Source organism: Malania oleifera, chromosome 3, assembly GCF_029873635.1.
Source record: "Malania oleifera isolate guangnan ecotype guangnan chromosome 3, ASM2987363v1, whole genome shotgun sequence".
Taxonomy (NCBI): domain Eukaryota; kingdom Viridiplantae; phylum Streptophyta; class Magnoliopsida; order Santalales; family Ximeniaceae; genus Malania; species Malania oleifera.
In genome coordinates this window covers 103295771-103367859 of record NC_080419.1, presented here as the reverse complement: position 1 = coordinate 103367859, position 72089 = coordinate 103295771, and the positions used below count along the sequence as shown (strand labels likewise).

Here is a 72089-nt window from a genome sequence, read left to right as displayed (position 1 = left end):
AAGCGCCTGGTAACCACCCTGAAATGGTCTATGAACTAGTGCCTGGGCCGGTGGTCCTTGACATAACCAAGCCCTATGACTGGGTCTCCCACATTGATATCAGACGTTGTCTCCCATCATACATTCACCAGGATGCCTCCGGCCACATCTAGGATAAATAGGGTAAGCCTACTAACCCTGAAACCCTCGGTGTCCTATCATCTGTCTTTGGCCTCCTCTAAACCAATCTACTCTCTAGGGGCCCCAGCTGGAACCTGCCTAAAATCCCGGAGGTGTCGGCCTCTTCCTTTGACTCAGTACTCCCACATATATCTGTTCGCTCTCCTCTACTATGGTGGCTCTATCCCTCACCTGACAACTTGTACATGGCATAGAGGACCCTCTGCTCATCGGTGCAGTAAAGCACCGTCAATACTTTCTCCATATCTTGCATCCATTTCTCAGCAACTGCAAGATCGGATGCTCCTAAAAACGCGGGAGGGTTCATCTTAGTAAACTTCTCTATCATACAACCCTGGGCTAAGGATGAACCTCCCTTCTCCTTGGAGCTCCGTGCAATCTCAGCCATGACCTGCTGAGCTACGCTGCATAAAATAGCATCTAAATCTCCACCACCCATGCTAGAGGGTCCTGCTCCATCATCGCCGCTAGTGTAAACACTACTACCTCCGGGGTCCATCCTGCAATAATAACAAATTATTCTAAGAATCTGAACCTAATATTACTATCCTTACTTTCACCTAACTAAAATGCCCTTATACTACCTATTACTAATTTAAGATCTAGTCCTATTAGATGGAAAAGAAACCGACGATAGTTTACTATGATTTTTTTGAAATCATCACCCTAGAAAAAACACAGAAACCACCCCGAAGTTCCTACTTCTAGACTACAAAATAGAACCCTAAATTCTCATCCTAGTTTCCCAACATTAACTCATTGATATTCTATTCTGTCATTCTCCAAAATTTCATTCCTAAATTTTGGTATTATTTTCCGCTATACTCTAGAGTCTATAGAACCTAGCAACCTAGGTTCTGATACCAAAATGTAATGACCCAAATTTTCATATCATTTCTTTCCAAATAAAAACATAAATAGATTGATAATCATTTACTTTGCTACCCCTGTAACAACTACTGGAAAACACCTATGAAGCAGAAAACATAATATTGTACAACCATATACACAATACCAGAATTCAGTATTTCCCCAAAATATACGTACAAAAATACATATCCTTCCAATTTCATCTATCAAAAATCCTGGATTCTACCCAAAAATACATTTCCATGAAAACACTTACCCTTCAAACAGGGCAGTGCAACCGACTTTCCTATCTCCGAGCCTGATTTGCTCGTCTAGCTGGATCACTTGAAAAAAAAATGGTAATTTACTACTCTCAGTAAGAAAAAATATACTATAACCAGTGTGTGGCAACTGAGTTTACATAAATAATTCATTGATAAATAACTAAAACTGAGATATCATGTAAAATATGATATTGTGTAACTCACGCCTATGTGGCTTAAAATACATCTATTTACAGGTTAACAGCAAATATATTATAATACTAGAAGTATGATTAAATATAATATATCTGCTATTAACCGGTAAATCTGTATATATATGTATCTGTGGAAACTACCCTGGAAAACTGTATGTCATAATCTAACCCCTCATGACAGGGTTGTGCAGCCCGTAGGCAGGACTTAACTCTGGTTGGCCTACCAGGATAAGTCAATTGAAACTCTATCAATCATCAGGTCAGCCATGCTGCAATCCATCCAAAGGCTTGATAACTGACCTCTCCCTCGTCAAACCGGCCACCTCAACCCAGATTTTTAGGGAGCTTGCAATCCCTCGAAGGCACAGTTAACGAAAAATCCACACACTATCTGAGATATGTGGTTACACTCTGATCTAAAATAACAATGGTACCGTGCTCTTCTGACTGAAATAATTCATTAGGATTTGATACTATATAATACTAGTATATATAATTATCTTACTGTTTCATCATGATTCCAAAATAACCATAACACTGTAAACTGGTCTGAAATGCTGTAATATCTGACTGAAATAACTGTAATATCTGATCGGTAATATCTGAACTGAATAAAATTTAATATCTAAGTGTTATGATTTCAAATTTCTGAAAATCATGGTATTCTGTAAATACTGTAAAATATCTGTCTATAAAATATTTGTCTGTAAAATATATGTCTGTATATACACTGTAATTCATAATTCTGTAAAATCTGGTAAAACATATTTCTATGCAAAAAATACTTTATATCGGGATATTCGGAAAAACTATATAAACTTTGTATTGAACAAATACCTACTCATGCCACACAATTAATAAAACTCATGCTCTAAAATCTGTAAAACTGTATAATTTATACCCTGTACTGAAATCTATATTTTCAGATAAAGAAGATAATTTATATTCTGTAGAATTTACCCTAAAACACATATATATTACTGATAAAATTTCTAAAATTCCTAGCATAACATATTTCCCTCACCTGACAAATTAACCTTGGTTACTAATTTTTAACTTACGCCCACGGCGTTCATAATTTGACAATCCTGAAATTATACACATACATATTTTAATGTTAATCAATTGAATTTTTAGAATAATTTCCATACTCACATTTCCTAAATTTTAAATTATTTATCATCTTACCTGGGTTCCTAGAAACACCCTCTAGGTTCCTTAGCCTGCCTACAGTATAAGCCCCAAAACCCTGAATTCACAACACCTAAATTTTATCATCCCAAACACCAGTATAACAACATCTAAAACCAAATCTAGGTTGAGAAAAACCTACAAGCCAAATAACCCTTAAATAACCTACTTACCCTGATTTTAGGATGGTTCCCAAACTTCTCAAATCGAAATTCTGCTCCAGCTAAATTGTAGAGAATCTCCCCAAGATCATCATGGTAGCTTCTGATCGTCGAATCGGGGAGAAACAAAGCCATAATCTTAGAGAGAAGTGAGAGAAATCGAAAATCTAGTGTGTGTGTGTGTGTGTGTGTGTGTGTGTGTGTGAGAGAGAGAGAGAGAGAGAGAGAAAGAGTCAGCTGAATTTTCACCCAAAATCCGATTTTGCATATATATATATATAGACTGCTACCACGTGGACTCGTCGAAGAAGTGAAGAAGTCATTTCGTCGACGAAGGTAACGAACTTGTCGAAAAACCAATGGGTCTGAAATACACCCTCTCGGTATCTCTTCGTCAACGAGACACTGAAACTTGTCCACGAATCCTACAAGGAGGTCGTCGACGAAGTCAGGACATTTGTCGACAAACCCTGCTTTACCTTCTTTAAATTTTCCTTTTCCTCTTTGTTTAATTACTATTATTTTCTAGGTCTTTACACTATTTGTTAGACTTTTAGATAATGATCTTCCAATTAAATGTTACCAATAACATGCATTACCATTTGTCTCGTAAATTTCCAAAATAGAAAATATATTCACAATTATCAGGTCATTTTTTTTTTTTTCAAAGGCACATGAAACTGGATATTAGGCATTGTTCATTAATCATCAACCTAATCAACAACATCTTTACTTATCATTAGAAAATAATACTCCCCCATGTTGCCTTTAGCTTGACAAAAAATCCACTCCACACCAAAAGGATCTTAAATACCACCAATAATAGCCTTACTTACAAAATAAATTTAGATTCTTTAAAATGTATAATATCTGCCTTCAATTCGCAAACATTAGTCCTTACAATATGCCTTCTCCCCATCCCATTTAATCCCTATCGTTTCACAATATTAATAGTATTCTCTTTGTGGTAACAATTTTTCAAATAAGAAATTTCACCTAATCTCCATCCGCCCCATCTCTATTCAATTCACAAACAACCCCTAAATTTCCTTTCATAATTACTTAAACAAAATAATTTACTCAACTCACACATGTCTTTTCAACATAGCTGTTGACTTTGGTGCAATCCCAAGAGGGGGGTGAATTGGAGATTTAAAAATTTCTTCCTAGTTCAACCAGTCTAGCAATAGTATTATGCAACCTAGGGACAGTCTAAGTATGTATGATGCTGTAGATATGATATATTAATCAATTTCAGTATATGTAACAATTCCAGCATCTCTTAATTACATTCAATAACGTGTCAATCAAATATGCATAATATTCAGTAAGGAAACTAAATAAAGCACAACATAGAATATAATGCAGGAAAAGTAAAAGTGACACTGAATATGTCATCGAGGTTCGGAAAAAGTGCATGCATCCCCACCTTGGCTCACAAGTACAAGGATTCCACTAAGGCTCACTTTATGGGTGGAGCGACATCGATTACAACACCTTACCAGGATGGTGCACCTACCTTTCCTAACTGAGTCAAAGCCAATCCGGGACTTTTCACAGGAAAAGTCTCTCTCTTCAGGCCCACACCTAAAATACAATCAATTAGCTCAAATTTGGCGTACAAATAAAGTGCTTCTACACAAGCAGATATGTACCACAATATAGCCTAGATAAATATGTACACACAGATGATAGAATTTATGCTCAGTGCCAATGAAGTGTGCTAACACTCAATTTGATGCAAATATACAATCAAGTCCTAGACTGTATTTTCAATCAATTTTTGAAACAAAGTATCAATATTAATCAATCACAACATGTTTCAAAGAATTCCAACCAGAGTATTCAAAATATTCCAAAGATGATTTTCTCAAAATACTAGCTCAAGAGATATTTGAAAAAATAAGCTTGTGAAAAAAATTTTACACAATAAAAAAGACAAGCTTAATGAGTCTTGCAATAGTGATGCAAAGACTTACTAGCTACAAAGGTTTTCCCATACAAAGATTATTAGTTAAACCGGGGAAAAACCTTGGCTAAAACTCTCAAGCAAAAAATAAATAAATCAATAAGAACAAAGAGAGCTTAAGCAAATGAAAACAATGTAGGATAACTCAAGAACACTCTTTAGAAACTTGATTTATCAAAGGAATAGCAAAGGAAGAGTGTATTTGGCTTAGAATATGAAAAATATGCTCTCAAAAATTTAGAAAAAATTTCTCTTAATGAAAATGCTAATCACCTTAATCTGATCAAATAAACTCATATTTATAGACAAGGCCAAAATTATAACCGTTGGGGACACTAAATGTATTAAAGAAATTAACCCTGTTTAACCCCAATTAACCGTGGTAAAAATTTAGCCAACCCAAGAGTTTCGGTCGACCAAGCCATAGGTTCGAGCACCTGAATAGACACATAGGAAAAAGTGAATTTTCCATGTTCGGGTGCCTGAAAATGAGTTCGGTTTGCTGGCCAAGGTGATTTTTCAAAATGTCTGAGGTTTGGTCGCCTGAAACAAACTTCAGCCTACCAAACTGCCTAGTTCGGTCACCCAAGGTGAAAATGAACATGAAGTTCGGGCGCCCGAGGACATTGGAAAAAGTAAGGGTTTGAGTTCGGTCGACCGAGGCAATTTAACTTGCCTGATTCAGTCACCTAAAGCCTATATAATTTTGAGCCTAAGTTCCATTCTTTAATTTAAATTTACCCCTGATGACATGTGAACTTAAAGGGATTCTGTGTACTATATGAGTAGAAACCTAAAGGTCAATCTAAGGTCACCTGAGCATACAGTCCTATCATGCATGATGCAGTTATTACAGACCATATTACATTACAATCCAAAATGAAGAATATAAAGATTACAATTACAAATAAACACAATATTCTTCATTCTTCCTTGGGGTCACCGGATGCCACCATGAGATAGGATTCTTTTCAATTTCATGCGTAGAGTGAACCTGCAAACAAGCTCATGGCAAACATCAATACCAAGGTATTTGTCATTATCAAAATGGGATATGACCAATTAGGTCAACAATAGCTTTCAATTAAAAGTGATCTTATGATTTAGAGTTAATTTTTGAATAGTCATCAACCACTTGGTTACTTAGAAATCACATTGTTGGAGGTAGAAATAAATTTTGAATCTATCTCGCTTTAGGAAGTGATCCAAAGTCCCATGGCTGACTTATGGAAATATGGAATGATTGAATATTTCCTTTAAACACAAGAAACACGAGAGAGAATAACATACGCCAAAGAACGATTACTTTTCATAAAACCTTAGAATAATCAATATCTCCAAGGACTTCACCATTAAAGAATCCCCTAGGATTTCTAAGCATCTAAATTTGAGGATAACCACTAACATTCTTTCAGTTGTTCTTAGATCCACGCACACTATATCATAAAGAACTAGGGGTACACTCTAATATGCAAAGGTGCGCACATTCCAAAAATGCACAAAATTATATTTCAACTATTCCAGTATTACATATGGTAGCACATTCCTTGTAGTGATCATTCACACAAGACAAGATCATAGTGCAGCATTTCGGAAGAAAAACATCAATGGTATGCCGTGACTTTTCTGGAACTACCGGTTGTTCTAGAAAAAGTCATAGAAAACCCTCGATGAATTTCTGCTTTCGGCTGCAAGACCAACTCCAAAATTCCAATTTACTGGTTGTATTTTACTCCACTATGTATCATATATTCGCTCGCTCTTACAACACCCAGCCTACCCATTCCTATCCTCTCTCTACTTCATACCTATAATCTAGTAATAATCATCTCTAGAGTCTGCAAATCCTATTTCCTAAGCTCTGATACCAACTATGACGAATCGAAAATTTTGTCCTATCTCTCTAATACCACCTTGTAATAACCTCAATATCTCATATTATAATAATCACTAATAAAGATAGTGGAAGTCCACAAATATTAATTACCAAAGTACTAATTATCCCAATATTACAATATTATTTTCAGTATCACAATTAACATCCCTAAAAATTCTAAATATATCAAAACATAATTTAATAAACATCTATCCTAAATAAAACCTTATATTCCACCCACGCTTTCGCTACGCTACTTTGACTTCGGCTAATCTTCTCATGACAATGAGTCTATATATATAAACGTATGATTCATCTCTTAATTTCTGAAATGACATAGCAATTTAAACTATACTCATACCTGTACAATTTCATAACACATATTCTTTTCAATTCATAACTCGGCTTAAAAGCCCTATATATATATAAATTACAAGTCACATGATGTGTACACATGTAAATCAATTGCTGATTGCCGAGATTGGGGCCTTTCGTACCACCATCCCTCAATCAGCCAATCATATTCAATTCAAAATTCATCACATACATTTGCTATGATACTTATCAACATTTTCTGCATGATTGAGGCATTTCATACCGCCGTCCCTCAATAAGCTATTCATATTCATCACATACATATACCATCATTCATATTAAACATTTTCTGCACAATTGAGGCATTTTGTAACACCGTCCCTTAATCAGCTATTCATACTATGCTCTCGCTGAGTTTGAGCCATTTCGTACCGCCGTCCCTCAAACCAGCCAATCATCACATACATTTGCTGAGTCTGAGGCGTTTTGTATAGCCGTCCCTCAGACTTGCTATTCATACTACTATCATGACGAACAATATTATGTTTCGGTGAGCATTTTCGTCGTGTAGTTATATTTGTAATTTAGGTTGTCCTAAACGTACTTTGTGCGTTATCATTATTGTTATTACGTGTTTCATAGTTTAAGATTATATGTTCCATATTTTTATAATTTGTCTGATTTAGGTTATATAATTTGTGTAAGGTAAGTGATTCTAAATGTATTTGTAAGTGGTCGAGCTACAATTTTCCAATCATCCGCATGAATATAACAAACTATCATACCACAGCTCTTATATATAAAAACACTGTCATGCTAACTGTTGACCTCATTGGTCACGCCCAGTTTTGATTATGATAAATACCCATTGTATCTAATGAATGTTTGAGGTTTTGTGCAAGAGCTAAGACTGTTAAGATCAAGATGTGCACAAAGCAAGCAAATCCTGAAGACCAATTTATAATTCAACATTGTAATATATTTAATTGGTCTGTAATAGTAAGTAGGTATTTGGTTTGTAATAAGCTCACACACATCACATGTATGATTTATTATGTAAGCTCAAACAAACCATGAATGAGAAAGAACCTTAGAAAGACCTTAGGGTTTTCCCTTCGGTCAACCTTCGATCGACCGACACCGGACTTATTCGGTGTCTTCAAATTGGACCTCAAGTAACCCTAGAATACACACATTTACACATATGTTTGTTAGGCACTTCATTAGGGTTTGTATGCTTCAAGATTGGACCGAAATGCACACATGATGCACTTTCGGTCGACCAGTACAATCAGTTCATTTTGGCCTGGTCGACCGAAACCTCCCTGGGTCAAAAGTTTGACCATCTGGTCGACCGAACCAGGTAGTTCAAAAAGTCCTGGTCGATCGAAATCTCCGTGAGTCAAAAGTTTGACCATCTAGTCAACCGAACCAGGTAGTTCAAAAAGCCCTGGTCGACTGAAACCTCCCTGGGTCAAAAGTTTGACCATCTAGTCAACCAAGCCAGTTTTGTACTCCAACTAACTGGTCGACCGAGGGTCCTCGAGAAGAATCCCAGCGGTCTAGTCGACCGAACCAGCCAGTTCAAAATGATCTGGTCGACCGAACCTCGAAAAATTGAGAAATCGCCCTCTCCTGGTCGACTGACCCTTCAGTTCAAAAGTCCCCTGGTCGACTGAAGCATAAGAGACTTGGTCGACCGAACTTGTTCTGGTCGACCGGACCTCTCGGGTTGCCCTAATTTTTACCGCAATTAAATATTTTTTAAACAGGGTTAAAATGCTTTAAACATCATTAAACTTCCCTAAGAATACCCAATAGGTCCCCAACTGTCATATTTTCTCCTATGCCTATATAAATGAGATCATTTGAGAAAATTAGTATGGATTAGCTACTTTGATATAGGGAAAATTCTCTGAAAATCCAAAAGTCTATACTACTCATTTTTTAGCCTCATTCACTCATGCTTACATTCTATTAGTGCCTACATCATTTGTAAATGGATTGAGTGTGTGTTTGGAAAGGTTTGCTCTCCTTGCTCTATTTGCTTGACATGATTTTATTTGAGAGCAAAACCTAAGGATTCTTAGGGGACTTTGTTAATAAGTTTATCCTAAGAAGACTTTGATAGATCTTCTAAGCTTGCACCTTCATTGCAAGATCTTGAAAAGATTGTATTTGTTTTTGGTTGCAAAATATTTTCAAAATACCTTCAAATATCTAGTGTGCTTTATCTTGATAAATATTTTAAAGAGATATTTGTTTGTGTGATAAAAATCTTTGTTGCAATATTCATGGATTCATATCTCTAGTTGAATACAAAGATTACACATCTTTTGCAAACCAAGCATATACTTCATTTGATACTTGCATGCTTGAGACAACCTTCCTTGAGACTTGACATCTTTGTGTGAAATTATTGGCTTAATATCTTGTGATACAAAGATTGCTTGTTTGACACTCTCACGTACGCATTACACTGATAGAAAATACTTTTGAGAGTTGAAACATCTAGATCACATTGAGCTTACATATTGAATCATATTGTGGTGTATGTTATTGCGCGCATTTGGGTACATATCTGCTTTATACGAAAGCACAATCACTATACCATTTGATTATAATACACATCTATTGTATTTCCAAGCACGGGCCTGAAGAGGGAGACTAGCCCTAGAATAGTTTTGGATTGGCTTAGACCCGGTTAGGAAAGCTAGGTGCATCGTCCTGTTAAGGCGTGTAGGTTGAGGTCAGCCCCGCTAATTATTAAGGTTGAGGTCAGCCCTGTGTTAATTTGACCTGATTGTAAACGGTGCCGCTCCACCCTTAAGTGAGCTATTAGTGGAATCCTCTGGCTTGCTAGCTAGAGACGAGGACGTAGGCACAGTTGGCCGAACCCCAATAACATATCGTGTGTTTGTTTATATTTTTGCAGTTTATACTTACCGCACATGTATGTTATGGGTGAATGATGTGTATGACTTAATTTCTACATTATACTTATCTACAAATTTGGAAATTGTATAGACTGACCCTAGGTTGTGTATATACTGTTATTGGATTAATTAACCTAGGCGAAAAAGTTTTAAATTTCAATTCACCCCCTCTCTTGGGAATACACCAATTCTAACACTAATGCTTTGTATTAAACACTTTCTATAACTCTATTTAAATTTTATCATATCGTATCTCTGTATAAAATATTGTGTTATCACAACTGATCACGACACTAGGCCGGCTATATTGATCACAACACTAGGCTGGCTATACTAATCACGGCACTAGACCGACTATACTGTCATGACACTAGGCCGAGTGTACTAATCACGGCACTGGGCCGGCTATACTGTCGTAATATACTGAACAATATCTTAATTTTTGTAATATTCATAAACTTCTAAAATTGTCATCAAACCATGCTTGTTCTGTGCAATAATAACATAATCCGACATACTTATATACACAGTGAAAGTATTTATTCTCGTGCCACACAATTTGAATAATAATTCATAATATAAAATCTACCTGGGATAACTATATTGTTGAAAATAATGGTATAATAAACTCTAGAGTTTTACTCAATCCCAAAATACATGTTTCCCACAAATATACTTATAACCATAATAATCCAAAATTCTCATTTGTCTAACCATTCAGAAAATCACGTATAACATTTCGATACTTAAAATCTCAATTTTAAACAATTAAGCTTCAGAAAATAAGCTGACCTAATTTATTCCCCTTACCTGATTCTTGGAGAAATGGCCGCAGGGATCCTAAAGCAGTGCCTGCGGCATTCACACAAATCCCTGTATTCAAAAACCCTAGTTTAATCAGCTCAAGTTCGGAATAATTACTATCCTAACATCTGTGGGCTCACACGCTCCCGTTAACTAATTAAATTCTAAAGAAAACGCGGGTATGATCCACTTTCCATATTTAAATTTAATTTCTAACATATTTAAAAACACCAATATGATCAAATCCCTGCAACTTAACCTAATTCCAAAATATTCCCCAAAATTTCTATTTAATCAAATCCATGCAGTTTAATTTAATCCCGGGAATATTTCCAAAAATCTAATATAATCCAATCCAGCAGTTTAATTTAATCCCAAGAATATCTCCAAAAATCTAATATAATCAAATACTACAATTTAATAAATAAACCGAAATTTTCACACCTGTAAAATTACTCAAAAATCCATATACAATATTCCAGTAATTATATACCATGTTTTAACTAGGTGAATTTCTAAAATAACTGACATAACTTGTACTCCTCACCTTAGCCTTGGAGTGGTGCTTAGGATCTCCAAATCAAAAATCTACTCTAATTAAATTGACGAGAATCGAAGCTAGGATCCTGTGGTGCTCCAATCGTCAATTTGGCTTAATATTGGGAAGAAATTGAAGAAATAGTGGGTTTACCTTATCCCAAGAGTGGTACCTACGACGCCTTGATCACAAATTTACTCCAGTTAAAATGTTGGTGGCCGAGAATGGAATCCAAGGATATTTTCCATTTTTCAATCGGTCAAGATTCGGGGAAGGAATTGAGGAGAGAGAGAGAGAGAGAATTGAGAGCGTGAGAGGGGGTGTATGAAATTGATTTGAATCCTGAAGGATCCTTCAGGCTACATTTATATATATATATATATATATATATATATATAATAATAATAAAATATTATATTATATTATGTTAATATATTATATTATATTATTTAATTAATAATAATATATTTATTTTTATTATTTATTTATTTATTTAAAGGATCATTCCATTAATCATGTATAACTATTTTTGGGGTCGTTACAAAGAATCAGCGTACTCAGTCCCATTATCCAATCTTAAGTATTTGATTCTCCTTCTTGTTAGGTTTTCCACTTCAATCTTCCAAATCTTAAATTTGGCAAACGTATTTGATTTGTGAAGCATGAAGTAAACCCAAACCTACTGTAAGTAATCATAAAAAAAACTCACATAATACACTTGTCCAGCTTTTAATGCAACTCGTACTAGGTCCCAAACATCTGAATGCACATAATCAAGAATACCCTTTGTCTTGTGTATAACTGATTTGAACTTTACCCTATTCTATTTTTCAAGAACACAAATCTTGCAAAATTCTAGCTGACAAGATTTCAAGCCCTTCAAAAGTTTCCTCTTGTGTAATTCCTTCATGTCGTGTTCCCCTATATGCTCAAGGCACATATGCCACAAGACGATCTCATCTGATTCAGCATCTATGGCAATAGCTCCACCTACAACTATAGTTCCCTACAATGTGTAGATATTCCCATCCAGTTTCTGCCCTTTCATTATAGTCAGATTTCCTTTCCATACCGTCAAAACTCCACCTTTGGACTTGTAATAAAAGTCATTGCAATCCAAAGTACCGAATGATATCAAACTATTCCTTAACTCTGGTATATGTCTTACATTACACAACGTTCTTACAGCACCATCAAACATTTTTATCCTTACATTTCCTATGCCAATGATCTTGTAAGAAGCATCATTACCTATAAGAACTGATCCAAAATTCACTAACCTATAAGTGTTGAACCACTCCTTGTTAGGAGTCATGTGATAAGAACATGTCGAGTCAAGTATCCAAGAGTTCATTAGATTTTTTTACCCCGTTGATAGAACATCACCATCACCACACGCTGAATCTCCTTCTTGAACAATATTCGCACAGATTTTGAAGTACCCTCATGTTTTTTAGAATTTCCCTTCTTCCAATCTGGTCACTCCAGTTTCATATGCCCTTTTTTACTACATTTACAACACTGGATTTATTTCTTCTTCTTGGATGGATTTCGGGATTTCTGATTTGATCCATGTTTGGAATTTCCTTTGCCTCGCTCGTTACTACCCTTTACCACACAAGTCATTCTCCTTCATCACATTTTTTCAATCTTTGATGAAAATTTAGCAAATCACTTGTTACCTCTTCCAGATCAAGAGTTTATTTTCCCCACGTAAGAGTGGTCACAAGATTTTCATAGGTATGAGTCGAGGAAAAAGAGTTTAACAACATCAAAGTTTTGTCATCCTCATAAAACTTAACATCAACTCTCATCAAATAACTAATAATTTGATTAAAAGCATTAATGTGTTGATCTAAGTTTGATCCTTCAACCATCTTAAGCCAATACAAATTTTGCTTAAGAAAAAGCTTATTATTGAGAGATTTGGACATGTACCGGCTCTCTAACTTTCACCAAATAGCCGCTGAAGAATCCTCCTCCATCACTCGATAGAGTACTTCATCGGCCAAACACAAGCGTATTGTAGAAGCAGCCTTTGCTTGCAAATCTCCCCATGTTGCCTCATCCATTCCATCCGGTTGAACACCAAGTAATGTCTTTCTCATTCCTTGTTGTACATTAATGTCTTTCACTCTCCTCTGTCATAAACCAAAGTTCCCGGTTCCATCAAATTTGACAATGTCAAATCTTGCAGAAGACAATCCTGATGTCATAACAACAATCGCTTCGATACCAATTTGTTGTGATATGGATGGGATAAATACAAAGCAAGGCGGAATAAATGCAACAAGTAAAATAAACAAAACCAGAAAATAATAAACAACAAGAACAACAACAAGATTTACATGGTTCAGCAAAGTCTATATCCACAGAAGCAATGGCACAAGAATTTCACTAAGGAAATCACAAAGTACACAATACACTTCTCAAAATGATCACACACCCTCAATACATGCCCAGAATGACATATATAACAATGTTCCAGAGGTTTCCCTCTAATTACCCAACGACCCCAACATTCAAATTCAAAATTTAAAAAATTGCTCGCAACCCAGGCGCACTTGTCGACGGATACAGGGGATTCATAGACGATTCAGAGAAGGACACTCGTCGACGAGAACAGGGCATTTGTCGAAGAGCCCATTTTTCTGCTCTCGATATCTCTAGAACTCTAAAATTTTTTGCTCTCGGGATCTACTCGTCGATGAGTCCCTACTATGCTACCACTTTATGTTTTTTTTCCTTTCTTTGTTTATGAAATCCAAAGTATAAGAGCCACACCATAAACAACACAGACAAAATTAATAGATTATGGCATCTGCAGTTGCTAACCAAGTAGTGTTGTATAATAAAAATAACTGAACTTTTGACTAAAGGAAAGCGGAAAGACAATGGGATTGACCATTTTGCTTTATCCAATGTTCTTCCAAGTGAGATTAAATTCTCTGATGAAGAGGATTAGTTCTTAGCTGAAATCCAAGCATTGTTCTACATTTTCAATTCTTCATTTGCACAATCATACACTTTTTTCATTTGTCTAATATATTCTCATAAACTACTTAAAATGAGCAAGGAATAGGTAAACATTTTTGCATGTGATTTTGTTACATAAAATATATTGTGACACCTCAAATTGTTCCCGTAGAATTTATACATAAAGGTATTTTTTTGTGTCTTCTATTTTCTAAGATTAAAAACTTTGTTGCGGAAACATCATTGCCAAATATTTGATAGTTTTTGGCTCTTTGGGTGCTATCATTGTTGTCATTTCTTTGATTTTAACTTGGTATTTTCCTCTTAGTCAAGAACGTTGTTCTTTCTTGTTTGCAAATCTATTTGTTTTAGGTAGCATGCCTTGGCCCATTTCATTTATTGGTATTACTATGAATACCCCCTATTCACTTGTGTTAGAATATTTTGATTTTATGCTTATTTTATTCTAATTTGATTCTTTGTATTTATTATCTTTCTATTATTGTTTGACTTCATTCGCATATAAATAGACCCTCTTTTGTACATTTTATTATACAAAAATATATAGAATTTCTCTCCATAGTTTATTTCTTTCTTCATGGTATCAGAGCTACAGACTTGTGGCCTGTAGGATTTTTCCGGTGTTCTTCGGGCAAATTTCCGGTGCTCTTTCTTATGATAGTAACCGTTGTTTGGAGTTCTTTTGTTTGGGATATAAATCCCACCCAAGATCAAATAACACACAAGATTTACGTGATTTGGTCAATTTAGCATACGTCCATGGGAGAGGAGTAACTTCACTATACAGTGAAGGAGGAGGAGAATTACAATACACTCAACTCACTCACTCACTTTAGTACACACTCACAATGCACTCACACTTATTGTGTCTTCACTCACTCTCATTTACACTTCATTTGTGTGTATATCAACACTTTTCTGTGTATATCAATTCACCACCGGAGAGCATAAAACAATGAAGGAGGAGTACTCCTTTTACAGGCGGATAGGAGAAAATTATTTCAGTAAGTCTTCTCCTTTACACCAGCCGGCTGCAGCAATCTTGCTGCCATATTTGACCCTATGTGAAGCCTGCCATATATGACCCCATGTGAAGCTTGCCTTCTTTTGCTTTATTAATTATTTGCACCAGTTGGCATCATCAATTTGCAGCAACTTTGTCTTACTTTATTAAATGAGGTAGGTCCCAACAAATCTCCCCCACCTGACTCATGCGGAGAGTTCCACCAAACCTATTGCTGCTCTACAAGTTTCGAGCTTTGATTTGGACGTTGTCTTAGTAATCATATCTTATGCATTGTCATTAGTATGAATCTTCTCTATACTCAATTGCTTTGACTCCAATGCTTCACAAATCCAGTGGTATCGAACATCAATATGCTTCGACTTTGAATGAAAACTTGGATTCTTACTAAGTTGAATAGCACTTTGACTATCACAATAGAGAGCATACTTCTCTTGCTTGAGGACAAGTTCCTCCAGGAACTTCTTCATCCATAGAAGCTCTTTGCTTGCTTCAGTGATGGTAATGTACTCTACCTCATTAGAAAACAATGCAACACATTTTTGTAGCTTCGATTGCCACGACACTGCTCCCCCTGAAAATGTCATCTGGTATCCCGAAGTAGACTTTTTGGAATCAACGTCACTGGCCATATCTACATTTGTGTAACCTTCCAACCCAAGTTTGTCATGACCAAAACATAAACATAAATGAGAAGTACCTCTTGGATACCTGAGAATACACTTGACAGCTTCCCAATGTTCTTTTCCAGTATTAGAAAGGAATCGACTGACTACTCCAACCGCATGAGCAATATCGGGTCTTGTGCATACCATGGTGTACAACAAGCTACCCATGGATGAAAAGTAAGGCACTTTCTTCATTTCTTATTTGTCATTTTTACTTGAAGGATATTGCTTGGAAGTAAGCTTGAAGTGTCTTACAAGGGAGCAACTGATTGGTTTTGCTTTGCTCATATTAAACCTTTCTAGCGTCTTCTCAATATACTTTTCTTAAGATAACCACAACTTTCTATTTTTCCTATCTCGAAAGATCTTCATTCCAAGAATATGTTTTGTTGGACCCAAATCCTTCATTGCAAAGGATTTTCTTAATTCTTTCTTCAATTTTTCTATCTTTTTAGTATCACGATCAACAATCAGCATATCATCCATATAAAGCATAAGGATAATGAAATCATTACTAGAAAATTTCTTAATAAAAACACAGTGGTCAGTTGTGAACCTGTTGTACCCGTGCTCCATCATAAATGAATTGAACTTCTTATACCACTGTCTTGATGCCTTCTTGAGACCATATAAACTCTTTCTCAGTTTACACACCAACTACTATTTTCCTTTGGCCTCGAATCCTTCAGGTTGTTTCACGTAGATTTCTTCTTTCAAATCACTATGGAGAAATTCAGTTTTTACATCAAGTTGCTCAATCTCCAAGTTCAGGCTGGCAGCCAATCCGAGAACAACTCGAATAGATGACATCTTTAACATGGGAGAGAAAATCTCTTCAAAGTCAATGTCTTTTCTTTAACCAAAGTCTTACTAGTCATGCCTTATACCTTGGTTGTGAGTTTCCTTCTTCATTTTTCAATTTAAACACTCATTTTTTGTTGAGTTCATTCCCTTTGGAAGTTCTGCCAAATCATAAGTGTGGTTCTTATGCAAGGATTTCATCTCTTCTTGCATGGCCTTCAACCACTCATTCTTGTGCTCATGTGACATGACATCCTCATTGCATTCTGGTTCTGCCCCATCAGTTAGCAACACAAACTCATCTGGTGAGTATCTGCTAGAAGGTTGATGCTCCCTGGTGGATCTTCTTATTTAGGGTTCTGCTACTGGAGCTTCTTGATCACCTTCGTCTATTGGTTCATCACTCTCATCAAATTCCATGTTATTTTCATGCTCTTCTTGCGGCTATGGTGGTGAATCTGGAATCAGCTTGATTGGATTCTTGAGGACATGCTATGGATTATCGGCCTTCTCACAATCATCAATAGTTTGATCTTCAAAGAACACCACATCTCTACTTCCGATAACTTTCTTGTTCTTTGGATCCCATAGTTTGTAGCCGAACTCATCAATACCATAACCGATGAAGACACACTTTTTTGTCTTTGCATCAAGTTTGGTCCTTTCATCCCGAGGAATATAGACAAAAGCTTTACAACCAAACACCTTTAAGTTTTTATAGGATACATCTTTCCCAGTCCATGTCCTTTTAGGAATGTCACCTCTTAAAGGAACTAAAGGAGAAAGGTTGATGAGATTAACTGCTGTCATTAGTGCCTCGCCCCGAAAGGATTTTGGTAGCTTTGAATGAGACAGCATGCAGATAATCTTGTTGCAAATGGGTCTGTTTATTCTTTATACAATGTTGTTGTGTTGAGGAGTCTTCTGAACCGACTCTACAATATTCTTCAAATAGCCCAATGTATTCACCACCATTGTCTGAACAAACACATTTGAGCTCTTTTCCACTTTGTCTTTCAACATTGGCCTAGAACTTCTTGAACATATCCAACACCTGGTCTTTACTTTTTAAAGGATAAGCCCACACTTTTCTAAAGTGGTCATCAATGAATGCAACAAAATACAATGATCAACCAATACTTTTATCATTCATAAAACACACATCAATATGAACCAGATCTAGAATATGTTTTCTCCTAAATGGGGGGTTCTTTCGAAATGCAACTCTATGTTGTTTATTAGCTAAACAATGAGTAGAATTCTTTAAAGAATTACCTAAGAAATTTGGAAGGATATTTTTCCCTACAAGAATCTGGAGTCCCTTCTCGCTTATGTGCCCAAGTCTGTTGTGCCATAATTCAGTAGTGACCTCATGTTCTGTAGCATTCACGTCTCATGCATAGAGTTGCTTAGCTTGAGTGTAGTATAAGCTAGCATCCTTTTTTCCTTTGGCCACCACCAAATTCCCTTTTTTGAGCTTCCAAACCCCATTACCAAAATAGCTTTCATAACCCATGTTATCAAGTTGACCTGTGGAGATCAAGTTAAGGCGAATGTCTTGTATATGCCAAACATCCTTCAGTAGTAGCTTGTAGCCGACATTTGTTTCTATCAACACGTCTCCTTTACCAATAATTTTGCATTTGACTTTATTTCCCATATTAACAAAACCATAATCACCACATTTGTAAGATGAGAAGAAGTCTCTTCGTGTTGTTACATGGAATGATGCTGCAGAGTCAATCGTCCATGCTATGTCTTGGCAAATGAGGTTAACGCGTCCTTCCTCACACACCACGTAAGTTTCACCTTCATCAGAAGTCACAGCTGCACTACTTTTGTCCTCCTCTTTCTTGTCTTCGCTAGTTTGTTTTTCCTTTCATTTCCAATAGTCCTTCTTTATAGGTCCAAGCTTATTACAATAATAATAGGTGAAGTTACCCCTTGATTTTGATCTGCCTCTGGACTTGCTTGCGGACCTACTTGTGTTCTTCTTGTCTCCTTGGGAATATTTGCTTCTGCCCCTCTCAGTAGCCATCTCTTGTCATTGAGAGTGAGTGAGCAAGTCTTGCTCAACTCTTCTCTTGCTTTCTCTTGTGATGCTATCTTTCACCATGCTCAAGGTTACCTTTTGGTTTGTCAAGAACAGTCGTGCTTCAACAAAGAGGACCACCATTTACAATTAGGTTAAAAATAGATATTTTGTTAACCTTTTGATTACACAATCTATGTCAAAATTAAGATACTAACCTGACTTCAAAATTTTTCATGCTTGGTCTTTACCTTGTCTACAACACCACCCTTAACCCCATCTCTCTCTCAATTGTGATATCGTTGTCTTCTACCTGGTGTATGTTGTTTTTATTTTATTTTTTTATCCTCTTTGTTTGTTAATGCACAAAGGCTTGGCACTTGTACAATTTTGGAATAATCATTGGTGTTGACATCAATATGAATTTGAAATTTGAAGTTTCACTAAGATGTAAAATGCCCACCTCCCCTCCCCAAATAGAGAAAATGTTACTAAAATTTACATTGTTACATTTAAGGCATAAAAGATAAAAGATCACCTCCTTACATATCCTCCTATTGCAAACTAAATGGTATTTTATAGAATCCAACGATGAACATTTTTTGCAACACTATCTCCTTGTGCACAGAATTTTTCAAGCTTACATTGTTATCAAAGTTTGCCATAATCGATAATAAGACATTGGACACCATCTCTATTTCCAATTTCTTCAAACTTCCACCAAGGGAATTCAAGGTCTCACTATTTACGTGTTCAGATTAGAAGGAACTTTTGTTCAATTTAAATGCATGTTGTGTTCTTACTTTATCTTTATTTTTTATTTACTAATATTGTAATAGATGGATACTTTTAATTTGTTGTTAGAGGAGACCTATGATTTGAAAAAAAAAAAAAACCTTATGCATTTTTGCAGAGTTACGATTCATTCAAGATTTAAATTCTTAACAGTGAACTTTGACCATTATTTTAAACATGAGATAAATATAAGGTATCATAAAGTGCAAAATTGATGCATACATGGTTGAATTTGATGTGTTCACTAATACTCGATGCTTATTATGATTTATAATTATACCTCTGTTTTACCTAAATTAGACTTCAATATATCCAAACATATAGGGTATTAGTGTTTTCTTATCAAATCCTATAATAAGAGGGTGTACACACCTGCATCATACATGCCCTATCCTAGTCTAAAACTCTGTTTTGCATCCATAACCCCAAAACTAATTTCATAATTTTGAAGAAAATTAAATTCTAAGCTCGGATTAACTTGTACAATTAAATAAAAAAAATTAAATTTAATATAACACTACTTAATTTTATTAATAGTAAGATTAAGTCATGGAACTATAATTTCTCAAAGCTTATCATGGGACAATAACTCCACTACAATTATTTTTTGCTATAAATATTTATTAGTGTTAAAATTATTATTTTTATCATTTTTTTTTCTTGGCATTTTTTATCACTTATTATATTACCAAATATTGTATAGATAGCTCATAAAAATTTTTTTAAAATAAAAAAAAAAAAAAAAAAAAAAAGCCTTCAACTAAGCATATTGAGATTTAGCCATTTAGTATTATATTTAAATAAAATATAGTAGGAAAATAAATGAAATGGTCTTATTAATTTCTTAATAATTAATTTATGGGTTGACACAGTAAATGAGAAAAAAAAAAGTAAACTATTTTTCATTAGTTGATATAGCCAAGAATATAGTCAAATGCAGTGATCTAAATTTAACAGTTTAGCTATAAAAAATCTTTTACTATTAAAAGATAAATAAATATATTTATTTTTCATTTTAAAATTATGATTATGCTTTTCACAGATCTTTACTAATATAAAAAAAAAAGGGGGGGCTCTTTGGCTTCCAAAATTTCAATGTTCATTTTTACTAATTTTAAATTTACCAATAGAAACGTCAAAATCAATTATTTAGTGATATTAAGTTTATTAATTTTTTTTGACTCAGATGTTATATTACTAAAAATTATAACTCATGATAAAAATTTCAGAACCAAGCAATTGGAAATTAAGAATTATACTACAGAATGCGTAGACAAATAAATGTAATGACCTTATTACTTCTCAATTAATTGTTCAAGAACTCTATTAATTAAGAAAATTGAATTACTTTTTTTCTTTTTTATCTAATTGACATAATAGTCAGAAGCATGACTATTCAATTGATTTGTTTGTCTAAATTTAAAAATTTAGCAAATATTTAATAGTAAACAAACTATTAATTTAAAATCAATTAATTATTTAAAAATAATATATCATGCATTGCAAGGTTTTTGCTAGCATGATTAAAAACAAATAAAAAAGCAAAGATTAATGACATGCAACATAGAAAAGCTTTCTTCTTCTTTTTTCTTTTTTTTGTGGCTTTTTCTCTTCCAACGTGTGTTAGAAACCAAGAAATTGACATTAACACCATGTTTGGGAGCTCAAAGGATAAAATTTGGATTTAAATTTTTGTAAATTCAAACAGAATGTAATATAGAATTATATTAAATGTCTACCAAATTCACAAAATTCCAAATAAAAAATTTGGAACCGATGCCCTCGAAACACAATCTAATCTAAAGGCTAAAAGGTGCAATTATGAAAATGCCTTGCGCTGACAAAACCAACATGCAATATCAATACTCAATGGGATTCAACTAAGCTTATCAACACATTGAGTTAAGAAAATAGAGTTGTACCAAACATAAAAGGAAAAACCTGAGAGAAAGACCCTTCAATTCAACACAATTGAGTTTCAAACTTCAGGCTAATGCCCATGCTGAAAAGCTCCTGGCACAACAACTTGGCCCCATATGGAACATTTACCTTAACAATGTCCTCTACAGACTCGCAGAACCTGCAGTAGGGTCCCCTAATCTTACGACCACCAGGCACTGTCCGCTGAATCACATTAGCAATATTCTTGCACTTCCGACAAATATGCATTTGGGATGAGTCGCTGAGGGTGAAGAGGCGTTCGTGCAGATTGGCTGATGCACCATGGGCTATAAGGCAGTCACGCTCCATCTCACCAAACTTAATCCCACCAAAACGCTTCCGATCTGCCACTGGCTGTCGGGTGAGTGGGTGCACTGGTCCAGTATTACGGAATTTCACTTTATCTTCAGCCATGTGGATCAGTCGTTGGTAGAACGTTGGCCCCATAAATATGAGCGAACGTACCATTTCACCAGTTCGGCCATTATAAACTCTCTCATTACCCCACCTTGAAAATCCAGCTCTGCCATGCAGATCCATTGAGTACACAAATCAACTTCACATGCATAAAATGAAAGAAAAAGGTGGGAGAAGGGGCTAAAACTATATATAGCCGCACATATGCATGAAAGTTAGTCTGAAATAAGCAATAAAGACATGCAAATGACCATAATCATTGCCATGAAAAAAAAAAAACAAACTACTGTTGGCGAATGATTTGATAAATAAATAAGTAGAAGAGAATCCTACTAAGAAAAAAGTGGGTACAAAAAGGGCAGAGGCATCATGTTGAAATCAAAACAACATCCTTTATAGTCCTGCAGGATCAGTTGAGCAACATTTCTATGATTCCATATTAATGGACCAACGTAAGTTCAAAGAACAAGGGGATAGAAGCCCAACCTTAGTTATTGCTCAGAAACAATGAGAAAACACCAGCTTTTCTCCCTAAACATCAGAACACCAAAACTAGAAAAAGAAAAATCTAGAATAATCACCAGCAGTACAGGAAATATAAACCAAGGTCGACATCATTGAACAATAATGTGATAGACTGAAGACTGCAGTTCGGGCTGTGGCCAGCAGTCAGATGCAGAACCACATGGTTCACGTATATTTAACAGCAAGTAGGAAACCAATGTTTTCTTATAAAGATGAAGATTCACCAATGATTAAATGCAAGGAGAAACAGGCACTATTGTGCATGGTACAAACATGGCTGTAAAGATGCAATAGAACTTCTTTACCTGTGAAGCTGATCTGATATAGCATCAACTGAGAGAGTGGAGAAAGGGGTGGCATATCTGTTTGAACCACCACAGGCAATCCCCTTTCCCAAAGCAGCCTCTAGCAGTTGACCAGGAGTTTGCCGTGAAGGAAATGCATGAGGGTTTATTACAATATCCGGAACTATCCCTTGTATTGTGAAGGGGAAGTTCTCTTGAGATTCCAGAAAACCCAGAACACCTTTTTGACCATGCATGCTAGAGAATTTGTCTCCAAGACATGGAGTACGAACCTGTGTCAATGAGTAACAAATGCAGCTAATGGCACAAGCTTAATATAATTGCAAATTAACTGCACGAGTAAAAAAGCAAGCCCTCAAAATATCATCCAGGCAATTCATTGCAATATCTAACAAAATATTGCTAGGTTAAGCTCCTATACTACATTCTGGATAAAGTTCTTGGGATTTCTCCATATGATATTACATGTTCTCAACAAGCAGACATGTGTATGTATATAGAAACTTGCTAAAATGTAATGGAAAAATTACCTGTCTCAGAGATACTGCTGCAAAGTTCTTTCCCTCATCATTTGCAGACAGGACAACTTTTTGAACCATGCCCCTCTCTGTGTGCTTCAGTTTTATACTGTGATCAGCCCCAGATTCCGTACACCTCCCAATAACAATATCACCATTCTGAAGGTTTGCACCAATGAACGGAAAACCATCATCGTCAAGGCTGTCAACACGCCCAATTTTACTTTGAATTTTTCCAAAATTCACGCAGTCTTCAGACTTCCGTTTCTTGTCCACTTCATTATTATCAACCTCAGCTTTGTAACTTCTGATGTGCTCTGATCGAAACATACCACGCTCTAATGAAGCCCGGTTCATTACCAAGGAATCCTCTTGATTGAACCCCAGATGAACATTGACTGCAACAATAGCATTCTGGCCATTGAAGTATTCAGGCCTCGGCAGAGGCTCACTGTAGCTGAGTGAATGCCCCGGTTTTCCAAGACAATCAGAAACCATTGTACGAAAAAGTGGCCTTTGGGGATAATAGAGCTGGTGAGCAAGGGTATCTATTCTAATGTTAGGGTTTGTTGTGGAATAACCAATTGCCTGTTGAGAATGCTTCTCAGATTCGTAAAGAACCCTCCTTGCATGGTCATGATTTGCAAAAGGAATAATCCCACAACTTAAACCTAACAGATAAGACATATCAAGTTCACAGTGTGAATATTTAACAGAAGGATTCTCCATTTCACCCCGTAAAAGATGTTTGATGTGCCAGGCAGTGGAGCAATCTTCTTCTTCCTCAACTCCAATTAGTTCGACAATTCCCTTATCCAAAAGATAATGAAAGGAGTAACTGTCCCCTTTAAGTGCCTTAATCTTCTTTAAATTCTCAACAACTAAAAGAGGACGTAGAATCCTACCTGCATCAGAGAATATGCGTACTTCTTGTTGCTGTTCATCTCTTTTGATCTCCACCTATAAAACAGAAGGACCACCCAGCAAAGAAAATTTTATCAAAACAAATGGCCCAAATAACACATCATGTTACCATCTTGTGACTACACAGAAAAGTAGACTGCCGTATTGAAATGATTAGAAAACAATTCACATATGCACCTGTCCAGCGTCCAAATACGAAATCTTCACCAATAACCATATAGAGATAAGCAAGCTCACAAATAAAATATTATGTGTTTTAAATCAAAAGAAGCATTTTGACTTCCTCAAAATAACCATGTAACTGTTAAGGGCCTAATCAAGATATAAGACATGCATCTGTATTTATTTAGGAATTTCCATTTGAAAAAGGAAATTAAAAAAGACAGAAGAAAAATGTCAAGTAAGCAGCATGAGATAGTATAATGAGATCATGAGGCTTCACACCAAAACTGACACAAGGGAACTTAATACAACAAACATGCAAAAATTGAGATTCACAAAGTGTCTTAAGGACCATCATGACACATCAGCCAAATGAAACTCTTAAACATAATTTTTTCTGGGTAACAGGAACCTAAACATGTTGAAATGAAGCTTTTACAATTATTTTTAGATAACTAGAGATTTATATTAAGAGAAAAATATATATATAAAAATAGTCAGAGAACCAGGAATCCTCATAAAAAGGAAACAGTAAAGAAAAACTTAAAAAAAAAAAAATTTAACTCAGGCTAACCCATAAAACCCCTCTTTAAACCTTTTCCATCATAAATAATTGAGCACTTCAAATTAGCTACCTCCTGCTTATCTTTATTCCTTACACTTGCTTCCATCCAAATGGAAAACTTGACCTGCTGGATCAGACAACCACAATTCCATTTGATCCACTAATTTTCATGCTTCAATATCCTTCCCATTTATCTATACCGCAAGAGAAAAAGCTGTAGGTAAAATACCATCCCTAACTTGATCAATATCTCATTGGTCATCCTGTTTTTACTCATATCATCTTCCATAAAAATAAACACCTTCCAGACCGCCAAGAAATGTTGGTGGCATGCAGGAAATATTGCCACCCAAATTGGGTAAATATGAACTGAAGCATATCCATAATGTTTGAGGACCTCATCCAATTATAAACCAGCATCACATGAAAACTCATTTACAACATCAGTCTTTCTCTCTGACACCATTTCTTCTCCTTAGAAACCAACTGATTCCATTAGCCAAGCAACCAGGGTCCCACTATCAATTGTATTGAATGCCTTCTTTGTGAGGGTTCTTCCCATTATATAGCAACGTTTGAGCTAATTACATGGCAGCTAATTACATGGCAGTTACATGGCTGAATCTCAGCAATTACATCAATCCTGTCTAACTAAATAGGAAGCTAAAATATACAGCTAATCACAAAATATTTACAGCTATAATACAAGAATCATGTCATAAATAGATAGGCTAATTATGGCTTGATATAATCTGATTGACATCCCCCCTCAAATTGACGCGGGTCTATCAAGAAGCATCAATTTACCCATGAGAAACTGATGGCGCTGACGAGTCATGGCTTTCGTAAAGATGTCAGCAATCTAGAGGTCAGTGGAAATGTGAAGAAGAGAAATGACACGAGTGTCCAGTGCTTCCTGAATAGAGTGACAATCCACCTCAATATGCTTTGTCGCTCATGATAAACAGGATTAGCAGCAATCTGAATAACACTAGTGTTATCAGCATGGAGAGAAGTGGGATCAGGTTGAGAGAAACCTAGCTCAGCAAGAAGCCCATGAAGCCAACTAATCTCAGAACAAGCAGCAGACATCGCACGATATTCAGATTCAGTTGAAGATTTTGAAAGACGAGCCTGCTTTTTACTCTTTCAAGAAATCAAAGAATCTCCAAGGGAGAGGCACCAGCCTGTGACAGAACGGCGAGTATCAGTACAACCAGCCCAATCAGCATCACTATAAGCAACGAGACGAAGAGAAGAGCCAGTAGGAAAGAACAATCCACGGCTAGGGGAGCCCCGAAGATATCGAATGATACAACGAACGGCAGCTAAGTGTAAATGGCGTAGAGTCTACATAAACCGGCTAACCTGCTGGACAGCAAAGGAAATATCAGACCGAGTAATAGTCAAATAGTTCAAGCTACCCACCAGCTGGCGATACACAGTAGGATCAGAAAGGAGATCACCCTCCTCACGACGATACTTGTGTTAACTTCTAGAGGAGATCCACAGAAGAAGTATCCGGAAGACCAGCCAAAGTAATTAAATTTTTGTGTATACTTATGTTGATTTAGGAAGATGCACGAAGGAGCTGTGTGAACTTCCAATCCCAAGAAGTACGTAAGAGGACCAAGATCCTTCATATGAAAAGAGGCATGAAAAGCAGAATCGGTCCCGGTAATAACAATATCAACATAAACCAGAAGAAGAACAATACCAGCAGATGTCTTGCAAAGGAACAAAGAAGAGTCATATTGGCTTTGCTGAAAGGAAAACTGAAGCAAGGTAGTTCGAAAGTTGTCAAACCATGCTCAGGGAGCCTATTTCAGCCCATAGAGAGATCGCTTCAACTTACATACATCCGAAGAAGAGGAGGAAAAACCCGGTGGGAGGGCCATATAAATTTCCTCTTTGAGATCACCATGAAGAAATGCGTTTTTGACGTCCATTTGATGAAGTGACCAGCCTTGTGAAGCAACAATAGAAAAAACCGTACGCACTGTAGTCATCTTGGCTACCGGAGCAAAAGTCTCCTCATATTCCACCCCATACTCTTGCTTGTTCCCAAGGGCAACCAACCGTGCCGCCCTAAGTGTAATTGGCAATCTCATATTCCAATTGAAAACGTCGGGCTGTGTTGTCCTGATTATAAATTTTCTTTGAAAATTCCCACATACTTTTAGCGTGTACGGCCTCAGATATAGGACAATCTGATGATCAACAAATCCTAAGATCCATGACATTACTCTAGCATCTTTGACCTTCCACTGAGCCAATTTAGGAAGCTCAGTTGGAGCTGGGTTGTTACCATCAATATGGCCCCATAACTCCTTCCCCATAACAAATACGCAAAATTGAAATTCCCAAGTGTCATAATTTTTACCCATGAGGCGCACACCACAAGAATCTGAGTTGGTAGTCATGATGCCCATAACACAACAAAATACAAGACAGAAAATGCGAAAAACACCAACCAGCAAAGCACAAAGCAGCCCAACCCACAAAGCCCAATACAGCCCAAAAACAATTGACTTAAAATAACCCCTCTTGATTAATGCACTAGAAGCATGTCAAAACCAGTCCAACTAGCAAAGCCCAAACAGCCCAACACAAAGAAAACAAGCCCAAAACAATTACCTGCCCTAGAAAGAGAAGCAACTGTGTGCAATACAATCTGTCCAGCACAACTAGCCACCCCAGATCAAACCGACAGCCTCCAGGTATCACCGACAGCCACAAACTCCTCAGCCGTGTGCAACACAGTCTATCAAGTACAACCAGCTACCCCGATTCAAGCCGACAGCTTCCAGGAATCTCAGACAACCACAAACTCACACCAGAAATGTCTCTACAGCACCACAATTATGCCCTGAAACTACCGACCACAAAATTCTCCCAAGAATGCCTTGGCAGCACCACAATGATGCCCAGACACTACCGATAGCCACAAAACTCACACCACAATGAACCTCTAATGCCCAGAGATTCCCAAAACCAAAGAAAACTGCCTTAAGTGACTCAACAACCCTCACAATCACAAAAGAAATTGACCCAGAAAAACTAATTCAAGTTTTAGGCTCTGATACCATATCAATTGTATTGAATGCCTCCATTGTGAGGGTTCTTCTAATTACATGGCAGCTAATTACATGGCTGAATCTCAGCAATTACATCAATCCTGTCTAACTAAACAATCCTGTCTAACTAAATAGGAAGCTAAAATATACAGCTAATCACAAAATATTTACAGCTATAATACAAGAATCATGCCATAAATAGATAGGCTAATTATGGCTGGATATAATCTGACTGATGCCCACAATAAATAATAACTTAACAAGCACTCAGAATTTCTGCTCAAAAATTAGGATGTCACCATATCAGATCCAAACTTGTTTCTTTTCAAAATATTTTATCATCTCAACACCAGCCTGTGCCATTTGGTGAGAATATACATACCCTTCCCAGCCTTAACAGACCTTTTCCCACCACAGGTAAGAGTAATCCCTCACAATATTAGTATTCCACTGGCATCTTACACAAAAATCTCCTGCTTTTGACATTGGCTACCTTCGACCTCCTTTAAAATCTCACGTTTGCTATTCAACAAAGAAAGCTTTCTGGGCTGCTCCACATCACAATTGCCGTCCTCTCCTACTAAGGATTCAGAACCATTAACTAAGATGATAGGAAACCCATTCTGATATTATATTTGCAGATAAATCAGGACACTCATCAGACAAAAAACAGCTTCATTCAGAACATTACCAGACTCAAAGCAAAGGAGGTACAGTTGATATCATTTCCCTTGTTGGTGAACAAGTCGTACTAGGGGAACCCAAAACCCTTGCTCCCTAAGAAAGGTTTACGGGTGAGATTGGCCCTTGTTTTCTGAATAGACTTCTCCTTTTGAAAAGTAAAAGTCAACACATTCAGCAAACAGCTTTTTCATCTAAAAAGCTAGCTTTTAGTTTTTTTGGAGGAACCTTTAAAACATAAGGTTTCAGAGCTTCTAAAAGATAAAAGCAAGCATTTTTTCTAATCGATTGATCTATTCCATGAGCATCCTTTTTTTTTTTCTTTTTTTTTCAAACATTACAAATTTTTCCACGCATTAATTACATTTCTTAAAATGACATCCATTTTTGTCATTTTTTAAACATTTGCAGCCACCTTACAGATTTTTTTTACCAAGCACTCAGGATCAGCTTTTTCTTTCTTAACAGCTTTTCCACAGGGTCCCAAACAATTTTCCCAGCTACCTAAATCAGCTCCTTTTCCTTAGTTCCTTTTTAACAGCTCCTTTTCATCAGCCACGGGAAGCCAAACTAAGCCTGTATTGGCTTGATTACTGTATAGACCACCGTTGATCTTTGGATCCTGAAATTGGGCTATAAAACATGATTCGTCATAAAGTCCTTTTTGCCTTTTGACAGTTTAAATGGACATGATTAGTATCAGGACGATCCTGATCTTTGGGGCCCTGAAATTGGGCTCTAAAGCATGATTCACATACTGAGCCTTGCTACAAATAGGGAACATGACCTGACCCACAGAACCAAACCCTGCACTGTTCATTGAATGGCCCAAATGCAATTTAATATTGAGGACTCCCCACCACTCCAAGACCACACCATTCTTGGGCCTCGGTGCATCCATCCCCTTGATCCCTCAAACCCTGGCAGCCTCAAGACCCTGAATCTTCAGCCGCCATCACTCCACCATGCATCAGCACTGAACTGCCACAATTGCCACACCACAGCTCACCCTTGTGGATTGCTTGATCTGACCTTCCCTATGGCACATTTTTCCTACTTTGGCGAGCAAGACAATATGAGGACTGACACAATCCTATCCTGATATTCGATCGTCTTGGTAGGCTGCAACATCTCAGCAAAGCGTTCCCATGACTCCCCTTATGAAACCCCAGAGACAAATCCTTTCTAAACGGGGCACAAACCCAACTCCAAGAAGACAACTAGATGATTTGCCTTTATCACAACCTAAACTGTGTCCTGCCAAACTTCCTGTAAGGAACAAATCCACTCAATCCTGAGAATACCAAGAATAAACACTAGCATACCCATCTCGCTGCCAAATAATAAATCTGATCCACCAATTTCTAAATCAAGATCTCTCTCTTCCATTCCCCCCCCCCCCCCCCGAACAAAACCCTCAAAAATAACATAACCATGCCAATAGCCACAAACTAAAGACTTTCCTTCCGATTTGCGACTGGCAGAGCTTCTCCACCATGACCAACCTTGCCCATGTCTCAAATCCATCGAGAAGAAAAGGCAGCACTTTAAGGAAAACCAAGAACAACATTGAGAGTCATAATCTTCTGATTGATTTTAGTAGGAATTCAAATTTTTTATAATTATTTAAATATACTATCATAACAGGAATAAAAACAAATCTGATCATGCACAATAGATATTTGCGTATACAAAAAGATAAAACAAAAGCCATGTTCTGAGTACAAAATGGAAACCATGTATGGAGGTATTAAAATTTTAACCACTCAAACAAGTACTCAACATACAACTCTGCACAGTGAGTTGCATCAACATAAAGCACCAAGGTACTCAAAATCTGCCTACACTCATTTTCCTCAAGTGGGCTAGCTTAGATTTATCTTGCAAACCATATAACAGGATACTTACAAGTTACAAGGTACATATATGATAGACTGCAAAATTGTGATAGCAACAAAAACAGAATTTATTTGAAAACTTATGAAACAGTTCAGCTAATCTAGATTCATTAAGCTACCTAGTTTCATATAAAATTATTAAGTAATAACAATTATCCACGGAAATAAGTGTCTCGAGTTATGGTTGCCATAAGCCATAATTCAGATATTAACCTCGCCACCCCATCCCCACCCCCCCCACCCCTTTTCTTTCCTTCCTCTTTTCCCATCCTTAGAAAAATAGGGGAAAAAAAGGAAAGAAATGAAAGCATATTTAAGAAAATTCTAAAATAAAAAATTCTTTAACAGTGCACTAGCTGTATATGAGAAAACCTGGTGTGGCAGTTCCTTTCTGCGTCTCATTTTTCTCAGCTCCGTGACAAATGAAGAAGAATCCTCACAAAGTCCAACCCAATCCCCGTTAAGAAAAACTTTAACCTTTCCATGCAATGAACTTGAAGTATCATCTACTAGTTCCTCCATCCCACAATCAAACAATTTGTCAACCAGAGGTTCCATTAAATTTGTGGAAACCAGTCCCGTGATAGCCAAATTTTTTACAAGCCCACAGTTTTCACCATCTGGCGTTGAGAGAAAGCAAATCTTCCCCCAGTGCGAAGGGTGCCTGCATCAAGTAAAAAATACACATAATGGAACATCATTTACAAGCTTTCCAATTCCAAAGTCATTTTAAAAAAAAAAAATTTTCCCAAAGAATTAAATTGACACGGAATGGAACATGAAATTCATCTGGGGAGTATGCTGATTCAGCCCCTAATCTACATTAGCCCAACTCCTAAATCATTTATACTACAAAGCCTATCACCATGATCTCAGCTTGGAAGTAACCCCCACACAAGTTTTTTATTCTACAAAGAAATTAATTAAAAGAAAATAGGATGAAGAAGCAGTGGAGAAGACAGATCAGGAGCTCCTCTTGGACCCTCTCCTTTTCTCTTTTACTTCGAGTGAGCTGAGCAAGAATAGTTATTACAAGGTTAGCTTGTCATGCAAGAAGCTGAGCAGACCCAACATGGATGTTGGCAGAGTGAAATTCTCTCAGAAGGCAATTTGGAAAAAAGGTGCCCTGACCAAAGTTGCTTTTATTGCTTGGGAAGAAACTCTGTGCAGAAATCTAACCATTGATAATTTGAAACAGGGAGAAAATCCCAGTAATAGATGTTTCTTGGTTAAAGAAGCTGCAGAATCTAAAGATCACACTCTGCTGTAATGCCCTCAGACTAAAAACCAATGAGAATCGGGCACTGCTCTGTTTGGCCAAGCTTGGGCCACTGCTGGGACTGTAGAGAAGGAAATATGGGCATGGAGAGGCATCCAATCAGATACAAACAAAAGATTTTGTGCTTGGCCCCTCCAACCATTTCTTAGGTCAGGCAGAGGGAGAGAAAACGAAGAGCATTCGAAGGAAAAGATACACCTCTTGCACTTCTTAAAGATATATATAGCTTAGTTCTATAACTAGTCTATGGATATTACATTTTGGATGTACATACAGACAGATTTTTTGATATCTTATCACCAAGGTGATACTTTTCTCTTTCTTTCTATTTGGGCTTGGGTGGCACCCTCTTGGTGCCTTCTAATGAATTCTCTATAGATTTTTTTGATATCCTGTCACATATAAAAAAGTGCACTAGTTAGATATACATGCACACAGAGCACACAACATTTGCTGAGATCTCCACACAAGTTGCATGGAGAAAAACATAAACACAAATGCCCAAACCAGGTTCCCAAAAAAGATTCATCAAATCAATATGCATGCATAAGTTCATAGTTATATATGCAAATAGTGATGGACCAAGAAAATTTTTTTGACCTAGAAAAATATATAAATATTGTTGACATAATTTTAATTAAAAGATATGCTTTTTATGATTTAGAACTTGTTTCATTCAATTAACGAAAAAGGAGGGAGAACGGAAAGATCATCTTGGGTTCACTGAGATGGCAACCAAGTACTGAAGGGGGCAACCAAATAAGAATATGAAAGAGAAAAGAGAAGAAAAGAGAGTTTTGGTCCCTTTGGAAGAATCAAATGTCCAAACACAAGGAATATGGTTTTCTTTTCATCTTTTAGCATTTTTGTGTGTGCTGACATAATAGTCTCCATTTTCTAGTGTACTATTACACTACTACAGGGGCAAAAAAATACTTTCATTGGGAAATTTATGCAGCGACTCCAAGCTCTTTTAAAATTTCAATGAAGGCAACCACCCCTTACCATATATCAAAGCTATTCAATATACATGCCTGAGCAGAAATGTTTACACCACATTGATTTATATATGAGATAGCATAAAATAATTTTGAAAGGATTTTCAACAAATAATATTTTACAGAAGGTTACAAGGATTTTATATTTCATTTCATGAAGACAAATATTCCTAAGATTCTGTGAGCATATAAACATTTTTTTTTATAACAGGAATAATAAACATTTTATCTGAACTTTTTTCTTTCAGAAAGAGTGTAAGTTCAGACAGGATGCAATGAAAAAGCATCCAACAATGAACTGGAAACCACATCAGCTACAAGCTATGCCATCATAACTACCATGGCGAAGGTAATAAGAACCAGCCATTTGAACAACTAATTACAGACTTAGAGTGCAGAAACTAGAAAGGAAAGAGATGCTTTCACATTTTCAATATAAAATTATTCCATAGCTGGAAACTTTTAAAAAATGAAATATACTTAAAATCATCAATCATTACAGTAGCCAAGCCAAAAAAGCAAGTCTTCATAACTTTCACGTGGAATAAAAATGTCACTCCAATGGCACATGGCTTATGAGAATGGGGCTGGAAAGAAAGAAAGGAATCAGACTGAAAAGAAAGGGAGCTTTCCCCTGAAGCTATGTCTCGAGGTTGGCCGAGGGTATGCGAAGTACCCTCTACTATTTTCCCCATAAATTAGCTCAATTCAACCCTCTACCCACAAGACTGCTCAAGGAAGAAAAGAATCTCTCCTCACTATCTCACTAGTGCTTTAAAGCGCCCAGGCAATTGATCACTACTGGAATTGTGTCATTTATGATATTCTTCACCAATAATTATTAAGTACTAGAGAAAAATGTTAAGAAAATTATACTGAGTTGTTGAATAATTGGGTAAAATGGAAGACCTAACCACTATGATACGTCTCTCCCTCTATTTAATAATATATGTGAAAATACGTACCAAAGACCATAATACCCTTACTAACTCTCACTTATTAACATAACACTAACATGCTAATAATGTTAAATGACTAAGATTACCATCAACACTCCCCCTCAAGCTAGAACAAATATATCATATGCTCCTAGCTTGTTACAAATGAATTTAACATGGGCAACCCTCAAGGCTTTGGTAAACAAATCAACAAGCTGCAAATCAGACTTCACACGAGTGGTGGTAATGAGCTGCTGCATGGTTCTCTCAAACAAAGTAGCAATCAACTTCAATGTGTTTTACCAGCTCATGGAAGATCGAATTGGAGGCAATATGAATGATAGCTTGATTATCACACATCAACTCCATAGACGAAGGGGAGCTTAGGCGCAACAGTAAGGTTGTCGCCGTGTGACCTGGAGGTCAGAGGTTCAAGGTGTGGAAACAGCCTCTTGCAAAAATGCAAGGTAAGGCTGCATACTATAGACCCATTGTGGTCCGCCCCTTCCTCAGACCCCGCATACGCAGGAGCTTTGTGCACCAAGCTGTCCTTTTAACTCCATAGACTGAAAATGTGAAAATCCCAGTTCTTCCAACATGTTCCTTAGCCAAACAAGTCCGCATGTGGTGTGAGTCGTGGCCTTATACTCTGGCTTAGCACTTGACCTAGCCATCACAGCTTGTTTCTTACTGCTCCAAGAAACCAAATTTCACCAATTATGATACAGTGTTCGATTATGGATTTTTGTCGAAAGGTGACCCGATCCAATTTGCATCAGTATATCCCTCAATCTTAATATAAGAGACCTCTCCTAGGTGCACCTTTGAGATATCCCAAAATGCGAATTACTACATTCCAATGTCAAAAACCTAGCCTACAAGAAATACTTTAGGATCTATATAACTAGATCATCACCACCAATAATCACAATATCATCCACAAACACAATAAAAAATCCTTTCGGATTGAGTATGATGATAAAATACAAAATAATCTACCACACGACATCGAAGACCATACTACAACATTGAATCGACCAAACCATGCCCAAGGAGACTATTTTAGACCATATAATTATATTTCTTAAGCTGACATACTAAGCCGGACTCCCCCTGAGCAACAAACTCAAGTGGTTGCTCCATACAGACCTCTTGAAGATCACCATTTAGGAAAGAATTCTTCACATCTAACTGGTGCATAGTCCAATGATAGGTGGTAGCTACAGAGATGAATAAACGTACTAAGACAAGTTTGGCTAGAGGGCCGAATGCGTCTAAGTAGTCCAAGCCATACACCTGGGTATATCCCTTAGCAACAAGGCGGGTCTTCAATTGAGCCACGAAACCAACACAAATTTATTAAGAGGAAGAGGTACCAATTCCTAAGCATCATTATTTGTAGCGCATGCATCTCTTTTATCATTGCATTCCTCCACCCAAAATGGGACAAGGCTTCAAAAATAGGCTTTGGAAGAGCAATAGGAGACAAAGGACTAAAAATCAATAGTATGAGGGTGACAGGAATCCCTTTTTTTTTTTCTTTTTTTGATAGCAAAAGGAATTTATTAAGAAAGAGAGGCGAGAATTACATCCTAGAAGATGACAAGAGATCCTCAAGAAGGAAGAAACAAAAAACCAAAACTAAAAAAATAAAAATAAATAAATAAATAAAAGAACTACCAAACCCTGATTTAAAAAACCCCCCTTTAAGCGCTTCTCTTCATAATTGATTTAACACTGTAATCTTGTAAGTTGTAGCTGCGTTCTAAACTTTTTTTTTATTGGAACCATCCAATTGAATTTCATTCCCACCCAGGTCAGCCAGCCACAGTCCCATATCATTCAAAAATTTGTTAGCACCAACATCATGTGCGCTAATCTCCTCCACTGGACTTGGTAATGACCCATCCCCACAATGATTAGCCACATCTAAGTCTGCACCCCTCCCCCCCCTCCCTCAAAAACAGAAACATCCTCTAAACCTTCAAGCTAAGAAGGGGGCACATAAGAATATCTCCAAGAGCGTCAAAAGAATTGGAACTATAATCCATATTTTACAAATCTCATCCAACAAATGAACACTATCACAAGCAAAGTCATTTTCATACTCATTGTCTTCCTCCAATATATCCACCCAATTCTTTTTCCCCTCTGAGAATAATTACCTCCTTTGTCTAAGCCAGAGTTGCAACAATTTTGAGATTCCTAAACATAAAGCTTTCTAGCATCATCAATTTTCAAAAATTGTCCTCTCTGCAAACTTGAGTTTTTACAACAGTTATGAAACAACTGTTTCATACCTTCCATTCCTTACGCACTGATCAACGCTTATACACCTTCATTTCCACTACCTTTGTACATTCTTTTTCATCCTCTCTATCCCCAGAAGTACTTGCCACCTCTAGGCACAACCCATTGCCCAAGACTTTCCTCATTTTGTCCTCCACTTGATTGCATCTTCTACTTCTCATGAGGATTCTTGACAATTTGTCCATCCCTAGTTCCTGACAATCCAACATTCAAATGTTGCAATGAAATTTTTGGAAAAAAGACTAGCTACAATTGAATAAGAAGTTGCCAATTCATAATTTCTCCTCTTATCCACTTGCATAGAATCCATATGTCATAGGGTTAAACCCCTTTCTATACGAGAGTCACCTACAAGTCGAATCTACTCTTCGCTTGTTTTGTTAAAATAGAATGTTACCTCTTTAATCCCCTCAGTTTGATTTAGGGGTGTAGTAAGTTTTATTTGGTTCAGTTTTAACCAAAACCGAAAACCAAACTGATATAATCATTTTTTAAATCTTCAAACCGACACTGAATCGAAAATCATTGATTCAACAAAAGTATAAACTGCAATTAAACCGGTTCGGTTCAGTTTCTATCGGTTTTTTAGAATAAAAATAATGTTTAACAAAAAAAATATATTTGAACTCTTGAGCTAAGCAGTTAAGCCCAGCCCAAGGCCCAAAGCAATAAAGCCAAGACCTAGCCCACACTCTACACAATACATTTGGGCTACAACTCATGGAGAATGGGAACTTAGGAGGGCTTTTTATAGGATGGCGGTGGACTCTCTTTTCCTCATCTAGTCGATGTGCAACAAGGACCCTTTATTGCCAGCCCAACCTTACAAGTTGCTTGTCTCTTATTAAGTTGAAGAGTTGATTGTCCCACATTGGCAAAAATATGAATGGGGGAGAATCTTCTCACTCTAGTAATACCTAATCTATTATTCTTTGTTTTCTTTAATAAATAAAATATAATTATTTTAATCAATAAATATAATTATAAATGCATGTATTTAACACGAATATTATAAGAAAACATATGCATATATATATATATAATTCAGCTTTCCGGTTCGGTTCCAAAATAAAATCGAAACTGAAATCAAAAAATGATTTTTTTTATAAAATTCTAAACTAAAACCAAAGCCGAAACCGAAAAACCAAATAACTAGACCAAAATGTAAAACAATTCAGTCTTGGTCTAGTTTCTAATTTTTCGATAATTTTTGTACACCCCCAGTCAAATTAACTTGAGCCCCTTTAGTAAAAAGGCCACAATAACTCACCACATGGGCTAAGTCTATTGAGATCTTTAAAATTTGCCCTGGCCTCTCCCAGAAAACCCACAAAACATTACATGTACTAAAAAATCCACTACTATAAAGCCCATCATTCTTAGGCCCAATAACATGAGATTCATTGCCCAATAAATCTACAATACAAGGAAGAGAAGGCCCACTACTCTCTGGCCCAATCTTCACCTCTTAGGTCAATAGTTCACTTGCAAGAAACCCTAGTTTTCTATCTCACCAAACCAATACCATCATCCTTTCTTCTCAATCATATTGTGTCGCTGCTACAGGACTACCTTCACAATGGAAGCCTTCTTTGTTCCCACAATTCATGCAACTCCATCCATGTGCTAAGGATTCCAAAGGAGATCTTCCCTTAACAACCTCACTCCATAGAGTCTTCCTTTTTTGTCTCTTCTATATCAACCTTCTCAAGCTTAGAATCAAATCGGTACAATTTCCTTACCAAATTCTATAGCCCGTCCACAAAGTTTCTCCAACTACCTCCTTTCAATCCTTCAGGAACAAAAATCGAAGATTTATACTCCTAACTCGAGAAATCTGCTAGGCCAAGTCGGCCTAATCACCACCACACAATCAAAGTGTCCAAATCTCTTTCCTTCAACAAATCTACTCAACTGATAAACATCAAAGTCATATTCTACAAAATCCATTGTATAGCCAACATAGGAGCCCTCGCACATCGATTTCTTTCCTCATTCCTCTCAATCGAAACCGCAAAATCCCCTACCTCTCTCTAATCTCAAATGGAAGGATTTACCTTCGATGTTGTGTACTAATTGGAGATTCTTCTCCTTCATGGCTGTCAAACAATTTCATGGTCGATGAAAATAGAGGATATCGTGGAGACCGGAAGAGAGAGAGAGAGAGAGAGAGAGAGAGAGAGAGAGAGAGAGAGAGAGAGAGATCTTAAATTCATGGACAAGAAATAATAACAAACAAAATTAGAGATTGGAAGTTGGGTCCAAGTGTGTTTGCCTTTTCAAACAACAATAGGAGGATCAATCACTTAGGATCATTTGATAAGGAAACTAGAGGCTTAGAAATAGAAGCTAGAGGAGGCTCTCCTCCCTTGAGTCATTACGTGTACACTTGCAAATTGGGACGATCCAAGCAACGAGGACTCAAACTAGATGAAGATGTAGGACGATTGAATGGAGAAAATAGGTAATATCAAGAAATCTAGGCAAAGGACGGGACACATCAAGGTCAACAGAACTCAAGGAATCAGAATAGTACGGCGTAGACGCAAAAAAAGGTGACATCAAAAGAGACAAAGAATCGATGTATAGTGGGGCTATAATATTGATATCCTTTTTGAGTATAGGAATAAACCAAAAAATACATTTGACAGCAAAAGGATCCAACTTATCTCTTCCTAGATTTAATCGATGAATAAAGGACACGGCCAAATAAACGAGGAAGGGAGAACAAAGGATTCTTAGGAAAGAACAAAATATGGCATTTTATTGATGAGAGAGCAAACAATGAGCACACCATCACTCCAAAAAAAACTTTAGGGGCATTCATTTTATACAATAGGGTTTGAGTGACTTCAAGTTGTGCATGTTTTATTGCTTTGCAACTCCATTTTGTTGTGGAGTGTGGGCACAAGATGACAGATCATGCCAGAGTTAGTCATAGATGTAGTGAATTGAGTACTGAGTAATCATTTGCATTATCACTACGAAGTATCCGAATTGGCATATCAAACTGTCCTTATTTGAAAACATAAGGCACAAAAGATATTAAACAACTCAAAACAATCTTCATTAAATACAAACTAGTCCTTATGGAGTAGTCATTGAAAAATGTAACAAAGTAGCAAAACCCAACTTTAATGTGACACAACTAGGACCCTAAAAATCAAAATGGACTAACATAAAATGGTTAATGACTTTTTATTGACTCGGGAAGCAAAGGGAAAATGATGGGTGTTTTCTAATTGACAAGACTCACAATCAAGGTTAGACATGGAACTCAAAGTAGGAACTAGCTGTTTTAACTTGTCCAATAATAGAAACCAAGGTGGCAATGGATTTGATGTGGTGTGGCAACAACACTACAAGCAATAGTAAAAGGGAGTGACTCAAAGTAGTAAAGTCCACCAGTCTCACATCCTATGCCAATCATCTTCCTCGTCTTCAAATCCTGAATAAGAACAAATCAGGAAAGAAGGTTAAAGCAATTTAGTGACTTTGTAATTTTACTAACAGACATGAGATTAAAGGGGGATTCATGAACGTACAAAATTGAAGAAAGAGAAATTGAGGGAGTAGGATTGACTATGTCCTATTCTGTTAAAAACAGTAGTGAACCCATCAATAGGGCTGCAAATGAGACGAGCTTTGCCATGCTCAAGCTTGTTCATTAAATTTTTAATCGAGTGCAAGCTCAAGTCGATTGAACATTAATATACTTGCTTAAGCTTGTTTATTATGCAAACGAAAAAGCTGATAAGCCCTTGCCGAGCCAAGCTATAGAGACACCCACTAATAGTTTCTTTTGAAACCTCTCATTTTGAGACAAGAAGTTTTGTTAGGCAAAAAAGTGAAAAGTGGCTCTTACTAATACTCCCCCAAAGTTTTTTTGCCCCATCAAGCTAGCCTATTGACCTTGAGCATTAGCCTTATGATGTAGGACAGGTAAGGGTGGCCTAGTCCTACTGATTCAACCCTCACAAGCACATACACTCAAGACACTTTGATTTAAGAACTCAATTAACTAGGAGGCCGTCCATGTGTCACAACATCTGAAAATGACATAGCTAGGCATGCTGATCCCCATCGCCTTATCACTAAATTCATGTTACGGAGTTTGAGCTATATAATCCTATGCACAAACGATCCCTACTTTTAAGCCCACTAAAATCTATGGAACCTAATTCAATCTTATTAAACTAGTCCATAAATGATTATAATTCAAGCCTATTAAACAAGCCCAAACCGAGCCTCTAATCGAGAAGTCCATGAGCTGAGATGAGCCAAGTCCATTCGTGTTCAAGCTCAGCTCATTTACTAAACAAGCAACAAAATTGGGCTTGGGAATCGCTCATTTATATAATGAACAAGTCTAAAGGAGCTCTTATCAAGCCGAATTTCCGAGCCACTCATGAGTGGCTTGGTTCATTTGCAGCTCTACCCATTAGAAAGGATAGCTTGAGGTAGATTTTCAAAAATCTGAAGAGCAGAAAAGAAGTTGGTGACATCTTTCATATGGTCAGTAGTAGCAGTCAATAACCGAGGGACTAGTGGAAGAGATACCGGATGACATACAAACGGTATGATTACTTTCCCAAGTAAAAGATGCAATGTGATGAGATGCTCTTTCAGATGTCTGATGCTATAGGAACCTTGAACACTCATCCTCTGAGACAGTTTTAGTACGTTGTTCAGTCGAACAAGAAACTAACGAAGGAGCACACATACCACCTCAATAGAACAGCAGATAAAAAATACATGGCGTACATGTTTTTCAAATCCACAAGCACACAATTTATGAATCAAAAAACACAGCTAATACCACTGTTTCAGGCCCCAACAAACTCAATAAACATTGAAAAACAACTTCAGGAAGCATCAAACAACCATTCCTTGGGTGCCACACATGAGCAACTAAAAAAGGTGAGATCTTTGGACAAAAAACATCACGAAAAACTTCAATAATATGTTTATAGAGGGATTCAAGCAGTGCAGGATGAATTCAGGCCAGAAACATACCTGAAATTGGCTTCACACACCCGTGCATGGGGTCAGCTGACTGCCTTCGACCGGCATGTGAGGGCGCATGGCGTACTGTCTAGAGATGGGATTTCAGTAGGGGACAGATTGGCACTGTCTGGGTGACTGATGTTTTTGCAAGATCTATAGTGGCTTTTGCATTCCTGAACTGGCAGTTTCGCCCAGGAAATTTCTGAAGACTGCTCTGGCTTCCAGCAGCGGCCGGCTGTTTTTTTAGGGCTATAGTGTTGTTGGAAATTGTTCTATGATGGTAGACATGCAGCAGATTTAGGGTTTTAGGCTTCAGTTATGATGGTGGCTGTGACAATTAGGGTTTAGGTCTCAGAATCATGCTTCGATACCATGTTGAATAATTGTGTAAAATGCAAGGGCTAATTACTATGATAGGTTTCTCCCTCTATTTATAACATATGTCAAAGTACATTCCAATGACCATAATACCCTTACTAACTTTCACTTAATAACATAACACTAACACACTAATAATGCTAAATGACTAAGATAACCACCAACATGAATTAACAAAACTTCATGACAAAAAAAATGATTAATTGCTTGACAAAAAGTTATTAACTAACAGATAGACAGGCACTACCAATTGCAAGACAGGAAAGTTATCATTTATATTAAGAAATAAAAGAAAGTAAAATAACAGCACCAACAATCAAAACATTTACTACCATGCCTGATAAGTGAAAAGGAAAGGATTTTTATAAATTCAAAATTACTTACGGGTATCTGGCATCGCCCACCTTCCCCGAGTATTGGACCTGCTGGCGTGTCTTCCTCATATCAGCTGTTGTCTGCAATGGATTTGTTCGCCTAAGTGTTGCCACTACACCAGACATCCTTTCATTTATCTTATAGGGATGAGACCATGCTCCAGTCGAGAATGCCCTAGAAAGACCATTAGTGATAATTGAAGCATCCAGATACTGTTCAATAAATTGCAGACTACGATCTCCATATAGATCTCTCTGCATAGCTCTCGACATGCGCCTCAAAGCATTTCTAACATGCACTCTCAGCTCTCGTTCAAGCAGCTCACCGGCCAAGTCTAACCTCTTGTTTCTAAAATCATCCCTGTTATCACATTTCCGACGTCCAGAGTAGGCCAGCAAAAGACACTTTATCATATAACCAAGAAAACGGGCCTTTTGTTTTGAGCCTGTAAGGGTGGAAAATAAATACTTGCTAACACACTCTTCGGCAGATTCTGCAGGTGGAAATTTGCAACTCTTAAGAAGCTTATCTAAAAAATTAGAAGCTCTCCCTCCCTTGCGAAAGTCTTCACATTTCTTGTCAGCTTCATGAATGGATGCAATGAGTATATTAGAAACTCTTGCATCATCAAAGCCCAAGTCAATCAAATCAACAGCTTCTTTATCAGATTTCACACCAAGGAAAAAAAATAATATCCAAACAGGAATCTCTACTGATGAGAAGTAGACATTGAGAATTTTTTCACCACCTCTAATATTTTCAACTTTAGGAGCCTCCACCAGTTTAATGTACACTCTTTTCCTCTTTGCAGTTGGACGGTATGCAACCATCCAATTTGGCTTACTAGAAACCCAGAGTCTCTTCAAGCAAACCTGCTCTTGTGCAATGAAAGTCTGCAGCAAATATTTATAAAATGGTAACATCAAGCATACATATTACAAGAAAAAACTAGGATGTCCTGATTAATAATACCAAGATTTGAAAGACACAAAGACATCAATATTCATGGTAAAGTCCATGGGGGAAGAAATTGAAATAAATGTATCAAACAAGATTAAAAATATGGACATTTTCAAGGAAACTGAAAATATTGAAAAAGATAGTAATGAACTATTACAAGTCACCAAGTCTAAGATTTTCAAAGAGAATACAAAAAAAAACAAGAATGTGGAGTCTAGGGGCAGAACAGTACAGAAGCATACAAATAAAATATACAGTTCATATACAGTGCCTACAGATAAAATATCATTCATTGATTAGTTTTAACATCCAAAGGGCAAGACAGTACCATAATAAATATTACAAGTATATACAGGTGAAGTCCTGCTAGACTAACAGACCCCATAATAACTTCCCAGATGGCTAGAAAGTAGAAATCATTTAAGCCTCTGTGTTTGGGAACACAGTGCATTGCAATCATTGATTCATCAACATGCTGATATCATCATTAAAACATTGAAGTATAAGCATAAACTTAACACTCAATGTGCAAGACTCCCACACCATATTGGCGGTCTAGGGAGGACATGACGTGCCAGTCTCAACTCCACATTTGGAAAGGCTATCCCATGACCTGAACCTGCGATCTTCAGGGTTGGAATAATACCCTTACCATTGGGTCAAGGCTGGCCTACAGTAATGTAGCACCAAGTGCACAAGGCTCACATGCGATACTGGGGGCCTAGGAAGGGCATGATGTACGCAGTCTTACATCTAAAATCGTAAAGGTTGTTTCAATTACTTGAACCTGTGACACCCGAGTTTGGCGTAACAGCCTTAGCATTAGGTCAAGGCTCACCCTCCTTAACATCATCATGAAGAAGTGATGCTATATATTCTCTCTAAATTGCAATAAGATAAATACAAAATCCTCTATATTATGCTACGGATGACACATTGAGATACCATGTCACTTAGTACTAATTAAAAAAATATTTCATTTTTACCCTTTATAGTTTAAGTAGGTTACTAAATGGGTACACGACCTTATCCCATCCACACCTAGTGGTCAAAGGTGGCATGCTTGTGTCTTGTGCCTACTTCACCACCACCCAGTCATGCCTGATCTGTGGTCCGTTGATTTGGTCCCTTTATCTTTTTCCCTCAGCATAGCACCCTTAGCCAAAAAAATTAATTGATTTACGCCACTACCATGGATCTTGGAGCTTAAAAGCAGATAAGCACTCACATTACTGTAAGCAATATATATACACAGACAATTGGAGATCTCTAAGATAATATACAGCTAGAATCCCCTCCCCCCAAAAAAAAAAATCAATTTCATCCTTTATTTCATTCATATAGAGATGTGGTTTTTGTTTTTGTTTTTTTTTTTTGGGGGGGGGGGGGTGTGGAGGGCCTTGGGGTAAAGAGATACAAAGTATATCCCCAAAAAAATCAAAAGGAAAAGAACATTAATTAAAATAAATAATAATGAAAAAAATTATTGATTATAATATATAAATTATATGTTGAAATTAAATAATAGTATTATTACAATAAAAGTGACTATCCAAACACTATCTATTTTATAAGTACTTATAATCAGTATTTTTTCTTTTACACAACCAAATAATACTTACAACAATCAGTACTTTTCCAATTCAGTACTTATTATCAGTACTATTCCAAATAAGTACTTTTTTCAGAAAAATATTTTTCATCGTAGTTCCAAACAATCCCTAAATCCACAATAAACAATATATACACATGTAGACAAACACATACACACACACACACAGAACTACATGAAGAGCCAAGGTGCTCTACTATTAAAGGAATAACAATCTTCAGCTATGCATAAAAAAACATGTCGAAAAAAGCTACATATTAACTAATGGAATGTTTGATATCACTGTCAAAAATTACAGAATTGAATATCAAAAACAAAAACTACAACAACAACAACAAAACCAAGCCTTAGTCCCACTAAGTGGAGTCGGCTATATGAATCCTTTTACGTCAATTTATGCAACCATGGACCATTTCTTTTGATCGATTCAAGGTTATTAAATCTTTACTCACTATCACCTCCTAAGTTATTTTAGGTCTACCCCTACCCCTTCTACTGCCCCCCACAATAACTAGGTCACTCTTCCTCACAGGTGCATTATGTGGCCTATGTTGCAAGTGTCCATACCATCTGAGTCGTCCCTCCCTTATCTTATCTTCTATAGGAACTACACCTAACTTACCACGAATATGTTCATTCCTTAATTTATCTTTCAATGTTATACCACTTATCCATCTAAGCATTCTCATCTCGGCAACTTTTACTTTTTAGATATTATGTTTCTTCGTCGCCCAACATTCTGATCCATATAGCATAGCTGGTCTTACAGCTGTCCTATACAACTTCCTTTACAATTTTAAGGGTATTCTACAATCATATAGCACACTTGAAGCACTTCTCCATTTTACCCAACCTACTTTAACTCTATGCATTACATCATCTTCAATTTCACCTTCAACTTGCATAATAGATCCAAGGTATCGAAATCTACAAGTGCTATTTATTTCTTCATCATCAAGTTTAACTTTATCTCCAATATTCCTCCTATCATTACTAAAATTACATTTCATATATTCTGTTTTATTTCTACTTATCCTAAAGCCTCTAGATTCCAAAGTTTCTCTCCATAATTCTAACTCAACCTCTGCTTCATCCGTAATTTCGTCAATTAATACAATATCATTTACAAACAACATACACCATGGAACCTCCTTTGGAATACTCATAGTCAATTGGTCCATCACTAAAGCAAAAGGATAAGGACTCAAAGCAGATCCTTGATGTACACCTATGGTAATTGGAAATTCTCTAGTTTCTCCATCTATAGTCCTTACACTAGTCATTACTCCATCGTACATATCCTTAATGACATCGGTATACCTATAACATACACCCTTTTTTTCTAAAACCCACCATAGAACTTCCCTAGGTATCTTATCATATGTTTTCTCAAGGTCAATAATATCATATGCAAGTCCCTCTTCTTTTCCCTAAACTTTTCCATTAATCTTCTTAAAAGATAAATAGCTTCTATGGTAGATCTCCCAGGCATAAAACCAAATTGATTTTCTGAGATCTTCGTTTCTAACCTTACTTTGTTCAACTACCCTTTCCCATAGTTTCATCATATGACTCATAAGTTTAATTCCACAATAGTTATTACAATTTTGAATATCTCCTTTATTTTTGTATATAGGTATTGAAGTGTTTTTCCTCCATTCATCTGGCATTTTCTTAGTTTTTACAATTGTATTAAATAAATTAGTTAACCATATAATTCCGTTATCACCCAAGCATTTCCAAACTTCAATTGGGATGTTATCTGGTCCCATAGCTTTCTCATTTTTCATCTTTTTTAGTGCAAACTTAACTTCGTTACCTCTAATTTTGTGAATAAATCTTATATTTTTAGTATTTTCCTCATTTGACAATTCTAAGTTTAAGTCTTCTATTTGGTTTTCATTAAACAACTTACTAAAGTAACTTTGCTATTTTCTTTAATATCTTCGTCCTTAACCAAGACAATATCATCCTCACTTTTTATACATTTTATATTTCCTAAGTCCTTGTTCTTCCTTTCTCTAACTTTAGCAAGTTTAAATATTTCTCTTTCCCCTTCTTTTGTACCTAATCTATCATACAAACTATTAAAAGTTCTATATTTAGCTTCACTAACGGCCCTTTTTGCATCTTTTCTTGCCTTCTTATATTTTTCAAAGTTATCTCTATTTCTACATTTTTGCCATGTTTTATACCAAATTCTTTTTGTCTTTATGATTTTTTGTACATCTTTATCCCACCACCAACTCTCTTTGCTATTCGAGAATCTTCCCCTTGATTCACCTAAAATCTATTTTGCTATCTTTTTAATAGAGCTAACTAATCTATTCCAAAAAGTATTTGTATTTATCCCATCCTCTATGGTCCAATCCCCATCTTTGATCATTTTATCTTTAAATTTTACTATATTTTTTTAATATCAAAAACAAAAACTAAAAGCCAGAAATAGAAACTAAAACCAAAAACAACAACTTGTTTGGTTAATATTCATAAAACTAAAAAAAATTAAAAACTTACTTAAAAAATGCTCATTTCATTTTTAAATCAGATAATATTATAATATATAATTAAAATAATAAAAATGCAAATTAAACAAATGTGTTTTTATAATTTGTTTCTTCATTGTGCAGAAACAGAAACAGAAATGAAGACATTAATGTTCTTTTTTTCTTTTTTTTCCTTCTGGTAAGAAAAGAAATCTGTTAAGAAAGAAGAAGCAAGTATAAAGGCTGGAGAACAAGCTACTCTCCAACAACTAAGAAAGGAATTACAAAAGAAACACCCAAAAAAAATCCAAAACTAAAGCCCAGAGACAAACAAGAAAAGACATTCTAAACTTAATCTTTAAAAATTATAGAATTCCTTCCTTTCACAAAACTCAATGAAAGGAACCAAACACTGTTTTTTTTTTGGGATAAAAAAAAAAAGAAACACTAGTCAGTCCCTTAACAAATCACTACGCAATGTTAACCAAGGAAGCCCCTTTTCAATCATAATTTGCTGAGCTCTTCAATTTCGCTAATTCCCTTTGTCCCTTCAACTTCCAACTTTTGCCACCAATTATGGGCACTTCATTTCCTCCAAAACCAGTCAACTTCAAACCCATTTTGTCCAAAAGATCTTGTGCTTCTAAGTCTTTCTTAGGAACCTCCTCCACAGGTGTAGGCAACATTTAAATTGTTAACTAAATCATCATTATCAAAGATAGAAACTCCCTCAAGTCCTTCCAAAAGGATTGGATGGAAATAAGATAAATCCCCAATCTCTTCACAAGAATCCAAAACATACCCATATTGTTCTCGAATCTTATCCAACAACAGCCACCCACCCCCCCCCCCCCCCCCCCCACCACCACAACCACAATCAAACTCACTAATATCGTCATTTTCTGAATTTGACAAGTCCCCCATTTCTTTCCCCCTATTTCTTTGCTTACCCCATAACCACACCCAGCCTCCTTAGCATGCAAATCTTTCACTATACTAAGCTCTCCTTTAGAATCACTCTTTAATAACTTTGTCATTGACTCATCAAATTTTTCTCTCATCTTCAAACACCTTCCTCATTTCAGCAACCCATACAAGCTGCCCTCCGATGAGCATAACCCTTGTTTCCCTCAAATTTGTTATAATTAAGACAAAAACCATCAGACTTCCTCCCCCCACAGAGCAACTTCGAATTTTTTACTCTTTTCCAATTCATTTTCTAATCCCCCTTCTACACTTGTTGCATTTTAATCACAACAATGTTGTTTCAAATCTTCTCTGCGGCTAATCTGAGTTTGTTTCAAAACTCAATCACTTGGACTCATATCTTGGGAATCTGTAGACTAGGAATGTAGAGTACTACCAAAAGGTATAATGTCCTCCTTCCCAATTCTCGGATTTTGGGATCTAAGAACAGAATTTTGGACCTGCCCATTTTCGGTTTCCAGCAAAGAAGTAACTGGATCACTATTATCCAAACCATAAGCTTGACTACCACCTTGGTCCATCAGCATGAAGCCCAAAGAAGCAGATCCTCCCTTTGAGCCCACTTTAGACTTTCCTAAAAATTCAGCCTAATCAAATAATTAGCCCAAGTTATTAAGAAAAGATATACCTTCTTTTCCTATTATTTGGGCAAGGTCCAGAACCAGAAAAATGCTGCCCGATCAGTTCCTCTTTGTAATCTCCTCTCCGAACGCAACCCTAACTGCATCTGAGAAGATTACTGCTCCTATCAAAACACTAGCTTCCTCACCATTCTAGACTTCTAGTCAAACAATTCCAATCGTTCTGCTATTGGTCCTGACTTTGAAAACCCAGATTCTTTCACTGCATCACACCTCCACATCTACAACACCAATCTTCCCTCCCACCCATCATACCCTGATTTCTAGAGCAAGATTGACTACCACAACCATGGTTTTAAATCACGGTAGCGGGTAGCGTAACGTAACGGTAACGGGTGTAACGGGAAGCAGGAGTAGCGGATGTTACATAACGGGAAGCGGGTGTAACGGCCGTGAATTTTTTTGGAGCACGCACAACCTTGTGCATATTAGCGTACTTGCATGTTTTAAGCTTTTAGCCAACCTTAGAAAGGGTTTTAGTGTATTTTGGACCCTTTAGTTCGAGTAACTAAGTTATTTGGTAAGGGCAACAAGTTTACACATCATTGATAGAAAATTACATGTGTGCGAGTATTTGTACTTCTCATTGTTCTTATCTGTGATAAATTCTTATGTGTGCTAAATGAATTGATAAAATAAAATACATTATACACTCCATTAATCTATTAGACACATAAGACATACGAATAATATAAATATAAAATAGCTAGAAAAGAAAGAAGGTTGAAGTTGAAAAATAAAGAACATAAATATCACATTACTAATATTACTAAAAAAAAAATTTCCCTAACAAGTTAATATTTTGAAATTGTTAATTAATGCATCTATTGTGAGTATTTAAAGAAATTGTAAATTTTGTATCATTGTCATCCTCATTATAATCTTTTCCCCCTCTTGCCACTTGGTATATTGAGAATGATATATGAAAGAGAGAGAGAAAAAGTGATAAGAAAAAGTAAAAAATAAAATATTTTTTTGGTGTAACAGCCCTGTAGCGGTTACGTAACGGCCGTAGCGGCCTTTACGTAACAGTTGCGGTCCGTAACGGTCGCTACGGCCGTGATTTTTCTTCCCACCGATTTCGCGGTGTGTAACGGTATCGGTAACCTAAAAAACCTTTACGTAACGGCGTTACGTAACGGTCGCGGCCTTTATTTAAAACCATGACCACAACTCACGCCTTAGCCCTTTTTACCTTCCAGCACCACCTAACTCCACAATCAGGGATGTGAAGGGTCACCTGCAACTACAGCTTCAGATTCCTTCCCAAATCCGTTTGCAAAGTTTTGCCAACCCTCACCCTTTGTGCCGTTGGGAATGAACTCTGAAAATTTCCTTCCTTTCCATCCCAACCCTAATTCCATAAACTTTCCCACCTTCATCTGCCTAATCAACATCTAGTACCGCATGATGCCCTTACGGAAACTCCAATACCCCTTTCCATCTGACCAAACATTGACAACCCATTAGGAAACCAAGAAACTGTGTCTTTAGAAAATCTAACCCATTTTTGTTGCACACCACATTGTTCTCGATCACAAGCAGAGAAGAGAACTCCCTGACCTTATCCAAACACAAATCGAAGGATTTTCCTTCTATCTGAATCGACTGATTCAACATGACCTACTGCATAGGACTCCATAAAGTCGTACACTCAAGAGGAAGGGAGAATCGTTTCACAAGAGGGGAGAGAGAATATTTTCGAAACTCTGGCTTCCATATTGTTGTACACTCGAGAGGGAAAGAGAATCGTCATATGCTCATAGAATCGCCATATGTTGAGGAAAGAAGAACCTGCAAGTATTTGACAGAGAAGAGTCTTTGACCCTTCGGTAGAGGCTCCAATTCTTCGAATGATGATGAAGGCTTCGAATCATCACTCATGTTGAGTCGTTAAGAAAAGAAGAGAGGAGACTTCCCCAAATACACTGTCACAGAAGCTTCCCTTTCATGCTCTTTCCGAAATCCCAAAACTGCATCCTCAAAAATAAAAAATGCATCCATCTCCAATGGTAAAAAACTTAGAGCTTTGTACCATAGCTATAGAGGCAACTAACAATGAAGAAACAAATGCTCATTCATCATGTCATGTTTGAAGTTAAAGCACATCACACATATCAAAGTTTACTTTACCAGGCAAGCTATTAGGCATTAGTATTAATTCTATTAAGAATCAAAGACTAGGCAAATGCCTTAATCTTAGATAAAACTTTACCCTTCCAAATTTGTTGCTCCAAATGAACAGGATTTGGGGGTTTAGGCAACCATAGCAAAAAAAAATTTAACAAAAGGTACCAAATTAGCTCCTTGCCAAGCTCAAACATCACTCCTAGGATGAGGAACAAAAGAATCAAGAAAAGACATCTAACTAACACACTCATCTACTTCTGCATCATTGAGATCTTGAAAAAGAATTTAAAATTCCCTCAGAAGAATAAAAGGAACCAATCTGGCATTATAGATGTAAGGAAGTCCAAAAAGTCATATCCAATCCAAGCATCTTCCCAGAAACAAAAAGAATCACCATAACCAACTATGTAGTGAGTAAGTGGAAAGAAAAGGTGATACATCAAAGAGAGAAATCTCCAAGGACTAGCATGAATAACTTAACCTCCTTCTCACCCTCCCCCCCCCCCCCCCCCCCCAAAAAAAAAAATCCCCCATCAATCACACCTTCTTTTCTAACATCCCACCCAATGTGGTAGGACCATAAATACTCTTTATAAAGGGAGTCAATATGCGAAGAAAAGCTTCACATCCATTTCTCCATTATAGAAACGTTTCCCAAGGGCCAAGACCCAATCCTCTTCAAGAGGCCTTCTACCCACATCCCAAGCAAGCAGCCACTCTTCCCATTTTTTTCTTCTTTTGATAAACAAAGAATTATATTAGAAAAGGAAAGAAGATACAACCACGAGGAAAATAATAAAAAGCAAGGAGAACAAGGCATCCTCCTTATGCAAAAAAAGAAAACAACTAGGGGAACAAGGTGAAAAAAACTCAATAAAGCAAAGCCAACCAATTCTGCTATAAGTGTTCTAAATAAACATTACAAAAGAAGCCACTTGCCAAAACCAACAACAATGCAAGAAACACCACTCTACTCCAAAGCAAATTATTAGAAGTAGCCACACCTTTGAAAATTCTAGTGTTTCTCTCCAACCAAATACACCAAATAATCACCATAACAGTGCACCACAATGTCTTCCCATCCTATCCTTACCAAACCGCCTAAAAAATATAGTACAAAAAGCCTTCAATATGGAGGGATACCTAGTTTTTACCAAAATTACCAAAAGACTTATTTCAATCAGCCAAAGTAAAGGGATAATGCAGAAACAAGTGTGAACTTGTCTCCCCACTCCTCTAGCAAAGGACGAAACGTCAGGGCCTTATTAGGTCTTCTCTTATGAAGCAAGTCATTGGTATTGATTTTCTCAAGGATTGCAGTCTGGGCAAAAGCTTTTGGGGAACTTTAGCTTTTCAAAGAAAAGTGTACAGGGGAAAAGTAACAGCATTAGGATCACAAATCGGAAAAAAAAAAAAAAAAAACTTGCAAGAGAAATCCCTAAGAATAATATAAGCTTCAAACCCTCTACCACCCCCCAAAGCACGAAAGAATCAAGCAAGTTGATCAAGACTAAAGACAATCACTTTAAAAAATATCTAATCATCATACCATCACCTGTAACGTGTAAAAAACTCTCCCATCAGCTTCTCAAACCTCTCATCTAAACTTGCATGAATCCTAAGACAAAAATAATAAATGGGAATACTCAAAATACATGCGCTAATATGCGTGTTGTCACCATTTGAAAAAGAAAAAATTAAGAAAGGGTAAATGACACTTGCATTCTAGATGTTGGGCAAAAAGACGCAGAATTCCCTTAAGGTTTCAAAAATCTCAAACCTCTCGTTTAGCAAAAAAAAAATGTCCACGCCCTCTTCTAACTGCTTAATCTCTTGCCCACACACTACCACGAGATCCTAGGAAGACCTAATCAAGTAAGACCTACAACTAGAAGATTTGGAACTAATAAATCTAGTCCACAACTATTGACCTAAAATTGCCAATGCCTGACTAATAAGCATGCCTCCATCTCAAGCATAGTAATCATTCATGTAATGATGAATAAATTATATCAGGTAAATCTGGGACTATGTAAGCAGTTGATGATTTAACTTCAAGAAATGAATCCACAACCAAACAGTAGAAGTTTAATTTATCATCTGCAACAGTATATCCAAATAATTACCGGCGTAAAGACAAATCTTTATTTCATGATGAAGTTTGGCTCCTTCATAAAAGTAATCATCCAAGTCATGTTTTAGACAAATTGACAAACTATAAATGAAATACAGCAATTAAAACAAATTTGAAACTCACCTTCTCAGCGCCTTTGATTAAGAAATAGCCTCCATGATCAAAATCACAATCACCTTTCTCAATCCCATTCATCCAGCACAGCTCAGATTTCACCATCACAGGAATCCTCCCAATTATCACATCCCGGTTATCTTCACTTAAAACGTCATTGTCAAGATATTGTTCCTTGCCAGTTTTAAATTTGTCACTCATTACAAGCTTCTTAGTGTATACCTGATAGATTATGAGGATGAAATGAGATTATGCCAATCAAAATATAAGATCAAGAAATAAATATGTTTAAAATTCATTTTGGAAAAAATGAATGGTAAAAATGGAACTAATTTCTATAAGGACGCCAACCAGATGATCCAAATGCAGTGCATCAACAGACAGCGTGCTTCTAAAACCAGAAAACAAGTAGTGATTAAATGTGATACTAATGCAAATAGGAAAGCTTGTGCTCACAAAGCCTTCAGCAGCACAATGTTTCTGAAAATATAGTTGTGGTAATGTATGCGCAGGTATTCACACACACACACAACAACAACAAAAAAAAAAAAAAAAAAAGAGGATCTTTGTAGTACTTGTTTTCCAAAGAGAAACCTGCAGCTGACCATGTGCCTTTCAAATCAAGGCATTTAAGAACACAAGAGATCCTGATTTTAGCCTAGAATTACCCATATGGACACAAGTTCCAAATATGAAATGCAGTGAAACACTATTAGACCTAAAGCTATAGGTGCTCCAATTAATATAGTTTAAACTTAATATATATACCTCAAGTCAATCAACAAAAATTGCCAATGGTTTAAAATTCAATTCCAGAACTAAGAAAAATGTTACACCTACATTTATCAAAACTCAAGTAAACATGTCAAACACTTTTCAAAACATGGAAAAAGTAAATAAACATTTCCCAAGCAAACCAGTAGGAAAATCATACATTTTACTGAAACATGAGACAATATTAATTCACCTGAACATGGATTTGCACTTTCATCCGGGAAGAGTATGACATGTTTTGAAGCCTAGCATGCCTCGGCAATAAATTCAGATACTCCCTATCACTATCAACAAACTTCTGACCAGCCCAAAATCTCGGTCGCTCAAGAGTGACCTTTCCAAACTTCACAGAGGCATAACGCCACTCATTTTCTCCCTTCTTTGACGGGTCATAGCCAGGTTCAACCCTAATCTCCCCAATGGAATCAAATACATTTTGAATACCATTATTTATGAAGTCATTGTAAGAGTTTATCTGATGACTGATCAGACCATATTCCCGGAAGAACACTGATGATGCCTTTCGACAAAAATTCTTCAAAAACTCTTCACCTAATTCATGTACTCCGACAAAATCAACTTCTTCATCTTCATCTGTGTCCATTTCCACCCCATTGGGTAATTTTCCACTCTTGCTACTCATGCCCTTACTACTCATGCCCAAATCTTCCTTTACATCTGAAGCCCCCATTAGACTCAAATCTGTATAAAAAAATTATTAAAAAGACAAAATAGTACAGATAAATTTAGGATCATAGAAATGATAATTCCATAAACCTCAAACCCCAAAATTAGAATCACATGGCAACAGCCATCATTCATCAATACGTCAACATTTGGATGCAAGAAATTGTGGGAGTTTCTTTCCCCGCCATGCATTTTTGCTTCAATAAACAAGAAAGACGCAAGTTGGCTCTACCAATTCTTAAATAGACTTACCAATTAATTGATTAGTGTCCAAAAGCTAAAAACTGTTTTCCTAAAACATTCCTTTCCAAATTTATTAGAGTGTTTCTGTATTCAGGCATTATCTTTTTTTTTTTTTTTTGGACAACAGAAAAATTCATTGAAATTCAAGCATTATTCATCACTTGCTCCAGTTGCATTTATCGCACTTCCCACAGCAATAAAACGTCAAAATATAGTTAAAAAATGAATGCAACTGAACATCTTGATACTTCAGTTAATGCTTCTACGATAACTTAAACATTCTAAAATATCAAAAATGACATTCACAAAATTTACCTAACAAAACACACACACAGACTCAGACTAAACTTCCATACAAAAAAAAAGAGCAAAAATTTTCTTCCGAACCAGAAACATTTTAGTCGAGTTTCCATGGGAAGAAAAGCGAAATAAACAAGCACATGCACGCTGCATAAGCGCGCGAAGGTAGACTCACGGTCAGCTTCTCAACCTTCAAAAACGCCAAAAAATTTATTCAGCAAACCCAACGTTTTAGCGAGGTTTCGTATACACGCGCCGAAACAGAGTCAGAAACAAAAGAGAGAGAGAGAGAGAGAGAGAGAGAGAGAGAGAGAGAGAGAGAGAGAGAAAGAGAGAGAAGTAAGAACTTACATCAAGCTTCTTGAAACCGTATTTTGGAACTGTGATTTCTAGGGTTTGTCAGCCGTCTGATAGACAATGGGCAAGAGATTTCTAGAGTTTATACAGCACAGAACTCCGTCGCGTTTCTTCCTCCTCTCGCGGCATGATCGTGTCCGTAGGAGTCACAAGGAAAAGGGACCAAGCAGACAACGCCCGTGAATCTAGAGCTAGCTCTGTTCTCCACTGAGTTTGGAGGAGCCGCAATCTTGAAAGACGAATATACCCTCATGGGCAAACTTGTGATTTGATTTTGGGAGCCAATAAGCAGACAACGCCCGTGAATCTAGAGCTAGCTCTGTAAGAGCCGCAATATTGAAAGACGAATATACCCTCAGGGGCAAACTTGTGATTTGATTTTGGGAGCCAGTTTTTCTCCGTTTTATTAAATAATACTTTATTTAGGAAAATTTTTCCCAAATAATACTCACACAAGCGAGATTTGCTTCGATTCCAGCAAAATTTGGTTTCCCATTAACTTTATTATCCAATTAAATATGGCAGGATTTTCTTGCCAGATTTATCAGGCATATATATATATATATATATATATATATATATATTTATTTAAAATTAAAAATGCATTAAACCCAATTAAAGAAATAAAATATTTTTTACCTTCTAAAAAAAAACAAGTATTTTTAGAAATAAAGTCTATTTAATAAAAAAAAATGTAAATAAACATATTATTACCTTTTAAAAACAAGACAAGTATTTTTAGAAATAATAATTTCAATAAAATTAGATAAATCAACTTTTAAAAAATTTATTTGAATCAAACAAGACTATACCTAAAAAAATTCATTTTGTTCAAAAAAAAAATTTATAAATATTAAATAAAATGCAAGCTATCCTATCCAATGAATGCTTAGTTGAGAATCTCATATATATCTAACTAAGATCTAATTTGTACCTTTTTCACTTTTTTTTTAACTTTTAGTCATATTTTTAAAAACTATTTGATTAAAAAAAGTATCAATTTAATTAGGTTTTCAATTTATATTAGTTTTCAAAATACTAACAAAAAAATTTTGCTAATTTTTAATGTTTTCTTCTTATTTCTAATTTTTCAGTTCTTGTTCCTAATTTTTAATTTCATAATTATTGACAATAATACCAAACAAATTGAAGATTTTTCATTGTTATAACAATATTTTAATATGTAAAATTGATTTCTGGAGATTAATTTATTCATTTTAAATAAAAATTTTAATGGAAATTAAAATAAAACGACTGTGTGAATTTAAAATATAATTCAAATAAATATATTTGCAAAATTTTAAAAAAATTTAAAAAATCTAAAAAATATTTTTTTTTTTACTATTTTTCAATTGTCTATAAGATTATTTTTTGTAACAGTTAAATTTTGAAAATAACTGCAATACAAAATATATAATATTAATATCTATTTTTATTATAATATATTATGATTTTATTATTTTAATCATATTTCCTAATTTTTATTTAGTCCAAATTAAAGACAAAAACTAACATACATTCAATTATGTGTTTTTGTTTACTAGTTAGGGATACATGTGTTGCCCATGGAGTAGATTTTATGCATTAGAAGCAATAATACATAGATTATAGTAATAATTTATTATCTATAATTAATTAACTTTAAAAAGTATGAAAAATCATAATATTTACAAATTATATAGTGTTATTTTTATTTTATTTTTATTTACATAGGAACTCTAATCAACTACCGTACAAATTAATGGATTTCAAAATTAACTCAAGTGAATATAAAACTCAAATTATATTGAGATGAATAAAATAACTTTTATTTAACTAAATAGTGAAAGATTAAGAAAATTTGAGTATTAATCAAAAGAACTTTATATTTACAAACATTTAAAAAAAATATAGAAGATATTGATAGATATTTAATTAAATAATATATATAAGAATGAATGCTTGCACAACTGCCTACGCAGCTACGCGTATAGTAAAAAAAATATTTTTTATTATTTTTAAAATTTTGCAAATATGTTAATTTAAATTATATTTTAAATTCACATGGTCGTTTTATTTTAATTTCCATTAAAATTTCTATATAAAATGAATAAATTAATCTCCAGAAACCAATTTTACATATTAAAATATTGTTATAACAATGAAAAATCTTCAATTTGTTTGGTATTATTGTCAAGAATTATGAAACTAAAAACTAGGAATAAGAACTGAGAAAATTAGAAATAGGAAGAAAAAATTAAAAATTAGCAAATTTTTTTTGTTAATATTTTGAAAACTAAAATAAATTAAAAACCTAATTAAATTGATGCTTTTTTTAATCAAATAGCTATTAAAAATATGACCAAAATTTTTATAAAAAAAAAAAAAAGGTGAAAAAAGGTACAAATTATATCTTAGCTAGATATATATGAGATTCTCAACTAAGCATTCATTGGACAGGGTAGCTTGCATTTTATTTAACATTTATAAATTTTTTGCACTTATTTTTTTTGAATAAAATAGATTTTTTTAAGTCTAGTCCTGCTGGATTCAAATAAATTTTTTAAAAGTTGATTTATCTAATTTTATTGAAATTATTATTTCTAAAAATACTTGTCTTTCTTTTAGAAGGTAATAATATTTTTGTTTACATTTTTTCATTAAATAGAGTTTACTTCTAAAAATACTTGTCTTTTTTTTTAGAAGGTAAAATATATTTTGTTTCTTTAATTGTGTTTAATGCATTTTTAATTTTATATATATATGCTTGACAAATCTCGCAGGAAGATCCTACGAGATTTAATTAGATAAGAAAGCCAATGGAGAAATAAATCTCGTAAGATTTGAAACAAATCTCGCAACTTGGTCCTACGAGATTACGTGAGCATTAGTTTAAGAAATTTTTTCTCAAATAAAGTATTATTTAATATTTTATTTTAATTTAATAATAAAACGGAAAAAAACTCATGTTTTTTTTTTGCTTCGAAGTAACAATTTTACCCTTTTTGAGCTTTAATTTTTTATTTTTTATTTCACTTTACAAGTGAAAAATAATGAAAGGAAAACAAGACAAATTCATAATTGCATTAAATGAGAAAAATATAATGAAGTGCCCTCATCTCAATATCATTTTTCTTTTACCTTTTTTTTTTTTTTTTTTGCACCAATTGAAGGGTAGAGTGTAGTAACTTGGATTTATCCCTAAGGCCATGTATGGTTTACATAATAAAATGAGCACTAGTTTAAATGTCTTAAAAAGTAAGCACTTATTACATGAAATACTTGTGTCAATACATACTGTTTCGTTCACATATAAGTACTTATTTAAAAAAATATTTTTAAATTTATTTTTAAAAAAATAAGGACTCTCTAAAAAAAATTACTCATTTTAAAAATATTGATGCACAACGATTTTAATCTTCCGATCAACAAAATAAATTACACAAAAAATATTCATAGAAAAATGGAGACGAGAGATTTTACGTGGTTCGGTAAGGTTGCCTATGTCCACGGAGCGTGCACCTGGAGAAAAACCCACTATGAAACGATGGCAGTACAAGATCTGATCAGACTCTCCCCGATCCCAAATCCCCTATACACCCCTTCACCTTCAACAAATCTAACAGTTGTGTGGTGTCATATATATGTTTGTAAGGCATGGAAAAATATAGGGATTACTTGTCATTTTGTGCAAGGAGAGCTAGAGAGGGGTTCTCTTTAGGAAGAACTTTTCTTCAATGGGTTGAAGGTGAAGGGGTGTACAGGGGATCTGGGATCGGGGAGAGACTGATCAGATTTTGTACTGCCATCGTTTCATAGTGGATTTTTTTCCAGGTGCACACTCCATGGACGAAGGCAACCTTGCTGAACCACGTAAAATCTCTGGTCTCCATTTTTCTGTGAATGTTCTTTGTGTGATTTATTTTGTTGATCGAAAGATTAAAATCGTTGCGCGTCAACAAGTGGTATCAGAACCGACAATTCGTAACTCTAGGTGAGCGACATCGTAAAAGTTGAGACGTGAAGCTAATTCTCCTTATGTGCTAATAGTTGGAGGACCAAGTGTGTGACCGAGGCCAATAAGGATCATCTAGGTTGGGGATGGATTCGAATAGGATCAAGATATGGGAGGTAGGATTGGTTCGGAGGCACGTGGAATGCAATCTAAGGCACGTAAAGCACTGTTAAGGAATGCAGCTTACTCCCAGAAGGGAGACGGTTTCTGTTCAAGGGGGAGCAGTTGAAACTCACAAGTGAAGGAGAGATTGTTGAAAATTCCACTTGTGAGTTTGTCCCGCATTGGAAAAATTGAGTGGATGATGGGTGCTTATATACATGGTTGGGCCCAAAACCCAATAAGCTTAAGTTTTTGGGTCAAGTTAGTGTTCACCCATGTGTATCAAGCCCAACTATGGGTTTCTCCGGTCCTAACAAAAAAAAATTTACAATAAGTAATTCTAAACTATTTCTAGATAAGTACTTTTCTATATAACTACATTTTCCAGAAAAAAGTACTTTTCTATGAGTGGTTTTAAACAATTCATGAATTAAAATCTAATTTGAGAATATGAAAAATAAACTAATAAATTTGATTTCATTTTAGTCAATTATATTCCATTTCTACGTACCAAACAGTCATATTTGAGACATCCAACATAAATGCTTTAAATTGTAACAATTGAAATGTCTTTCAAAGGATATAATTTGAAATGCTAGATGTATGTAAAATATTTATATCCTTGCCTCTTTGAATTGAAGCCTAAAAAGGAATAAAAATGCCTTGTGTTTTATGTGCTTGTGTTGTTAGCAGATTACAAATCAATTTGTAAAATGCATTTTTTATTATTGTTTTAAAATATTATAAGTCTAGTGAACTACACATTAGTACAATTGATAATTAATTTTATGTATAAGAGGCTAACTTTCTCTAAGATTTGTCAAAAAGAAGCAGACCCCTTTAACTTTTCAAAAACTCCAGAAATCTCTTTCCGCATTTGATTTTATAAACACTTATTATACTCCTTTAGTAGCCTATCAAGTAATAATGGGAAAAAACACAAGCCTCCTATAAGATTTGCAAAAATATATAGACCTCTTTAGACATTTAATTTATGAGACAGTTAAACCTTCATTAATGGTTCATCATTAAATAACTAAATGGAATTTGATTTATGCATAAAAAGTGGCCAATTTGCCTTACCTCTGCATGGTTAAGGAGTAAAGTACTATATACCCATGTTTTCCTCTCTATTTCAACTTGTATATATTTGTGCAAACTGCATGTCAACATGTTAATAGTTAGTATTGTATGCTTCTAATAAAAAATTAGTATCATAGTGTAACGTGCATGTACTATACTCAGTGATGGTGTTGTACATTGGGTGGTGACCAAAATCCTAACCTAAATGCCATCCCTACACTTGCACCCCAAGTATTATCTTGGTCACCCATGTGTCATGAAGTTATGCAATCGATTCATTCATATCCTTGCTTTTTTTTTCCAAGGCAATACAAGCACTTGCCTCCCTACATGGCCATGCCACACCATACGTTTGTGTGGCAGTGGGACAAGTTCAAGTCAACATCTAGTCGATTTTGCATAAACATTCATTGATATGCAAATTTAGCAAGCAAAGACATCATTTACATTGATACACAATACCCTTTACATGGCCATCCTGTAACGACCCGAAAAAATTATAATGATTAAATAATTAGGGAAAATAATAAATGGGATAGATAAATAAAGAATAAGGGAAGAAGGAAGATTTAAAAGAGGAAGAACAGCAAACCTCATTGACGAATATCCTGTCTTCGTTGACGAGTGTTCTTCTAGAGATCATTGACGGAGTTCAGTCCCTCGTCGACGAAGAGATACCGAGTGAGCAAATTTCAGATTTTAAGTTTCGTCGAGGAACACACCCTCTCGTTGACAAAGTCCTTTATGTGACTCATCGACGAATCATGTCTTCTCATCGACGAAGCCACATGGCAACATCGAGTATAAAAGAGTTGGAGGAAGCTTCCTGGCGAAGAAATCATTTTTCCTTGATTCTTTTTCTCTCTAAAATGCTTTCTCTGCCTTCTCTCTTCAAATCCGGCCCAGATTCAACTCGAATCGACAAATGGAGACCGCTACAATGTTCTAGGAAAGATTCTCTATACATCTAACAGAGCAGATTTCTAAACTGGACTTTTCGGAAAACGCTATAAAGTTGAGGTAAGGGTTAGGATTCTTAGTTTTGGGGTTTTAAATGCTAAATTGAAGTGTATAGGTTGAGAAAATGCTAAAATAGTAAGTTATTTAAAGATTATCTAAATACATTAGGGGTTTTGATTCAGGATTCGGGTGAGCGCCGCAGGTATCTTTTTGAGGTCCTTGTTGGCATAGTTCAATAACACAGGTAAGGGGGAATATATATTAAACCAAGTTTTATGAATTAAACGGATAAATGGATTATGTTACGTATAGATGTATATGTTTTCGTATGGGTTTAAATGTCAATCGTTTAAATTATGATTTCTGAGCCTAGGGTTGTTTTATTAGATATGTACATGTGAAAATGGACTGATGAAAAAGAAAGATTTTTCAGGATAATTGTGTAAGAAATTAAAGGTATATTTTCAGTATAAGAATGATAAATTAGGGTTGACTTATTTTACAGAAAATATTTGAAATATATATTGCTAAATTATGTGGCATGAGTAAAAATGGAAATTATGTGTTGAATTATATTATATGTATGAAATACAGGTTATACAGGAAATGCATTGAGAATGAAAATGTTATATGAATTATGTTGCATGTGATTGTTAATGTAACCATGAAAATAGGTGAATAGCTTAAAGGAGCTGTAAACTAACTGAAGAACAGCTGAAAGGAGTTGTAGTAGCAGAATAGCACATATCTATGTGGATTAATTGATGTGCAACTAAAAGGAGTTGTAGTACGAATGTAGGAAATGAAATGGAAATGAGAATGAAATGAAATGTGAAATGTGAACAATGTAAAATAGGAAAGAGCCACGTAAAGTGAAATGCTATGAAATGTTAAAGCTGAGAACATGAACAGATGAGAAATACAAAATAATGACAGACAGAATAATGTATTACAATAGTATCAGTATATATACGTGTTATGGGCGGGGTAAACTCTTCGCCTGAGGGCTTGCTGAGAAAGGTGAGTGCCCTAATAGGTATCGGATATAGCAATAGGTTGCATAACGTATTAGAGTAAATGGAAATTACTTGTATGAGCGGGTAAATTTTCTTATTCTATGGAGCCTTTGCTGGTAAACCTTTGTATGAACTGTGTGAGTACGAGATTACTTTTTCACCTGAGGGCTTACTGAGTAAGGTAAGTGCCCTGGTATGCTTCAATTGTGACCATTGGTTGCCTAAAGTATTAGAGTAGAGGTGTGCTACTTGTATAGGCGGGTAATCACCCAAATCCTTACGTATTCTCATGGGTAAAATATCTTACATGTGTTTGATTGGGCTTAGGAAAGGATTTTAGAAATTATGATAATGATTTGCAAATGATAAATACATATACATATGTTATTTACAAACCTTATGTTGGCCACACGCTGATTTAATATTTTTTTTTTTCCCTTACTGAGATGTGTCTCACCTAAATACAAATTTATCTTTTTCAAGACCTCCACGTAATCGAGCTTAGAGAGTTCGGTGTTGTTATAGCATTTTGGGATATAGAAAGAGAAAGAGTATAAATTTTGATGATATTTTTGGGATGTATAAGTTTTATGTTTTATGTTTTAAGTCTTTTGAGTTGTGAATACAGGAAGTTGTAGATTATGTTTTTGGAGATATGTATATATGTGGATACAAGTGGATGAATGGTTTATTTTGGAATATAGATAGATATAGAAAACTCTGGTATTATATTGTTGGAGGATTATATTTATGTTTTTCGCTGCGTGAATGATAATAGAATGTCAGGTATCAGGTAAATGAATGGATGACATGGCACCCGGGTCCCACCAAGTAGGTTCAGGGTGCCATGAAGCATCGTTTATTCAGGTATAATGCACCGGACCAAGTTTTCGGGTTCAGGTCGTTACACATCCAATATGTAAGTGGCATTCAAATAGGGTTTTCAGTTACTAGTCAATGTAAAGCACCACTAGCAAGTTTAGTGCCATGGCATGCCATGGTACCAACATTACATTAGAAGCATATAACACTAACAAATGCAATTTAGCATGTCGAGAATGCAACTTGCATACATGTAAAGGCAAATTCTTGACTTAGTCCAAAATGAATACTTATTTATGGAATATAGCTTGGAATAACAACGTATGGATTCATTTTTTGGTTCAATTTAGAATATTGCTTCGTATTAAAGCTATCTTGGTCTTTAGAATGGGTGGCGGACTTGCTTAAAGGGGGTGGTCAACCACTTGACTTCTTTGCCAGGGCTAGTCAATTGAGTCACTGATCGACTATCCAAGGCAAAAAATGCTTGGAACTAGGGCTATGCGATTGGTTAGTTTGGTGGCGAGAAAGGAAATTTTTTTTTTTTTTAATTCAACAAGTAAGAGCACCAAACTAAATTGAATTGGCAAGTCAACCAAACCAACTCAAAGGACCTTGGCTCAATATAACCTTTGAGAAACTGAATTGACCAGTAAAATCAAAATTAAACAAAAAACTGAATATTTCATAAATTGAATTTCTTATAAATCAAATAAACCGATTAACCTAAATCAAAATAAAAATAAAAATTGATCTATATTTAAAAAGAGTTCTTTGTTTCATGTTTAATGCTTTTGTCCTTAACTAGAAAAATGAAAATTCACATTAAAAATGAAAATCCTAATATAGAATTTAGAAAAATAAAAATAATTGAAATTGAAATTCATATTCTCTATTTTTCGTGTGATATAAATATATAATAAGCTATTAAACTTCATTAGTTGCATGCCTGCATTGCAAATTTGCAAGCTCGTTGGTTGCAGCATTGTTGTAGTAGGACAATAAAAATTTGCAATTGCAAAAAAAAAAAAAAAAAAATGCATGAAACATAAAGCTTTATGAATACAACCCATCCATATAAATTCAATATAATTTCAATAACTAACAACTCTTCACACACAAAAACAAAATGTATTCACTAACAAGTAACAACCTTGCAGTAGCTAATAGCCTAAAACACATTCAAGCATAATTGATTTATTGTCCATTTCTATTTGTCCTTGCCTCCATGAGACCATAGAGGACCCCAACATTAACATGGACATAAAATTAGAGTCCATCCAAATAAATGTCTGAATTAAAATTAAATTTAACAAGTCCACCACTCCAAGAGTCCTAATAATATGACACAATCAGTCCAAAGAAGAGAAATAAGCTCCTTAGTCTGATAGTCCCTACTCTATGTTTCAATTCATGGCCTTTCACTTAAACAGCAATGATCGAAGGCTCCAAGGCAATCTTTGACAAATCTGAAATTACAAACTCTACTAAGTTAAGTGGATAAAATACTCGCATAGTACATTTAAAAGTTAAAATTATGAATTAATATTAATCATATTTTAAAAATATAAAAGAACATACTAAAATAATTAATTACCATTCTCAAATTTTTTGAGTTCTTCCAAGTCTTCTTCCACACTAACTCGATCTCATTGGCCACAAAGCCAATCTTAAGCACATAGAAGGGCTTGTATTATCTTAGTAGTCAAAGAGATACTATATGCATCAAGAATACGTCTGCCCGTACTAAATGTAGATTCAGAAGCAACTACAGAGATAAGAACAACCAACACATCACCAGCCAATTCTGAAAAGATAAGAGATCTTAAAGAATTTACTTTCCACTAGCCTAAAATATCAAATACATCTTCAGTGTCTTTTCTCAAATACCTATCCAACTATGATTTGACATCACTAATACCAGTCTCAGGCTTGAACTTTTTATACAAAGACTTCACTTGTAGTCTTACCCTTTGTTGTGGTTTTCCATCATTTGAACTTTGGTTTTTTCCATTTGATTGGTCATATTAAGGTTACATGGTAGCCTTATATGCATTAAATAATCCATATATAGCATCCCACACTCTTTTGCCTATATATTTGCACATATCACCTTCATACATCTTTGACAGGGCAAACTTAACATATTCTCACTTATGCCTTGGGCAAGAACCACGACAACATAAATTAGCATATTCATCTTCTCCATATTCCCATAACACTTGTCATATTTTTCCTTCATTCTCATGGCCATTAACCTCAACTCAATGTCATCACTCCTTTCTCATTCTTGCAATAAACATTTAACTTCACTAATTTCATGAGAATATGTGTTATATGTTGACCTTATAGGTCACACCCGATTTTGATAATGACAAAGACTTAGGTATTTGATGGTTTTCAAGTGTATGTGCAAGCTTAGATGAGCATCTCAAGGAATGACACTTGAAGCAAGACATAAAGACCCTGAAGATTCTACTTTATATTGTAAATTCAATTTATGTAATATGCGTCTGTAATAATAACTAGGGATATGGTCTGTAATAATTACCTACATGTTATGCATATAGGATATATGGTAAGCTTAGTAATACTCTAGTACAACTCTAGGTCCCAACACTCATGCACATATATCATACATAATTCAGGAGTGTTAAAAATGCATTTAATTGAATATTATTAGGGAGTTTGAGAGAGCTCGGGTGACCGAACCCCAGGAGTTCAAAACTCCTTGGGCGCCCGAACTGTTGAGAAGTCAACAGTTGACCTAAGCTCTCGGGTGACCGAACCATTTTATGCATACCTTCCACGGGCGCCCGAACCCTTTGAAAGGGACCCCTCACCAACTCGGGCTACCGAGAAATTTAGTTCAAATTAAGCCCCAGGCGACCGAACACGCACGTTCGGGTTACCAAACCTAGGACCGGGTACTTGAAATTCCGAAAAAATATTTCTGACTTTTGTTCGGGCCACCGAACTAAGACTCGGATTGCCAAACTAATTTAAAGACCTTTTTAAATTGTGTCTGTTTGGACGACCGAACCACGATTCAGTCACCTGAACCTTGCAGGGTTAAAATTATTTTAATTGAGGTAAATATGGGTTAATGAGGATTAATACTTCCTAAATACTTTGGAACTTTTCTAAGAATACCCAACAAGTCCTAAACGGTTATAATTTTTACCTTACCTATAAATATAGGCTCATTTGTAAGGATTAGTAACAAATTAGCAAAAATCATTAGCCAAGAATCATCTCTTTTGCAAACACTCATATTGTCCAAATACTCTCAAATTTTCATTCCCTTGATATATTCTGAGATTGTGAGAGCTTAGAGAGTGTGCTTGTGATTGCTAGATAGTGCTAAAACTCCCATTTGCTTGAGTGATTATTGACATTATTTTTGGGGAGTTTGACTTAGTTTTATCCCACTGTTTTCATATTATAAATCTTTGTTGGGATAGACTAGCAAGCTTAGGGGTCTTTGCATAGTTATTGCAAGACTTCCATAGCTTTGATTTTTATTGTGTAAAAATATTTTCAACAAGTCAAAATATTTTTCAAACTAGTAATGTGCTCATCTCATTGAAGAAAATTTTCTTAAGCTAGTTTGAATATCTGATTGATATCTTTGGAATCTTGATTAGTTATTGAAATTTACTTCGCTTAAATTCCAAGATTTTACTTGTATTGAACACTTTTTAGCATTCCATTGATCATACCCTATTGAGTGTTGTTTGTACAACTATTTGCATCACTGAACTTACACTATATCCATATTGTTGATGTGTATGTGATTGCGCATGTTGGGTACATATCTACTTTACATGAAATCATAATCAATGTACCAGTCTTATTGAGAAAAATATTGTTGTATTCCAGGCGTGGTCTGAGGGGGCGGTAATCTAGTCCGGTAAGGATTGTGTGTAAAGGTTGAGGTCAGCCCTGTGCTAATTGACCTGGTTGTTTAGGTGCCGCTCCACCTGCTTAAGTGAGCATTATAGTAGTAATCCTTGTGCTTATTAGCTAAGACGAGGACGTAGGCAATTTGCCGAACCTCGATAACACTTCTGGGTGTCACTTACTTTTTACTGCTTTCTGGGGCATGCTTGGTTGATTAAATTGCGCTATTTAATTTTTGCTACATATTGCAATTGATTTATTTTACTTGCACTAGATTGACTTTAGGGTTATGAAAATACTGTTGTTAGGATATTGACCTAGGGTATCAATTTTAAAATACTAATTCACCCCCCTCTTGGGATCACGGTAAAGCTAACAATTGGTATCAGAGCCACAAAGCATAGACTCATAGTTATTTTCCAAAAGATCTTAGATGGCTCATAGTTCTGTGACCCCTTTCCCTAAGGGACCATCTTCCACACGACCTCCAATTTTTAGTGGTGTTAATTACACCTTCTGGAAACAGAGGATGCACATCTATCTTCAAAATATAGATTGGAAGATGTGGAGGATCGTCTCTAAGGGAAATTATGTTCTTATGAAAATATAGGGTACAACTAGAGTTCCTAAAATTGAGGAAGAATATAATAATGATGATATGAAAGCTGTTAGTTTGAATGTCACTACTATGAATATTCTATATTGTGGTCTTGATGTGAATGAGTTTAATAGAGTAATGGCATGTGCTACTGCAAAAGAAATCTAGGATAAGTTAGAAGTCACATATGAAGGTATTAGGGATGTGAAAGATGGTAGAATAGATATGCTTAGTGAATATGAGGCCTTTAGGATGAATGTAGGTGAGTCCATTCAGGGCAAGTACACTAGATTCACACACATTATAAACTCACTGCATTAGGTAAGACCTATCCTACATATGAGATGATTAGGAAGATCCTTAGAGGCTTGCCTCCTATTTGGGAAGGCCATGACTCTAGATGAATTAATAAGTTCCCTGATTACCTATGAATTAGCCATAAATGAGAGACTCAATGAATATAATAGGGCGAAAAAGGTGATTGCGTTGAAAACCTCCACTAATACATCTAGTGAATGCAGCGAACTTGACTCTGAGGATGATATGGCCATGCTAACTAGAAAATTCAGCAAATTCTTCAGGAAGAATAGAAAGTCATACAAAAGATATAGGGAGTCTACATCTGAGAAGGGAGAGTCCAATAAAAGAAAAGAAAAATCAAATGCTCCCACGTGTTACAATTGCAACAAAGTTGGGCACATCAAGCTAGACTGCCCACTACTAAAAAATGATGCTAAGAAAAAAAAGAAAGCCATGAAAGCAGACACTTCATGGGATGAATTAAGTAGCAATGACTCAGACTCAGATCGCAGTGACTTAGAAGTTGCTAATCTATGCTTGATGGCACACGATGATGAGGTATCGTCCTCTTCCTCTTTATCTTCATATTATTCATCTGATGATTGCGATTCTAATTACATGCCTACACTTAGAGAATTACCATTTGAATATATTCGTGTATCTAAACTATTGAATAAAATGATCAAAGAAAATAATGATTTGAAAAAAGAAATGTGAAAATTGGTCAAAATTGTTTAGAATCGCAAAAACCTCTTATGCTTCGATTTTGAAAGAAAAAGATGTGACTATTGCTGAGCTTGAGAGGAAATTGGAGGATAGTTCCAAAATTGTTTTTAAATTCACCGAGTGCAAACGCAATTTTGAAAAACTACTTGGTGCCCAAAGAAATTCTCTAAGTAAAGAGGGTTTAGGTTTTAATGGCATTGAAAATGTTAGACAATCTAATCTATACTTGGGACATTTCATATGTGAATCAAAATCTCAAGTCCCACTTAAAGATCCTAAGTGTAGAATGAAATGTTTTAAATGAAAACAAATTGGCCATATTCAATTTTGTTGATTATGGTGTAATCCCAAGAGGGGGGTGAATTGGATATTAAAAAATTAATCCACTTAATTTCCTTTTACACACTTCTTATAAATTTACCAACTACTTCTTGTTGCTCAATTATGTATGTGTGTGGCAATCCTATCTATGCATGCAATATACTCAATTTAAATATAACGCGAAAAATAAAGAATAAAAGGAAAAGAGAAGACAAATGCGATTTTACGAGGTTCAGCCAACTTGGCCTACATCCTCGCCTTGAGCAACCACTTAAGGATTCACTAAAAATCCTGCTCCTTAAAGTGGGACAGAGCTTCCCTTACAAACCGCTACTTACAAAAGGTACAACTCCCTCCTTATCCGCTGCTCACAAGAGGTACAACTTCCTCCTCACACCCGGTTCACAACCTGAACCGTGTTTATAATGAAATCTAAAAATAACACTCAAAACAATGTTTCTAACAAAAGTTTGTGAGTACAATTTAATTTTCTAGTACATTAACATATGATATAACTTGAAGCTCGTGAATGTATGAAAACAATACAATCGTTTTATATATGATATGCTTCAACACACAAAACCTTTTTTATTAAAAATTCCCAAGTAAAGAAATATTTGAAATGCTATGAAGTATATTAGGGTTCTTGATTCACTTGGTAAAGATGCACAAGTATATTTGAAGTGAACTAGTTGACAAAATCTTTGTCTTGAATACAAACTCAATCAAAATCACAAAGCTTCTTTCAGGTTCCAATATTTTAATCAAAGTAGGTTTTTCAATAAGAAGCCCTATGAACAATATATATATATATATATATATATATGTGTGTGTGTGTGTGTGTGTGTGTGTGTGTGTGTGTGTTTATATACTTCTTGAATCACAAATCAATCAACCAAGCTAACAAGTTTTTCTCAAAACATGATCTTCTCAAAAATCAGTTTTTATATGTGAATACACACTCAAGATCAAAACCTCTTTCTAATGATAAACACGTAAAGAAGTGAGAGGTTCTTGAAAAGTAATAACTTGAAAGATCAAACCTTAATACTAGATTAAAGTTTAGTTGGATGAATTAATGCCCTTTTGATTTTAGTAGAGATTTGCCCAAAGAAGATGGAAGAAGATTGAAGTGCAGAAAATCAGCTCTAGGGTTCAAGTCTTGCAATGAGATGTATATTTTTCTTGTTGTGTGTCTTCCCTTATGTTCTAGGGTTTAGATATTCATAATATATAGTATATTACCCTTAGAATTAATCTCATCCGTTGGATCAATAAGATACTTCGCGTGTCTTTTTAATAAAGAACTGATTTTTAGGCTTTCCCGCGAGTTCAAGCAACCGAACTCAACTTCAGGCGCTTGAGGTTCCAAGGTCAGGCGACCGAAGAGCCTCGGCTAGGTTCTGTCTTCTTTATTTAATTCTTGAGGCGACTGAACTTAATCTTCAGGCAACCGAAGAAATTCTTCAGGCTACTGAGGTTTGAGTTCAGGCGACCGAAGTCCCCATTTTCTCAAATTTTCATTTCTAACTAAAAATTTGCTTGGCTCCTTTTCTTGGGTATTTCATAAAACATATTTTTCATGATTTTGAAAAAATTTCAAGGTCTATGAGAATTTCCTAATGATGTACATGAAATGCATGAATCCTAAAACCATTCTAAGTTATAATGAGCCTCAAATTAAATCATATGAAAATGTAAATACATGAGTTCTAAATACCCTTTCCCAAAATATTCTTGAACTTTGCCGCTTGCATCTTGATTCTAGTACTCTTTGAGTTCCATGGATCTTGCCAAGATTTGTTGACTTTCCATGCATGCTTAGTGTAAGTCCTGTTCACAACTCAATGCACAGATCAAATATCAAGTGATTTGTCATTATCAAAACAAGATTGGACTCGTAGAATCAACAAATTTGATTGTCCACTTATGAATAAGCATGCAAAAATTAGAAAAGTGTGGGTAGTTAAGGGTGATCCAGTTACTAACCCCTATGGACCCAACAAAATTTGGGGACCAGCATCAGTTACTTAGTCTATTTTGCAGGTGTGTTTGAGATCATCCTCCTCCAAGGACAGGTGGTACCTAGATAGCAGGTGCTCACGGCACATGACCGGCGACAAGGCAAAATTTGCGTCAATCATTCCCAAGGATGGAGGGTTTGTGACGTTCGGCGACAATGCAAAGGGACACATCATTGGCGTAGGTAAGGTTGGTAAGGATCCTTCCCTGGTTATTGATAATGTTCTATTAGTTGATGGGTTGAAGCATAACTTATTGAGCATAAGTCAATTGTGTGATAAAGGATATAAGGTATCATTTGAAAATGATAAATGCATAGTTGAAAGTAAATCAGATCAAAAAATACTTTTTACTACAGATCGCCATGAAAATATATACACTACTACTTTTGATAACTTAGCTTCACAACAAGTAACTTGTTTTTCTGCAATAAATGAAGCATGTCAAATTATGGTATAGGCGCTTAGGACATGCTAGCATGGACTTATTGTCAAAACTAGTAAGAAAAGATTTAGCAAAAGGTTTGCCTAAAATATCATTTGTGAAAGATAAAATTTGTGATGCATGTCAAATGAGTAAGCAAATAAAATCTAGCTTTAAAAAAAAAAATTATGTCTATCACTAGACCATTTGAAATGCTTCACTTGGATTTGTTTGGTCCTAATTCTGTGCAAAGTCTTGGTGGTAAATCATATGCTTTTATCATTGTTGATGACTTTTCTAGGTTCACATGGGTGTTATTTCTCTCACATAAAAATGAATCATGTGAACAGTTTACTAAGCTTTGCAGGAGAATTCAAAGTGAAAAAGGCTATAAGATAACTCATATAAGAAATGATAGAGACACTGAATTTAAAAATGAAGGTATAGAAAATTATTGTGACCTAAAGGGCATATCACATAAC

At 35.5% G+C, this 72089-nt stretch overlaps 1 protein-coding gene across 3 annotated transcripts; it reads right to left on the bottom strand.

Annotated features, from left to right (window-relative positions):
- Positions 1–21452: 21452 nt before the first annotated feature.
- On the bottom strand, positions 21453–55627 carry LOC131150706 (DNA-directed RNA polymerases IV and V subunit 2). Of its 3 annotated transcripts, none has more exons than XM_058101592.1 (9): positions 55332–55558; positions 55068–55170; positions 53944–54452; positions 52986–53198; positions 41922–42805; positions 31000–31291; positions 23333–24280; positions 22803–23074; positions 21453–22078 (listed from the first exon to the last, which is right to left on the bottom strand). In XM_058101592.1, exons 3-9 carry the CDS (start codon positions 54439–54441, stop codon positions 21577–21579), a joined length of 3609 nt encoding a protein of 1202 aa, XP_057957575.1. In that variant the 5' UTR covers positions 54442–54452; positions 55068–55170; positions 55332–55558; the 3' UTR covers positions 21453–21576. The 3 variants fall into 3 exon arrangements, with proteins under 3 accessions (XP_057957575.1, XP_057957576.1, XP_057957577.1); XM_058101593.1 differs by having other exon boundaries at positions 55156–55170; XM_058101594.1 differs by lacking the exon at positions 55068–55170 and having other exon boundaries at positions 55332–55627.
- Between the last annotated feature and the right edge of the window lie 16462 nt (positions 55628–72089).

Excerpts from the sequence above, each read along its gene's own strand:
- LOC131150706 (XM_058101594.1), bottom strand. The coding sequence starts at position 54,441 with ATGGGGGCTTCAGATGTAAAGGAAGATTTGGGCATGAGTAGTAAGGGC. Across the intron at positions 53,199-53,943 it reads AAGTGCAAATCCATGTTCAG|GTATACACTAAGAAGCTTGT; the intron begins GTGAATTAATAT and ends ATAATCTATCAG. Across the intron at positions 31,292-41,921 it reads GTGGGCGATGCCAGATACCC|GCACCCTTCGCACTGGGGGA; the intron begins GTAAGTAATTTT and ends TACTTGATGCAG.